The sequence below is a fragment of the Bidens hawaiensis genome, unplaced genomic scaffold, assembly GCF_021521415.1.
Source record: "Bidens hawaiensis isolate Kalapana, Puna unplaced genomic scaffold, B.hawaiensis_p1.1 tig00014475_1, whole genome shotgun sequence".
NCBI classification, from domain to species: Eukaryota; Viridiplantae; Streptophyta; class Magnoliopsida; order Asterales; family Asteraceae; genus Bidens; species Bidens hawaiensis.
Genome location: NW_027492262.1, coordinates 173,554 through 245,642, shown reverse-complemented (window position 1 = coordinate 245,642; position 72,089 = coordinate 173,554). Strand labels below are relative to the sequence as shown.

Genomic DNA, 72,089 nt, shown 5'->3' with positions numbered 1-72,089 from the left:
GATTTAGTCAATCGATCCACTATTACCCAAATGCTATCATGTTTGCTTGCTGTCAAAGGTAACTTGGTAATAAAGTCCATTGCTATACCTTCCCACTTCCACGTAGGAATTTCTGGTTGTTCGAGCAAACCAGATGGGCGTTGGTGTTCAGCTTTAACTTTAGAACAAGTCAGGCACTTAGCTACGAACACAGCAATATCCTTCTTCATACCGGGCCACCAATAAGTTATGCGCAAATCCTTGTACATCTTATCAGCGCCGGGATGAATAGAATACCGAGATTTGTGTGCTTCACAAAGGATATCAGCGCGAAGATTCTCATCACAAGGGATCCAGATGCGATTAAGATAGCAGAGAATTCCACTCAGATTAGGGACAAAGTGCGCTTCCGCGCCACACGCTAACTCGGCGCGAAGGTTACCATTACTGATGGATGCGCGCTGCGCGTCACGAATACGCGATTCAAGGTTGCTTTGAATCGGCGCGAAGTGAAGCTGGGTGCGCGGCAAGATACAGTTAAGTTGGCAGGGTTTTCGGCTGAGCGCATCGGCTACCACATTAGCCTTACCAGGATGATACCGGATCTCACAATCGTAATCGCTGATGAGTTCGTTCCATCGGCGTTGCCTCATGTTAAGTTCCTTTTGATCAAAGATATGCTGAAGGCTTTTATGGTCAGTGTAAAGGATACACTTAGTACCATAAAGGTAGTGTCTCCAGATCTTCAAGGCAAAAACAACTGCACCAAGCTCGAGGTCGTGAGTTGTATAATTCCTTTCATGAACCTTGAGTTGCCTTGATGCGTAAGCGATAACCTTGCCTCGTTGCATAAGAACACAACCGAGACCTTGGTTGGATGCATCGCAATACACGACAAAATCATCATTACCCTCAGGTAGCGCAAGAACAGGAGCTTCACACAACAAACGCTTGAGCGTTAGAAAGGCTTCTTCTTGCTTCGAGCCCCAAATATACGGTTTACCTTTGTGCGTTAGAGCTGTTAAAGGCAAAGCGATCTTCGAAAAGTTCGAAATGAAGCGCCGGTAATAACCAGCTAAGCCCAGAAAGGAACGGATCTCAGAAGGAGAGGATGGCGTAATCCAGTTCTTGATTGCTTCAATCTTGGATGGGTCGACATGAATACCCATCTTGTTTACAACATGACCAAGAAACTGTACTTCATCAGACCAGAATTCACACTTGGAAAGCTTAGCATAGAGCTGCTCGGTTCGAAGCTTCTGCAACACCAACCGAAGATGTTGCTCATGCTCGGCCTTGGTCTTAGAATACACCAGAACATCATCGATAAACACGATCACGAATTTATCCAAGAAAGGCCTACACACCCGATTCATTAGATCCATGAAAACGGCGGGTGCGTTGGTTAGACCGAAGGACATGACCAAGAATTCAAAATGGCCATAACGAGTTCGAAAAGCAGTCTTCGGCACATCTTCATTGCGGATGCGCAACTGGTGATAGCCAGAGCGGAGATCAATCTTCGAGAAACAAGAGGCACCTTGGAGTTGATCAAAGAGGTCGTCAATACGTGGTAAGGGATACCGGTTTTTAATGGTGAGTTTGTTCAACTCGCGGTAATCAATACACATGCGAAACGATCCATCTTTCTTTTTAACGAACAACACCGGAGCACCCCAGGGCGAAGAGCTAGGGCGAATGAATCCTTTAGCAGTCAACTCTTGAAGTTGGCTGGCCAATTCTTGCATCTCAGCGGGTGCAAGACGATAAGGAGATTTAGCTACGGGGGAAGCACCAGGGACAAGATCAATACGGAACTCGACTTCACGAGCGGGAGGGATACCAGGAAGATCATCAGGAAAAACTTCAGGGAAATCACGCACAACAGGGATATCGCGAAGCTTCTTCTCTTCAGCAGGCTTAACCACATGGGCTAGGAATGCAATATACTTCTTCCGCATGAGCCTTTGGGCTTCGGCGCAAGACATAAGTTTAAGACCACTGGAGGGTTTTTCGCCGTAAATGTAAAGATCACCATTTTCTCGAGGAATGCGAATCAACTTCTTGGCGCAAATAACTTCGGCGCGATTATTCGAGAGCCAGTCCATACCAATAATAACATCAAAGCTTCCAAGAGGCATGGGGATGAGGTCGATCAGAAAATCGTTTTCGTTAAGGTTAAGCGTGCAATCCTTAATCACGGAGTTAATTAAAACAGTTTCACCATTAGCCAATTCAACTGAAAAATCTTCTTTTAAATCGCTGCGCGGTCGCGCAAGCTTCTGCTCGAAGGCGCGAGAAATAAAACTTCGATCGGCGCCAGTATCAAAAAGTACAGAAGCATAAAATCCGTTAAGCAAAAATGTACCATTAACTACGTCATTATTCGCTTGCGCTTGGTGCGCGGTTATGTTAAAAGCTCGTCCACGCGTCACTTGGTTCGAAATCTGGTTCACCGGATTCGCTTGTGTGATTTGCACTTGCAGTCTCGGGCACGCGTTCCGGAAATGACTGGGATCACCGCAGTTAAAGCACGATCTGGGTCGTGGGTTTTGGTAGGTTGGTTGTGGATTCTGCGGGTAGACTGGTGGTGTTGGCGCAATTGGATTGGCGAGAAGGACTCTACAGTTCTCAGCAGTGTGACCAGTACGGCCACATCGGTTACAAAGTCGACACGGGGTTTGGGTTGGGTGGTGAAATCTACAGGTTGGGCAAAAGGGATGGTTTCCTGTGTAAGGTTTCTTAGTTGGCGGGGCAGGGAGTGCTGGATTGGTTAAGGCATAGTTATGGACTACAGGAGGTGCTGGGTAGGTTGACAGTGGGTTAGGCGCGTAAACTAGGGGTTGGTAAACGGGTTGCTGGACAATGGGCGGGTTGGTAAGCGCATAGGCCTTGCGCCTGCGCTTGAGGTTGCTACGGTTTGAGGGTTCTGGTTTGGTTTCTGCGGGTTCAGGGACAGTTTTGGTGGTTTTGGTCTTCTCAGTTCCCCGCAGGAACAGAGTTCCTGCTCTGACATGGTTGTCGCTGAGCACAGCGGCCAACTCAATGGCGTCAGAGAGGGTAACTGGGTTTCTGGCCCATACAGAATCTTGAATTTCCATGGGGAGACCCCCAAGGAATTTTTCTATGGCTCGGCGGGTAGGGGTAACAAGGTGAGGGACAAGCAGGCTTAGTTCATGGAAGCGCGTCGCGTACTCGCGCGCTTCGCCACTGTACTGCTTAAGGTTCCAAAATTCCTCCTCCAGGCGCTTAACTTCGTTGGGAGGGCAGAATTCTCGCGTAAAGAGATCCTTAAATTCCTCCCAGAGTATGCTGGAAGCAGCTTCTGCGCCACGCGCATGAGCTACTCCATTCCACCATGTAAGCGCTCTAGATTCCAGGACACTGGAAGCATATAGGGTCCGTCTGTCTGAGGGGCATTGGGTGTGGAGGAAAGTGTTTTCTATTTTCTCAAGCCACTGGAGCATCACGGTGGCTCCTTCGAGACCTGTGAACTTTGGAGGGTTACCCGCATTAAATGTCTTAATGTTATAACTCGAGGTGTTGGTATTGTTTTGGCTCAAAGCTTGGGCTATTGCGGCGGCCATTTCCTGGGAACGTTGCTGTCTACGCATGCGCGAGGCTTCTCTTCTCTGAAATCGGCGAGATAGCGGAGGCATTCTATAAAAGTTTTAATTTTAGTTAATATCTTGGTTTTATCGCAAAGTATAACTTTATAAAGCTTGGTTTCACGGAGTTAGATGCTATCAAAAGTTAAAGTAAAATAAATGACCCAAAATGCAGACTTAATAAAGGTAACAAATTCGAATCAGAAATCGACAATTCATGCATCACCATGACTTTCCGAATTCCCAATTTAAAATATACGAGTAAACGAGTATTGGAGATTGACGATTCATGTATCACCATGACTTTCCAATCTTCAGTATAAAATATACAAGAAAATGAGTATTGGAGGTTGACAATTCATGTATCACCATGACTTTTCAAGTCTCCAACCTCAGAACATAATCGTAAATGGAAATTGAAAATCAACTATTCATGTATCACCATGACTTTTCGGATTTTCAAACCCAACAAACGAATATGTAAGAAAAATCAATAAAAATCGAAATTCAACAAAAATCGAAATATCGCGAAATAAAACATAAAATCATATACTGCGCAAGCGCGAGCATATTCATAAATAACGAGTAATTAACAATAAGCGCGCGAACATGAGATTTCTCTCATGCGCGAGAAGGGACTCTTAGGTATTCTAGGCCGTTACGTCTAACCACCTATCCTAAAGTCAACGAGCTCTGATACCAATCTGTAACACCCCGACCAAAGGCGGATTATACATCGGGGCGCCACATATTGTTTCATTACTCGTGACACTATTGGTGTCAATATTTATTAATACACATTTTATCGCGCACGCGCAGCGGGGAAAATAAAGAACATAAATCAAACATAAATCAATATATTATAAATTATAACATTCAAACATCATTAACTTGTCCTGATACATTTTAATTCTAGGTCCAAAAGTAAAAACGTCCTACGTGTCCACAAGCTCCAAAACAGCTACTGCAAACCTGAACATGTGTTAAAATAAACGTCAAACACTTGCGTGTTGGTGAGAAATCAAGTTTAATACAATACATAGATAACAATAAAATCTGCGCGCAACATGTGTATGTCTGGTTTTCAACAAGGGTGTAATCTGATCGGGACCAACTCTAAGAGACAAGACTGCCAGTGCTCACAATTGAGCTCACAAACAAGACTAACTGTGCATGTGTAAACAAAAGAGAAATCATAAACGAATGTTCTCCCGTGTTCATCTAATGGTACCATGAAAACTGCGGAATAGACCGACAAGACGGTTAATGATCCACACATACAAATAAACAGCCAAGTCTACGTCCTCAACACATGGGATACTGCGCGACTAAAGTTTATAAACAGTTTAAGACTCAAGTTTTGTATGAACACATGAACATCCCAAAGCATTTAAAATAAAAAGGGATTAGATACGAGATGACTCACATGATAAACGATGCGGTGATAGATAAAGCAAGAACCAACTTTTAAACAAGCAAGGTTAACCTATAATTAAAGATTATTGTTTTAATGATTTGTTTTAAGTCTTGATTATAATTTAGCATAATTAATAAGTAAATTATTTATATATAATATATATATATTACCGGAAAAGCAGGGAAGAACAGGGAGGAAGACGGAGGCAGGAGAGGAAGACGGCAGAGAGAGCAAGGAGCAAGAGAACAGGAGAGATTAAGTGTTTGTGTGTGATGTGTTATGAAAATATTGTTATTATATATAGGAAAACCCTAGGAGACACAAACCCTAGAAAAAGGGGAAAAGATCTCAAAAAGTAAAAGAAAAGATATCAACGGTAAAAAGTTCTGAAAAGTAAAGATATCAAAAGATATGGCAGCTGCAGGGGGCAAGATAAAGCTGACAGGGAACAGTAACAGGCATGGGCGGTTCAGATAAAGGTACTGGTCAAGCATGGCAAAAGCAGATCTCAAAAGATAATGTCAGTCACTTTTTCTACCAACCAATGGGGGTTGGTACGCATGCTGCGCCGAAAGTAACTATTCAGACAAAGCAGATTAGGTCAACGGCTCAAAGATAAGACAACACAAAAGCAACGGCTAGATTTAAACAGAAGATACAAAGGTTAAGGGCGGGAAGGCTGAGTGCGCGAGCGCGAAGGCTGGCACAACAATTCTTAGCGCACTGCGGGAAGAATCACAAATCCTTAGCGTGCTGCGTGAAGAACTAGAATTCTAAGCGCATCGCGGGAAGAACATACATTCTTAGCGCATTGCGGGAAGAACATGCATTCTTAGCGCGCTGCGAGAAGAGTTCTCTTCACGCATCGCAGGAACAAGATGTCTTCACGCAGGCTTCCATGTAAGGAGTCTGGCGCGTGGAGCTGCAGACATCCTTAGGCGGGAAGAACCAAAGGACAAGCAAAGAGGAGGGAAACAAGGCGTAAGGGCGGAAAGAAAAGAAGGCGGAAAGAGAGAAGGAAGAGGGAGGGGACGGCGGAAAGAAAGAGAGAGAAAGAGGCGGGAAGGAAAAATATATATTATTATTATTAAAAATAAAACATAAGTATATAAATATATTAAATCATAAAAGAAAGAGATCGGGTCAGAGAAACGGGTACCTGGGTCGGGTCGGATCGGGCAGATGTCACATAGCACCTGCAGGGAATTGAAGCCAAGAATACCTTGGTAACCAAGAAACCGTAAGACAAGTGCGGGTACAGTGTCAAGGCGAAACCCTTCACATACTTAGCACCTGCAGGGAGTTGAAGCCAAGAATACCTTGGAAGTCAAGTAACTATAAGACGAGTGCGGGTACAGTGTCAAGGCGAAACCCTTCACATACTTAGCACTTGCAGGGAATTAAAACCAAGAAGGATCTTCTGGGCCATGCTTGTGGAAAGGGAAATAACATCCCCGCATAGCGGGAACGTTGAGAACTAGATTGTTTGAAGCTCCAAGATGGAATTGGTTGTTTAACATAATTGATTACTATGTCTAAAACTACCAAAACCTCATGGAGAATCTACACAAGTGAGACTCAACGCTCCTGACTTGCGAGGAAGTTACACACCTACCCGCATCATACCCAAAGATCAAGCAGAAAAGTCGGGAATTTCTGCACGTGACATTAGGGAAACCGCGAGAAGAATCCCCACGGAAAACCTTAAAACTAAAAACCCTTTTCAAAACCCCTTGCTTAAGTCCAAAAGTTCATCTCACTTATTAACAATTCATGAGAAGAACATTGGACTAGGGGGACTTGAAGAGGTAGGTCCCAGCAGGGCCCAGTTGGACCCGCAAGACTCACCTTGAAGAGGGACGTCTGCACAAAGACCAACTGGTTCCGCAGGACCCACCATGCTCAGAGAGATGAAGACCTTACGCGCAGTACGCCAGCTGTTCCCGCAGGAAAAGCCTCTCAATGGTGAAGTACCCCGCCTGTTCCCGCAGCTGCGGATACAAGCCATCAGGGAAGGCTACCCGCACTAATAGCAAGGCTACACGCACAAGGCACTAACTCTCAATAATTCAGTAATGTCACCTGAAGAAGGAATGAGCAAGGCGGGAATACTCCCGCCCAAATGAGCCAGTCCGTACGCTTCTGGAGGATCTTTTGTACTATACCTGCCAAGGTATGGACAAAATAGACAAGATCTGACCAAAGCAGCCCATGAACCAATCACAGGGTGACAGCTCACTGACAACAGTACGACGAGGAGCACGCTCTAGTACAAAATGTCACTATCAGCCGCTGCCTACTCACCAACCCTTGTCGTGGCACGTACATAGCCTGCAGTTGGTGGAAAAGGAATAGTACACAGCCGGCCATGTTACTATCAGCCGCTGCCTACCCACCAACCACCAGCATGGCACGTGCGTAGCCCACAGTTGGTAGAAAAGGAATATTATACAGCTGGCTGTACCTGCTTGGAAACCTACCTTCGGCTATAAATACTCCAACACCTTGGAACGGTATGATATACTATCTTATACCATCACATATCTTTTCTGCTCTAGCTATTTCTCTTAATATACACTTGTATTCAGAACAATCTAGTCTGATTCTCACGCCGGAGGGTGGTCACAAGGAGGTACCTCCCCCTTCTCAGTGACGAGCTCAAGTGTCTGTTTTGCAGGTCATCAGAAGAATAACCATCTTTGCCGGACCTAACCCTCGTGGGAAACATCTACTTGACCCTAAGATTATCCGTAATCTGCCGGGGTAACTTAGTGTTTCTTCACGGCCAAACCGTTTTTTCAGCGACCTGAAACTAACGATGTTAGGATTCTGTTAGTCGCGTACTGTTAGGAACAAATACTTTAAAAGTCGGGATAATTAGTAGCCAAATGTTCCGTTTTTTTATGCAATTTTATTTGTTCTGTTTGTTTGGCATTCTCATAACAAAGCTTTAAAAGACCTTAAAATTATTTTTATAGACGGTGTGCTAGGATTTATTGACATAATTAGCTTTTCAAATTTCAACTTTTGAGGCTCTAAATACTTAGGTCTTGGAAAAAGGAAAGTGACGCCGAATTATTATTACCAAGGAAAAAAACAACACTGAGTCGGTTTCGGTAATCGGGTTTTCTTTTTTCTTTTTAATTTTAACCCGGTGATGTATGTAACCATAATCAATTACGGAAAATGACCCGAAACAACCTAACCCTAACTTGATCCCACCTGAGCCCACACAAAGTGAAAGTATGATTATGAGTGTTTGTTTGAATCTAGATAACTGAATAGTAAAAAGAAGGGTTAGTTTTGAATCTGTAAATTTCGACTTCAAATGATCTACAAGTCTAAGTCCCGTAGACATTTTCACAAAAATTGAATATTTGATTAACATATTATTTAGCTTTTAAATAACCACGAAAATTGACAAACACTCAAAAGTCTTGAATGACTTACAAACACTTAGAAAATCATATAATACTATCTTCCAACTTTGTATGACTTTATACAACCGTAGCACCTAATCTTTTCAACTTTTGGATGAAAATATACGTTTTCAACCATGTTTGTGACAGGTGATCAAACGAGCAGCTTGCGTAATGGGTCAAAAGAGATTGATCTTACCCGAAATACGGGGGACACTGTGTTTTTGTTCTTAGATACAGTGTTTTGTTATTGGTATTAAAAATAATTTTAAATATTATTGATCTCCATATTTGTAATATAGATTAAATCCTTTCTGTTAGAAAATTCTTTTGTAATCGGCTTATTTAAAAGCCTTGTAATTAATAAAAACACACTGTAATATATCTTGTTCATTAATGTTGGTTATGATGTTCAAGCTAGTTTGTTTTAGTTCTTGGTGTTTTTGTTGTTGTGTTTTAAATTTGGATTAAAATATGGTGTTTTTTTAAATTTTGATTTAAAACACACAGTTATATATCTTGTGATGTTTTTGTTGTTGTGTTTTAAATTTGGATTAAAATATGGTGTTTTTTTAAATTTTGATTTAAAACACACAGTTATATATCTTGTGATGTTTTTGTTGTTGTGTTTTAAATTTGGATTAAAAATGATAGTTATAAATTGATAATGTTTCCATATATAACATAACACACTAGACGATTATGTCCCTGGAGTGTTATAAACAAGTATTAAAATAAAGCACATCCTCTACAAAACACACTTTCCATCTAGACCATCAGATCACCAAATCTAACGCATCAGATTACTTCTTACACTTTTTAGACACACTCTACTTTATATTATAACTCCACCCTATATCTATATATATATATATATATATATATATTAATTTGCAAATGTTAGTCATCTCAATTCTTCTACTATTCATATCAAATAATATAAATTTATTACATGTTAGTTGTTGTTAGTTACCTATGACTTTAATTTTCGATGTATATAAGCATGGTTTAGACACTCAACTCTCTCTCTCTCTCTCTCTAACACACACACACACATATATATGGGATATTTCAAACGAGAACTACTTTGAGTTTTAAGAACTTGAAAGAACTGAACAATTTTTTTTTGAATTTTTTTACACATACGTAATATATGTAGGTTACATATACGTAAAAAAATTACAGAACTTTTTACGCACCAAGTCGACTTATTACATATGTGTAACGCATGTTTAAATTTGTGTAATCACTGTGCATCTTTATTCTCTCTCATACTTTAATTTTTTAATCACATTTAATCTCTACCACATAATGTAATCTAATTAAATGTGTGATCAAGAATGAAGTTTTTAAGTTCTTAAAACTCAACAAGGTTCTCAAAATATCCCTCCCTATGTATTTGAAATAAAATAATAAAGGAGGATTATTTTTATTTAATTCAAAACTACCATTTATTATAATTATATTTTATTTATGGCTATCATAAATGCAATTATATACATCTTAATAAAATTAGATTTAAACGCCCTGTTTGCGGTGCACGCATATAATGTATATATGTGTGGGCCATTGGGTGGGCAAAAGTGAAATTGCACTAATTTTGACGTTATTTTACTAATTGCGTGAAAATAGCGTTAAAAGTGGCAGAAGGTTAACCAGACATCATGTGGTGGCGTTGATAGCCAAAAGACAAGGGTACATGCACTATTCGGCTGCCTGATGATTGAGTGCTATGTGCCTTATGTCCAAGGCTTGATGCAAAACCACTATCGAGCCGGGGGTCTCACCAGAAGCAGCCTCTCTATTCCTATGGAGTAGAGGTAAGGTTGTCTACATCTTACCCTCCTCAGACCCCACCATAGCTTTGCTATTGGTGGGATACACTGAGTACGATGATGATGATGAATATTTTAATTTCGTATAGTTGTGACGGGTATTCTACACAGGTGAGAATACCATGGCAACACACTAGGTTAATTTTTTTGATCGAACGTTAACACCCACCATGTAGGGCGCGTTAAAAATACTAGTTGGGTATTATTTAGGGTTGAAGTTACAATATGTTTGTAGGTTGAAGTTTATTAACTTCATAAGATATTATGTTTGGTGGATTTTAACTCGTTTAGATAGGACTAATTCATCATTTCTTGGTTATCTTATAAAGAGTGACATGAACAGGTATAGAATTTATACTTTATAGATCCCTTTACTACATAAAACTCATAACTTCAAGACCATAGGTTAGAGGTTGGTAAAAAATTCGGTTTCAGACCCAATCCTGTCCTACGTAACCCACAGGTACAGACCAGGTTTTGGTTTCTAAGAAAAATAGTACCTGGACCCGTTGTAACCGATTCCACCTCTACACGATCAAAACCCAGACCCAACCCGGCCAAAGGCAAAACCAGTAAAAAAAACCCAACCATACCCGAAACTGGTTCATACCCGACCCGATTCTTGACTTTTGTTAACCAAACCCAGAACCGGCTCCGGTTCTTGAAAAAAAACCGGTTTGCACACCTATAAAATTGGTTATGGTCTTGGTTAGTTAATAAGGTCCCAATAACCTAAGTAACAGTTTATCCTGTTTTTATCAAAAGCCAAGATTTGTAAGATGAAGTCCTAGTATGTTATTACAACATTATTTAAGAAAAACAATTGGTTTAGGAACGTATGCTTATTCACGGCTTCTCAACACCCATAACCAACCATAAGTTTGTTATTGTTATTATTACATGGTGTTAGAAATTAACTAGACATCATAGGTTTATTTAGCAAGAACCCGCATACTATATATGGGCTAGGTTTAGTGAACCTTGATATCCTTGTGTTACTTGTTACAAGATATATAGATTAATATTAAGGCTTAGAAGGTGTGATAGTTGAACTAAGTTTGAGGGTGCATATGGTAAAAGATTAAGTCGGGAATCCTGTTGCTAGACAACCTGATAAAAACAAGAAAATGCCGAATAACAAGCCATAGCCCGGGCAGGCGGACCAACCATGCTTAAGGTGTGGACAATGCAGATGAAGCTCTATATTCCGGTAGCCGGAGCTGGACGCATTCTTCTAGAAGCTTAGCCAGATACGCAGAGCCATATCCCAAAGAGAGGATGAAGATCAATATTGCATTTAATGCGCGAAGATCTCCGGTATGACAAGAGGATGTACTGAGATGCCACGTGACAAGTAAAAGATCTCAAGGCCTTAGAATTATACAATAAAGATTAGAAGGTTTAGTCCAACATATGATGTAATTCATTTTGTATACACAGTAGAACATCTATAATTTAATACTTGATAAAATTAATAATTTGTTCGATCCTAACTAGAGATCAGTTTAAAATTGGACCCCAATCGATAAAATAATATTTTTTTGTGAAATCCTAATGTAAATATATTGGTCCCAGCGAAACTATAAATTAATAATTACTAAAATATTTTAACATTTTAAGATTATCTAGTAAAAATGAATCTATAGTCACTAGTTTTTTTGTGAACTGCAAATCTATATTGAGTTATCTTTAAATCTCTCAATTACACTTAAGAAAGAGTTGAGGCACCGTATTCTCGTAAGTCGTATCGCAACAAAAAGTTGTGAAGAGGTGTTACCGCTTGCAATGCTTCCTTCCGAGTGACAAGTTCCAAAGACACTGAATGATCATCAACTGGATTTTGAACGGTATTTACCATAGTTGATGTGATTTTAAAATTTATTATTTTAAAATTTGTCATTAAACATTTTATGGTGATCAATCTAGATCTATGTACATCAAACTTGACAAGTTTATTAATGTGTGAATCTACATGAGAATTTTGAAGGTCCCTGTTTATGTTCTTTTCAAATAGGAGTAAACGAACACGGAAATTTTGAAGGTCGATGCATTAATTTGAGAGTTGACCATGAATGTAAGCCAACTCTTTAAATTAATAATTTATCGATATAATAATACCTCGTTAAATTAATAAAATATCCCGGTCCTAACATTATTAATTTATAGAGGTATTACTGCACTAAATTAATCCAAGTATCACTTGACCCTTTGTGTTTACAGTAGTTTTGCTCCTAAACCCAAAAACCCTGTATTTGTTCGCATTCACATATATCATCATTTGTTTGTCTGGATAAGTGTCTTGCTTGATTCTAGGATCCATACTCGTTGATTTTAGGTCCACGATCCACCATTTGTGCCATTCGTGGGCCCAGGTCCAAAGTACATTTTTAGCGCATATGATATCCATACAAGCAGCTACTCCAGCTGTCAGAACCCAACGACAGACCCCCTCTCATCCCTTGGTTGCAATCAGGAGGGGAAAGTTCGTCCAAAGCACCCGAAGCGGGTAACGGATCCTAGCTCTACTTTCTCATGTTGCTTTCTCAATTCAAATTTGTATTCTTCTATTGTCTTTTCACATTAAGTAAAAAACTTTTTTAAACAGAAACCACACGGTGTTGCATGGTTTGACTTCCAATTCAAAAGCCAACTTTCACTATGACCATGTTTTTAATGCACTAATATAGGAGCCATAAAAACTAACCATCTTTCTCTTGAGCATTTGCCAGGTAAGCAGATGACAGTTCTGAACATTTATCTGATCATCTCCTGTCCTGTACAATAAGATGGATCAACGATTTGTGCCAGATTTATCATTCAAGAAACAGTATCAACATATTACAACAATGGCAATCCAGAAAATAACAGTTACATGACTTAGAGAGGGTGTGCAAGATGGCCAATGGCTGGAGCAGGTTCTAGTGGTAGGGGTACAAACCGATCATTGGCTCCATACCAGCAAACTGAGTATGAAGAAACCTGTAAACGGATTCTGTTGTTGTGGCAGCTATTCTGACAACAACGCCGATTCCCTGTACGTATCGAAAACAGCACAATGTTAAGGGTAGTTTGGTCATTAACACGCACTTAACAAGAAAAAACGTTAATCTTCATCCATTTCAGGGACCAACTATGTTACGTTCATGCAAACAGTTGGTCCAAAGTTGTAAACATGTAATATTTGAAACTTGGGGACTAAATTTGCAAAATGACTAAAAAGAAAAAAATCGGAAATAAAGGTTAGTAATCAATTCTCAGTCCTTGATGAGTTTATTAATACAATTGACCGCACAAACGATGTATATGATAATGAGTATGGAGTTTGGGAAACTGATAAAAAGGAACCCAAAAAAATTTTTGATGCTAAAAAAAGACCACCCCAAGAGGTGTGGAAGAAATGGTCTAAAGGGGAACACTATTATTTGAACATACTCAGTTCGACTGCAGATGATCGAGATAGTGAGTACGAAGGGTTTGTTAGAGAAAAGTCAGAATCTGATGAAGATGATTATGAAACATATGATGAAATGAGAGCCATGTAGAATCCGAGGAAGACGTACTTGAGGTTGAGTCCGAGACAAATGGTATGGCACGCTTTATGGCTAAAGGTTGCTTAAGGAAGACAAAGAAGAAATCTTGACTTGCTTTACTTTTGTCTTTAGATTGAATGCTGATTTCTTTAGTTGTTTGGTCTGTGTTTGTTTTGTTTTCTGTGGTCTCTTCCCCTCCTTGGTAAATGTTCGGAAAGGGGGGGGGGGGGGGGATGCACTAGCATGTAATCCTCTCTTTTGAGTGCTAATATATGTACCAATGCACTGTCCCGTTTACCAAAAAAATAAAAAAGTTGCAAAATGGCCAAACAACAAAGACCATCAGTGCAATTAATTCTATAAAAAAATTGATAAAAAGTTGTTTGCAGGTCAACGAGCCCCGTATTAGAAAACTACTCATTTTGATATGGTTGCAAACGAACCAAATAAACACAAAGGGATAAAATAGTCCAGGCATGAAAAAGTCAAAAGTCAACAAAGAAAAGCACAGTTAACTGAAAAGGTCAAAGTCAACACCTACCTTTGGACCAAACAAGTTACAAGAAGCAACAAGGGATGGTTTTGTATAACCACCACCATTAATCGATTTAGTTCTTCCACATGTAGATGGAGCATGCAGTTGCGCTGACATCATCTTCTTCACGTCTTCTTGGATTTGGTTTTGTATGTCCTTCAACTTAGGCCTAAATCCAAAAGAACAATAAACTTCACTTGTACACTTACATTTATAAAGCTTCATATTATTATTATTAAGATATCGAGGTTAGTGACCATGATCCTACCCTAACAAAACAACCATTGCAGTTACTTGGTAATCTTGCATTCGTTCAGCAATACTTGTAGCGTTTCTGTTTTCGAGTAGTACCTGCATTCACATGAACCATTATTAATAAGATTCTTTGTTGCAGCAGGTATGAAATGATTGAGTTTCATAACTGCTACACAGGGCCGGCCCTAGGGAGGGCTGGGTGGTCGACGGCCCCCGGCCCAACACCCTGCTAGGCCCGAAATTTAAACAAAAAAATTTATGTGTTTTTATGAAAAAGATATGTGTTTTTAATGTTTAAATTCAATTACATAACAACTAGCTTGGTCTAGTGGCAAAGGGTTGTGACTCCCAACCAAAAGGTTGTGGGGGTTCTAGTCTCATTTGAGACATGTTTAAGCCTATTTTTATACGAAAGTTTTTTTACACAAACCAAATCATAACCAAGTAAGCTCATTTAAGCTCATTTAAAAATTAAATTGTTTAAACCCAACAAAATACTCCTTTTACTTAGGGCCCAAAATATTTTTCGCCTTCGGCCCAAAACATTTTTTTAATTCTCGGAGCCGACCCCTGATGCTACAATCAGAAACAAAATCACTTTATCCAAACATTTAAACTGATCATTGTGACTTAAAACCGCAATGATCCGATAATCACTTTAGAGTTAATTACATAGATAGTCCCTGTGGTATGTGCATATTGTTTTGACAGAATTACAAATTTTGTCCTTTAAAAAAAGCCAAATTACGGTTCGTGTCCTTTTCTAAGTTTCCTTGCAGGCGGTGTACTTTAAACTTTTTTTTCCTACAAGTTTTGTCCTTTACGCTAACTGGGTTAGAAAAACTCAGTTAAATGCCCTCACGTGAGGCGCATGTGAGGGCATTTTTGTCTTTTCGTCTGCTGCTACACAGCCCATAGGCCACCCATTTTTGTCTTTTATACAAATTGAATAGATTATATGAATGACCCGATCTCCAACCACAGCCCACAGGCCACCCACCCTGCCGGAAGGCCACCCACCACCTGTCACCCACCCGCCGGTAGACCACAACCAGTCACCCACTTCATCGGAATGCCATCATCTGCTGCAACATCGCTGACGGGAGATCACAAACGTCGGTCGATTTTCGCTTCAAATTGGCTTCGACCATCGGCAAATTATCCACGAGTTGCAGGTTTCCGGTAGTCGATGTCCACGCCGGAAAAACGGGTATGTATAATACGATATGCCATCGCCGCCAACAACCCTCACCGTCTCTTTCGTTTTTCCGGCGATAGATGATGACGAAAACCCAGATCTATGACCTCCATAAACACCGGCGATGTTGCAGGTTTTCCTTTTTCCCCTCTTTTTGATTTTAAGGTTTAAGTTTGGGTTGCTTGGTGTCGAAGAGGATGGACTTCCTGCGGTGGTTTAGGGTTTCTGGGATTTGAAGATGGGGTGAGCTAGTTGCGGTGGTGAGCCAGCTGTAGTGGTGACTTTCAGTTGCAGTGGTGATGGCTCACCGGAGTAGACGGTGGTGGCGGCTCGCCGGAGATGAACGTGTAGTGGCGGTGAAGGAACAAATGGAAGATGGAAGGTAGGGTTTGGATAAAGAATATTTATAAATAATTTAATTTTGATGTTTTCAATAATTGAAAGGTTTAGTTTTTAAACAAATTAGACAGTGAGGGTTGTTGGCGGCGATGGCATATCGTATTATACATACCCGTTTTTCCGGCGTAGACATCGACTACCGGAAACCTGCAACTCGTGGATAATTTGCCGATGGGTCGGGTTCGGGTGATAGGGATACGGGTTTTGGAAAAGGATGGGTCGGGTTCGGGTGATAGGGATCGTTTGCGGTGGCCGGAATTTATGGTGGCCGGAGTTTATGGTGATGGTGGTGGCTTAGAGAGAAAGAAGAGAGAAAGGAGGGGATTATATATATATATATATATTTTTAATTTAAAGATACACTAAAATTACAATTATGCCCATCACATGTCTGGCACATGTCATACTTAACTGAGTTTTTCTAACCCAGTTAGCTTAAAGGACATAACGTGTAGGAAAAAAATGTTTAAAGTACACCGCCTGCAAGGAAACTTAACAAAGGACACGAACCGTAATTTGGCTTTTTTTAATGGACAAAATTTGTAATTCTGTCTATTGTTTTTAATCCCTAACTTTTAGAAATTACATCTGTGGGCTGCAATAGTTTGAAAGTGTAACACCTATGGTCTGTAAAATGGATGGTTGTTAGATCACGAAATGACTAAAATGCCCTTGTTATTAAAAAATAAAATAAAACATTAAAAGAAATATAAATTAACTGACTATTAAAGAATTCAAGTGGGGCCGTTCCTGTTTTTAATAATAATTAATTACTCAAAGTTAGCGACCAAACATGCAATAGGAATACAATGTACTCGATAGCACATGCATTAGAAAACACATTTTCTCAAAAAAAAAGCACGGATGGTCCTTGTGGTAAGGCTATATTGCGGTTTTGGTCTCCAAGTTTCATCAATTACACCGTTGGTCATATAGTTTGTCCAAACGTAACGAAGATAGTCCGCAGAGTCAATGTAAGTTAACTTTTCTGACAATTGTATTTTTAAAAAAATTCCAAAACGGGAAAACCAGTGATTGTCTGTGCTACGTTTGGAAAAACTATTGGACCAAAGGTGTAATTAATAAAACTTAGGGACCAAAACCGCAATATAGCCATACCACAGGGACCACCCATGTAACATTTCCTTATATAAAGACGAAAAATACCGTATCAAGAAACAAAGGCTTGGTTTCCATGTATATATGGTTGGTGCTTTTATATAGCGTGAAATCCCATTTTTCTCCACTTTCATGGCGCCCGCTAGTGATCCAGTCAACAATCAGTAAGCTCGAGCCAAGTGTCATTCTGAACACTTGATTTTGTGCATATTTTGCAGTGGAAAAACATGTCACGGGATCTGGAATGACAACCAAAAGGGCGCCATTCCCTATTCTAGCCTAACATTGAAAATAATGGGCTTGTTAACAATATTCCAAAGAATAAAAAAAGAGAAGTGAAAGCAAATATAATACTTTTTAAACCATATGTCAGAACAATATCAAGATCAAGTCTTTTAATCTTAACAGTTGAGCAATAACAGTATTCTTAGTAATTCAGAATGTACACATGAGGAAAGAAACAGATGAACTCATCAATCTAATAAACTCGCTTTGTCCCATTAAAAACTGAAATGTTTGAGTTGACATGTGATTTCATAGAAGTGCTCGATTACTAGCTAAGCCCAAATTGTGCCAATAAATTAAATAGATTAGATAATAGTAGGGTGTTCACGGTCCAGTTTTCGCGGTTTTTGGATCAAACCGTAAACCAAACCGTTATTAACGGTTTTTGATTCATGTAAACCAAAACCAAACCATAGAGCTCTCAAACCGAACCGAACCGAACCAAACTGTTAGTTACGGTTTGGTTCCGGTTTGGTTCCGGTTTGGTTTCACGGTTTGAACACGTTGGGTTTTTATACAAAATGTTCAATAAATTTATAGTGAAGCGTGAATAATTTGCAAAAGTTAACATATTTAGATACAATTCGTTCAGTTGACAATCACGTTTAGTAATTTAATAGGATGAAGGCCAATTAATATTTTGTTAAAATAATGTAATATTCTTATTATATATACACTAACAGTTTATATTTAAAAAAAATATTGATACATATATATCAAATGAACTATTTAAAAAAATAAATATAATTAAATTATACGGTCCGGTTTATACGGTTGGTTTTTGGTACAAACCTTAAACCAAACCGTTCGCTACGGTTTGAAATTTTTGAAACCCACCGACCGAAACTTGAAAAAAGAAACCAACCGTGAAACCGAACCGATGACCAGTTTGGACGGTTTCATGGTTTCACGGTTTCAAACCGAACCGTGAACACCCCTAGATAATACATTTCATTGAAGGAACAAGTGTGTGTGTGTGTTTGGCTGTCTCTCTGTGTGCATATATGGAATTAATCTGTACTAGTTGTTATTCTCTTACCTCCATGACTTGCTCAGAGCACTTTGAGGCCACCGATTTATACACCTATACAACGCAACAATGTGAAGAAATCGAGGAATATCAATCAACATTATTCAAACAGATTATTCACGGAGTCAATATATCAAAAAAGATATCATCTTTGACTTCTGTGATCAAAGTTTAAAATCAATGATCAGTTGTATATATCTGCAAACAATGTTGTATACACAAATGAACCAAGAAAATAAGTTGAAAACAGAGCAAGTATGCATAGAAAGCATTTTAACAAACAGTCGGCTGGTAGATGAAGCTGGCCTAACCTGACCTTAGTAGACGCCTGAGTGGTCAACACAGCAGTACAAGCATCTTCAACAGTAAGATCAAACGAAATACAATCGCCCTAACCATAAAAATTAATCAAAAACAATCTCCCTAATAATAATAATAATAATAATAATAATGATGATGATGATGATGATGATGATGATGATGCTTACAGAAACAATGCCACCACCATAAGTAAGTGTATAGATCCAAACAGTATCAATTGAAGAAGGCCCAGCCTGCAACATCATCAAATTATTATTATTATTATTTGGGTAGTGAAATTTATGAGTTAGTTACCTTCGTGGGAACGATGAATTTGAGTGGATACTTGGAGAAGCATCGGGTTACGGTCGACTTCCCTCCGACTCTCCCCACTACTAGCCTGCCGCTTTCCATCTCAACCTTCCATTCAAAGGGGTGTTTGGGACGCCTTATAACTTATTAATAATACAAAACTGGTTTTCAGTTATAACTTATAACTCCATATTTACCTCCTTATAACTTGTACAAACAATCTATTTTGCTCACTTTAGTTCAATTTTTATTGAAAAGTATGCTTCAATGTTTGTTAAATATGGTTATACTTTGCGTAAAGTATAGTACATTTGTGTGAATTTTATTTTATTTTTTAAATAATAATAAGAGTGTCAGATAATTTTCTTTTGTGGTAAGGCGTGTGCATAAGATTGAAATAATATCATTAGTTAGATTCGGAATTTTGAAAAAAGTTAGAAACTGAAGCGAAGTTTTAGTACCTAAAATGAATATGTTGCAAGTTTGGTTGCTAGTTTAGAAGAAGCGCCTAAAGCTGCATAATGAATAATAGTCTGAGAAAAATAAATCATCAACAAATAAATAAAAAGTACCAAATATGCATGAAAAAAAATATGAATTATAAATTGATAATGTAAAGGCAAGAACGACGTTAAAGAAAAGATGAAATCATAATTGAAGTCCAATCTTGCAGATTATAGTAGGATAAATGAAGAACAAATACACGGTCACTTAAATTACATATATACACCACATAATCATTTAGACTAATGACCATTCAATAGTAAGAAACGAACTTATCAAAAGGAAACTTTGAATGGTAGTTAATGGTCATAGATCAAGTACACTGGATGCCATTCACTAAAACAGTGTGGATGTATGCCAAATACATGTATATAAAGCCCCACCAACGTTATGTACATTCTCCGGCGTTTTGGCCTCAAAAAGCGTGAATATCTTGCCCGATACAGATGGTCTTATTGGAAACCCATTTTTGGTCAAACAGACAAAACCGGTTAATCCAAATAGCCGGTTTTGATTCCTAACCGATTTTGGAAGGATATATCAGCTACTAGTGAAACCAATTAGATTAATAATGGAATCGGTTAACCTATATAGGGTTAAAACACCAACTTTTAAAGAAAATAAACTAGTAAAATGTAAAATATCACTTTATTAAAATAAAAAGGGAATCAAACAATCACGAATCCTATCAACAGTGAAGGATGCATCGATGATGTTAAGAAAAATGTATTAATATCCTAATTAAGCAGTACGAATAATACATGTAAAACTGACATTTAACCCTAATCAACCAATTATCAAAGGAATCGAAGTCAATGCTTGAAATTAATAACACCAAATCAATTAACTGAAACATATAGGTATCGTCATTGTACCTAAATTAAACTGTATAGTGAAGAATCGATGCCAAAAGTAAGCAATTAAAAACACCAAACCAAGGGGTCACTCTGTACTTACCATCAACAAGATACGACGCAACACTACCCCCCCCCCCCCCCCAAGATTCTTTTCTCTTTATTAATTTACTATCCACAGTTAAGTGTTGTTTAAATTTTTCGTTTCCGGTATTGTAAAAGTAACTTTTTAGATTTCACATATGCACCACACGGAGTGCATATGTCCTGATGTCACACCCGAGATAGTTGCAATCATTGGGGATATTAATCGAGCCATCAGGCTAGTCGAAAGATGCGGTAGAAGAGTTCCTCATCATTTCAAGTGTGGAAGTAACTGTTAAAAGGCTATTTGTGTTTACTTTTTAAGAATAAATATATTCATATTGCAATAATGTACATTGAAATAGAAGGCAAACGGACAATAGGCCACGCTGTTAGCTTGTTGTGAATTTGTATTTATGCATTTTGTTTATTATTATTTATTATTTTTTTTTGCAGGTGTCACTACTCCGTGAAAAGTTGACCGTTGACCATATGTACTTCGCTGGCTTTTGTAATGCATTGGAAATAAAGGAGTCAGTATGGCTACAGTTTAAGTCGAAGTAAATACTTATGTTTTCGCAAAAGCTTCTACTAAATAAACCATGTGCTGTAATATTCTTTTTAATGGCGAATGCACATACTCGTCATTATTCCTATAATCTACCTACCGCTAGACTTTATAGGATTTGAACCCTCCATCTCAACAATAGAGATGAGACAGGTTTTAAATTGCAACTACGAAAAGCGATGAAGCAGACCACTTATTCAAACATCTCAAATGCGTGAAAATATATATTCAACAGGTTTTAATAAGCAGTTAAAGGAAAAAAAACATTTGGAAATTTATCAAATGTTTCAATAGATGGTAGGAACACGCTAAATAAAATACCATCACTGATTACACGTCATTTAAGGTTCAGAACATGAAAATTAATACCCGAATTTAACAAATTCGGCATGCTTTAAGAGAAATATACCTAAATAAAACTTTCAAATTGCTTGATTACCAGAAAAGACATTGTTCATAATCTTTAAAATACTATACATCGATTGATAATAAACACTTCATGAGAATCATGTAGAAGTAGAACTGAACTAAACCAAACAGAACAAGACCTTGTTTGTATTTGCGGATTTACACAAACAAGCATAAGTTCGCGCTTGGAAGACGATTAGCCAGCCTCTACGTCTCCGGTGATTACACATATGCACTTGGCCAATTGTCAAGTGTCCTTTAGACCCAAACATAGGTGTTCCATACAAATTTCTACTCTTATCTTGTTTAAACAAATTTATACTCTAATTTCATTCTTTTAGACTTCTGTTATCTTATTTTAACGCTTAATTCTTAGCTTTCTAATCTATCTTTGAAAATGTACATTGACACATGTAGAAGACAAAAATTAGTTTGTGAATGACACCGATTAGCATGTCACCATTGACAATAATAACATTGAACATGAACTACAAAATGCTAATGCCCAATCGAACACAAAATTTGATCACCTTTTCCAACCACCTCATGTGCGCTATTGAAACCACCTTAAGCCAACTGCTAGCGAGAAAACAATTCTTAGGAGGCACTGGTTAGAACTAGTAAAAACCTAAAGTAGAACCAAGTCTATGGTTTCCACTACAAATGCACTCAAGAAATCATGAAGCTAATGCTTGACTAAACATAATACATATAATCAAAAACTCATTCCAAAGATATAAACCACTTAATGATAAATATGTCAAACCAGGACAAAGCTAGCTTAACATATGGTAGTCTACTACAAAAAAAATTAATTTAGGCGTTCAAAGCATAACAATGTCAACGCTAGCTTCTATAAAAAACAAAACAACACCCAATATCGTCTCAAGTTCATGAAATTAAATAAAGTAAAAAAAGATAGAAATTATGAACCCTCATTTAAGCACCGATAACTTCAGTTGGTTCAGCAGGCACCTCATCAGCAGGCCTTTCAATCTTCACACCAGCATCCTCAGAGTAATCTCCATGAACCTACACATTCAAAACATATACAAAACAATTAATACGTCAATTCAACTAAACCAAGTAACGATAATCAAAGGTACATAACGAAATGCTGTGAATAAAAATGAGTGTTTTACCTCCATCAGCTTCCCAATATCAAACTTGGGTGCCTTCAAAATCTTGACTTTGCGGATGAAAACGTTTTGCAACGGGTAGATGCTAGATGTCGCCTTCTCAATATCTCTACCAATTGACTCGGGAATGAACTTAAGAACCAACTCCTTAAGGTCACAGGTTTGAGCTTCGGTAACCATGATCTCCCTCATCTTCCTTCTAATCTACAACAATATCAAACATAATAACCAAATTAGACACAAAAAGCTTTCATCATTTCATCATTGTTGTTAAATATTAAGTATAAACATGGCAAACTTCATACCTGTTTGATTTGGCTAGACTGTGCATAGCATGTCCTCTTCACCTGATTAGCACGCTTCTTAGTGAAGCCAATGCAAAACATCCTCAAGGTGTAGTTATCGGTTGTCTTAACATCAACATGTGCTTCAATCAATGACTGCCATTTCTTCACAAGTGACCTGAGCTTGTCAGTGGTGAAATCCATACCCTAGAAACAACATAAAAATGCAAAATTTATCAGAATAACATGGTTCATTATATATAATGAAAGAAAAAATAATGTAAACGTTGCTTGAGTGTTTCGTACCCAGAAATTGGTCAAAACATTCTTTCCTTGAACATCTTCAGCTCTCAAGCGGATCTTTCTGTAGGAGTGATCCTCATCGTTCTGAAGATCAGCCAATGATACCTCAAACACACGATGCTTCAATCCCTCTGAAGCAATCTGACAAGAAAAAAGAAAAATCATTTAACAACCAAATTATAAACATATATGTTATGAAAAATATAACATATTGACATCCCGAATGAGACTTCCGTATAAATACAGCAACATAAAGGTGTAAACAAGCCAAAACTTTCCCCCGCTTGTCTAGGCTCAAGCTCAACTTGTGAGTAGTTTTACAAGGCCAAGCTCAAGCTCAGCTCGTTTCAAGCTCTATTTCTAAGACTCAAGCTCGACTCGTAGGTAGTTTTCTAAGCTCAAACTCGGCTTGTTTCAAACTCTATTTCTAAAACTCAAGCTCAACTTGTGGGTAGTCTTTCAAGCCCGATTACTATACCTCAGGCTCAGCACATGAGTAGTTTTTCAAGCTCGACTAGTGAGTAGTCTTTCAAGCTCAATTTCTATACCTCGAGCTGAGCTAATGAGTAGTTTTTCAAGCTCAAACTCGGCTCAAGTAAACTTGTTTATCAAATATTTACTGAAAATCACACGTATATTTTGTATAATATTCATTTATTTGGTCATAACTTTATACAAAACAATTACAATTTAGGAATCAATTCATATCTAAAAACAAAAACTAGATTAATAATAGGCTCTTTTAAGCTCACAAGCCAACTCGGGCGGGCTCGGCACTTGAAGCTAAAGCACAAGCTAGTTTACACCCCTACATCTAACAATATATCAACTCTAGCTAACAACACAATCAAATAAAAATAAAAAATCATACCTTGGTACCCTGAGTACGAGTAACAAGCGTTTTACCAACATTTCTGGTCTTAAACAGTGACGGAGCCTTAATATCATACCAATCCTTCTTCGCAAACGGATCAGCTCTGTTATTATTATTATTATATTATCAAATCCAATCAAATAATAATAATAATAATAATCACAAACTCGCAATAATAATAATAATAATAATAAACTTACGCTTTCTTCTTTCCTCCTTTCTTTCCCTTGGATATCCGCTTGTTCTTCCTGTTTAATAATAATAATAATAATAATAATAAAAAGTTAATAGATTTGCAAATTGAAACTTCATATGTATGTGTATATACAGGCAGTGGATAGATGTGGTACCCGACGGCCATGGTTGCGGTTACGAGCTAAGTGCAGGTGATCTGAGGCTGCCGGCTGAGCTCAAACCCTAGCTTTTGATTGATCTGATCTGTAAAGAGAGAATACCCTAGTGAGGATATAAGATGTTATATATATGTATGTTATGTTTTAAGTGGTGTGTATATCTTACAAAGGCCCATGTTGTTAACACTTCAGTCCAACTTCAAAGGCCCATCTTCTTATTGTATGTAGGCTGTAGCTTCAACTGATTTTTATTTTAACAAACCAAGTGCAAGCGAGACGAGACGAGCCTCGCACGAGCTACTCGAGATCGGCTCATTAAGAAACTTAATTGATTCGAGTTTAAACGAGCCCGAGTTTCACTTATCGAGCTTGAGCTAGCTCGCGAGGCTAAACGAAAAATATAATATGAAAATAGTTTGAATATATACATAATTTTATGAAAAAATAACTTGATAATATATATTCTGTTATATATAAAATTATGAATGAAAAAATATACTATGAAAATACTTTAACTATATAATAATTAATTTGTGAGTCGAACCAGAGCCCGAGCTCGGGCTCGGCTTTTACACCCCTAAATGTAACTTCCTTCAAGTTTTAATTCATAGCAAGAGTGGAGGGTAAATATCCTAGATTCTGATTTTCCCAACTCTTCAAAGTTCAAACTGTACTGTATAAATCAAAAACTCCACAAATTACATTGTATGAACAACAAACTCCTTGAACTAGTCGAATGAAGTAGATAATTTCTTTGTTAAATTAGTAAAAATCCCTCCCCAAGCCGTGCTTGCATTTTTCATTGCACGCGACTTTCCCTCTGTATACATCTAAAACTCAATTCTTTCATTAGACAAGAAAAGAATAAGTTTCGATTAATTTAAAAACATAAATTAATTGCACAAATGGAATTTGTGCTATACTCTTATTACAAATTATATTATATATTATATATATATATTGTATTTTGTAACTTCTTATCAACTCACAATTTTAGTGTTTCTTGGAAATTATGCTTAAAGAGATGTATATAGGGCAGTATATGGCCTTCTTTTGCTTACACCTGGTTTCATATGTTACACGTGCTCTGCCACAGCATTCTTACTTTACACATGTACTTTGCTTTATTTTTTCATTTGGAGAAGCCTTCTCTCTCCATTCTGATTCTGATATACGCCAATACTTATTTATTTTGTGATTTAATTACACGTTCATTCCATTTCTTTTATATTATAAATCTACCATTGCGTAAATATGGTTCTAAAACTTGATACTTATAGGGGTGTATGCTTTATATAGTTGTTTACTTATTTATTTTGTTATGTTAATCAACTTTTTTTTAAAGTTTTTGGATAACTTTCCAAATGCATTATTGACTGAAAGTGGGTGTGCTGTGTTAGAAGTTGAGAAAACATGTTCTATTGTGTAACTTGCGTCAAATGTTTTTTTGCTTCCATCATAAATAATTGATTATGCTATATTCTTTTATTGTCAGTTTTGTTGCTCAAACTATTAGGACTTCGTTTACGGGTACGTGTTTATGTGTACTTTTACTTTTTGTTAATCGTATTAGGTAAATGTTCTCATGAAAAAAAAAACATCATGTTTATGTTTTCGGTTGTGTTATTAAGTTTGATTTAGTTGATGTCTTTTTATAACTGTTACATTTGATTTTTACCATCAACTTTCGTGTATTACTCTACTGTCCCTCTGACATGTCTCGTAGTAAGAGATCTTTATACTGATATTGTATATACCTTGCTTACACTAACAGCTATAATAACTCCGCAACAGTCAACAGAATGGGACCGACCTCGATACACATCCGTGACATCAAAGCGCGTCTAAAACCACAACCGCTACTGGTAAGAGTTATAAAAAAGTGGATACCAAAATTCCAGAAGGAACTTTGCTACCTTTTTGTAGACAGCAATGTGAGTATTCGGTCCTAATTGTATTGCATCCTTTTGAAATTGACCAAACTACGGATCCTTTTCTTTTAATGTTCAATGCAGGGTGACGGTATCGAAGTTATGGCCAACTTAAATCAACAAGAACACTTTGATGAAATAGTCAAAGTTAACGCATGTTATACGGTAACGGAGTATGTTTGTGTTGATGCAAGAAAGACCAATAAGGTAGTGGACCATGAAGCTTCGTTACGAATTGGGAGCAGGGCAACATTCACACCTAAAACTGATGCCAACATACCCCTTGTTACGTATCAGAACGTGTAAACGAGCTAAAGATGGAGAAGAAGAAGAATCATAGAAGAAGAAGAGATAAAACTCTTAAATCATTAGCTACTATTTTCATTCATAACTCCTGCTTATGTATATGAATATATTACAACTATAACCCTAAACTATTCAACATTTACACTATAGTCCTTCTACTATATAATACCTAACACCCGCCTACTACTTTAGACTAGCCACACATGAATCGCTGAGGGTGCATAGAGAGTACCCGAGACCTCTTGCAGGTAAACACTAACACTCAAAACATGTGACTACAACTGTATTATCCACAACTTTGAGTTTTATACTAAGATAGATTAGCTTTTCACTCTCTTAACTTACCGTGCCCTAAAGATCCAACTCATATAAATTATAGAGGCTATTAGATTGTCAAATACCTTTTCCTTCTAACTTTTAAATATGAAGTTTTTAGTAAAAACATCAGAGAAGCCATCTTTCCATGCCTGCTGTCACATACACCTCCTAAAACTAATGTCTAATTTCTTAACTTGCAGACTACGTTGGACGGTTAGAAAAGAAGTTTTCTCAGCACACAAACAAGGTGGATAAACTAAAGAAGACGAATGGTAAGAACAAATGCACCTAACTCAAAACAATATTCATTATCAATGTAATTTCAATTAGAAACTCAATTCTCACATAACTAACGAGGTTGAAATCACTTTTTGGAAAGACATGGAACACCTTGCGAGTGATAACATAGTTAAAGGTGACATAATCCTAATAACCTCCACTTCAGCCACCTTCTACAAAGGTAAACAAATCACTCTTACATATTGCCATATATATTTAATTAACTGATGTGAAAGAAAAAACAGCCGCACAGCTGGAAACAACAAGAGCAACAACCATCCATGTTAACCCACCATATCCTGAACTGATACAGACTATTAACAGGTAAAAAAACTTACTAAATAGCTATTGAAATAACAACCGTCACTAACTTAACTGAATCTCTATCTAGGCTCAAAGCCCTTCCACCGCTCGAAAGCAACGCCACAATCCACCAAATACTGACAGGAAACAAGGTAATGACATACATTTCCTTCATACACATAAAAGTTCAAATTACAGCAATTTAACTAATATATATGTAAACATAACAGTCCAATTACAAGTGCACTGCTTGCATAAAGGATATCGAAGCCCACCGAACATGGTACACTGCCCAATGCTCCAAATGCTCAAGCAAGCTACACCCACAAGGAGACTTTGTTGAATTCGTCTGCTTACACCATAATGATATTGAAGCAAAGTTTGGGTAAGAATACAAAACAAAACACATATATATTTTATATACTTCATGTCAATAATATAGGATATAGGTATTGGGTGAATGCGACCCTCATAGACGACACCGCAACAACTCAAGCTGTTTTCTTCAATGATGCGATGACAAACATGCTAAACATTAGCTGCAAAAGTTGGTCATTGAAGGTGGAAACACTGATCCACAGGTTTTACCACAAGAAATGGCTGCACACATTAGTCAACTAAAGCTTTTCGAAATAGTCGTACAGTCTAACAAAACAGTTGTCACCAATGCCACAAACATGGGCAGCAGTCAACCTATTGCATTACCAACTGAGGTCAAAGAACTCACATCAATCCCTCCCGTGACCCCTGATCCTAAGAAACTGACACTAAAAAGGCAACACCCAACCACAACAGGTAACAGCCTTAACTACCCTTCAAATATCAAATTCAATTCCTATAATTCAACTTAATAACATATCAATTTCAAACAGGGACTAGAGACGATGACAAGGGAGGCAAACGACCAAAGACTTCCCACTAAAAATGAAATGGTCTCTCTAACTGACAAGATGGTCTCCATTAGTGGCTTTTTGACCGGGACTTTAACTTAGTGTAGCCAAATGATGCTATCAACCACCAACCAAACACAAACTTTTTGTAAATGGCAACAGATGGTGGATCTTAGGACTAAAACATTATGTAACTAATCTATCCTTTTGTAGAAACCAAATGACCTTTAAAAAACTACTAGAAAGTAGTTCATCATCTAAATGTTCAAATTAAGTTTCCATCTGATCACACATAACACTACTGTATGCAGGCGAAACACAATGTTAAACCAAACAGCGGGTCTAAATACTAGTATATATTAAATTACAACTTTGTTAACCAAAACTGTGCTGTTGAGGTTGTACATCATGCTTTTGAGGCTATAACTATTGCTTTAAAAATTGTATGTGCTGCACTATGTTTTGTACTTATTCAGATGTCTTACACGTATCTTTCAACTTTACACGTATGTCTCTACTATAAAAGTTGTATGTACTTCTCTGCCACCATCTCTTCTCACTTTCCATCTTGGTCTTCACCGGCGGCAAAACCATCTGCCACCATCGTCAAGCCGCCGACGTCACCGCCATCGTGTTCACCACCGTCATCACGACCATCTGAAACCCTACGTGGTGTGCAGAAGGTGGGGTCCGGTGGCGGTGTTAGGAAACGACCGGAAAAGGGTGGGCGAGGTGGTTGCCCTACTGTTGCCGGGTTTCTAGGTGGCGGTGGTTGGTAGCTCCGGTGGCCGTGAAAACCCCAAATTACCATCATTGTGTTGTTCCATCTGATTCTAAGTGTTTTCATGAACTTACATTATGTTAGCAACGAATTATTGTAGGTGTAGCATATTGAATATTTTTCAAACAACTTGCGGTGCCTTGCGTCTGTGATCTTTTGGGTTTTTGGGCGATGATGATGACTGACTCTTGGTGCGACGACTGTGGTTCTTGGAAAGAAGTAACTACAGTTGCAGCCATGAATATGATATGAGGCTAAAGTTAGATTGTTGACTTTTGTTCATCAATGTCGGTGTTGTGGTTAAACCTTGGCAGCTCTATAACCTGGATTTGCTCGGCCTTTCCATTTGTTCGCATTATGATGGTAATTTTTTTTTTGGTTGTGTTATGGCCTGGATTTGATCAATGATTTCAGTGATTTGGGGTTTTGTGTTTATGAAATAAGTCATTACTATGGACTGTGTTTGTAAATCAAGTTTCTAACCTGCATTTGATTGGTCATTTCATGTGATCGCATTATGATAGTGAAAATGGGTTTTTAGTTTATCTAATTGTGGTGTTCAAGATCATAGTGATTACCTGTTTCGGTTTGTGGCAGAAAATTGATGTTTCTTGAAAACCTTGGATGATATTATTAGTTATTGACCCATTAAAATCACTTTAATTTCGTTTACATAAAATAACGATACGAGCCCATTCTTCGTGACCGGAGGTTGTATTTTCTTTTTCCAACTTCACGCCCCGCTGGTCTAAATACTAGTTTGATATATATATATTTCAAAATTAGATGTTTAGTTCATTAGTTTTAAAGCAGGTAACACCAATAGTCCAATATATAAATTCCAATAGGTTATTTTTAGGTTTCTCATCTCAATGGAATGAGTGCAAATGACTAAATGGGTTTCAGTTAGTCTAAGCTTGAACACGGCTCGGCTCATTTAACTTACAAGATCACGGGTTTGAGTTTGGCTCGTTTCAAGTTCTCTTTCTAAAGTTTGAGTTCGGTTCATTTTTAATTTATTAATTAGTTTATATGGATTTACCACAGGTCAGTTTTTAGATCGGGCTAAAGGGTTTCAAAAACTCGTCAATCTAACCACATTTACAAATAATTTAAAACTTTTCAATGCCACCATTTATAAAGTTGCATAAAGAGCAATACATGCAAACAATAATTGAATTCGATAGTGATTTCTAAAACATCACAAAATATAATAAAACCAAATCAAACTTCGAATTAAAATCGTATATCCATCATTCACCTATGCTTTTGTATGAATGCCATCAATTTTAAGAAAAATCGACGTGCTCCTTTCTGAGTTCTTGCATTAAATCTTTTCATTATCACATTTGCCTTCTTTGATGCTGATTCACTGTTCGTCTTCTTCTTCTTTTTCACCTTTCTCTTAGCATGTGACATAGCAAAACACTTGAATATGCTGTTCATATCAACGGGGCTCGATTGCTTCTTTAGCTTTTGTTTGTTTTGAGCGTCGTGTACCTAACCGGTTACATAGTATTATACTATTATTAACACCCTTTTCGCCGAAAATTGTTATTCAAGTATTAAGTTTATGTGATATGTGATGCTAAACTTAACGAAATAACTTTTTATAAAACACTAATATGAAGGCGATTTTAAGCAACAAAAAAAATGATCAAGTTAGTAAGAGGTCACGCTAATAGAACCTAAATATATAAACGATATCATACCTCGATTTTATTCATATCAATTTCACAAAAACTTGCTAGGTAATTGTAAAATAACAGAAAAATGCCTCTAATTATAAAACTTTTACCACATTTAGAGTAGTAAAATGACAAACATCATAGATGTATTAAAATACCTTTGGAAGTGTATTTTGGAGTTGTAGTGTGGCTGATTTGAGTAAGTTAAGTGAGAATTTTATTATTTTATGATGTGTGGTAAAAGCATAATAACTAATTAGTGTTTTAGTCTAATATACTTGTAATAAATACAAAAATATTATGGGATGTGAATTTAAGCAAGAATTAATTATCTAACCAGTTTTTCCTTCATATGAAAAATATATTGCAATTTTTCAAAAAGTAAGACTAAATCATCAATACAATTGTTTGTTATTTTGAAATAAGTTTTTTGTATATAAATCATATTCCATCAAATATGCTTTCATGCTCTTCAAATAGGAATATGAAATTCAGTTCATATGCAGCAAAAGTACCAATTTGGTTATGTTTATGTTAATTAAAAATAAGAACTTGCAAGAAGATTGATAAAAAAATAGTCCTAAATTTAGAGTAAGGGGGGGTGTTTGGGATTGCTTATTTTATCTCCTTATTACTTATAAGTTATAAGGTGTTTGGGAAGTTAAAGATTGTGATTGTATAAGTTATAAGTTACAACTTTATAACTTATGACTTATATAAATTATTATAAGGAGGTTAAGGAATCCCAAACACCCCCTTAGTAAAATTAACAATTAGCAAATATGACCCAGGAATTGTTAAAAGTATTTTAAATTGATTAACTTGGGTAAAAACACTAGTTGAGTTAGATGTGTTCTTGTTATTTTATGATTTTCAAACAAATTGACAAACGACTAATGAAAAACATATTTGAGACATGAATTACCTGAGTTAGGGTTTCTTGGTCATTGGTGGTTGAAGGTACCAAAGGCTTAGGACGGCGGGGAGGTGTGGACGCTTTTGATTTTGAAGACCCTCGAAGACGTTGCGAGTAGCTAAGTAGTTCGGCTCTTCTGTTTCCTTTGTTGTTCTTTGACGGGTGGACGTGGAGATGGTGGTGATGATGATGGTGGTGGTGTTTAATATTTCCGTTGTTTCTTGTTGTTAGGCTTCTTTTTCTTGGTTTCTCCTCATAAACAGCCACCAAAACAACTTTTTCCTTGCAGCATGTCATCTACGATGTCAATCGAATAATCAACCACCCTTTGTAATCAAAATTGAACCGAAAATCCATATAGAAACATATTATATAGAAAGAGAGCGACCTACCATTTGAGGAGAAGCAATCAAGATAGTTGAACATGGAAAAATTTGATATGAACTATTCTCACTTAACTTATATGACATAAGCATATATAGAAAGAATTGAGAGACCATTTCTTAACATAACCATGTAAATTATGCTTAAAAATATATTATCGGTATTAGGTAGCTCTTGTCATAGGTATCAACCTTTTCCATTCTTGTTAATCCTATTATAATTTAAATATTAAGTTAGTTTAAAATTAAAATCGATATAAACTTTTATTTAGAGTAAATACTAAGTTTTATTTTTAATATAAATGCTATAAAAAATAAAAAGATGTTCATTACAATGATGCTGGCCAAGGGGTCAATGTGGCATAAATTCTTTGGGTAGATCGTTAACCGAAAGTACATGTAATTCCAAATGCTAACATATGATTTTCTTTTACTACATATATATTATGTTCCAATTAAGTTACCATATAATATTCATTTTGATTTGACACCAAACATATAAAAATAAAATTTGGCTACATGTAGCGGGTTTAAATTCTTACAAGTGCGAGGTAAAATAAAATTTTGTGTTAAAAAGAAGAGGATCGGTGGATGATCATGGATGTTGTTGTGGCTATTGATGACGATGTAGTGATGTAAGGCCCCGTTACCGGTAGTCCTACTTTCGTGTTGGATTTACTCATAAACGCAGTTCTAAATATCAGAGTTAATTAAAACATTCGCGGAATATAAAAGCTTTCATAAAACATTTCATAACAAAACACGTCTTGTCTTAAAACATCATTTTGTCTTTCAAAATAAACGAAACATTAAACTTAAACGTCTTGAGTCTTCCGATGCCAGCCTCTTATTCAGTGCCACGTGTCTCCTCAAGCGAGCTGCCTCATCCTACTCACTTGCGTGCATACTAAAAGTCAGCTACGCTGAGTGAGTTCTAGTTAATCATACACTATACAATACACATAAACTTATATTCTTTCATTCATACTTTCATACTTTCATACTTTCTTTTTTTTATTAACTTACTTTCATATCTTACGTTATAAAGAGCATTACGCCCTACATTCCTCGAGTATTATTAGGGCTCGGTACCCTCCATCCTCGAGTATTATTAGGGCTCGGTACCCTCCTTCCTCGAGTATTATTAGGGCTCGGTACCCTCTTTCCTCGAATATTAGTAGGGTTCGGTTCCCTAGTTCTCGAATATTAGTAGGGTTCGATTCCCTCTTCGTTACCATACAACCACACATCATACCTCGAGTATTATTAGGGCTCGGTACCCTTTTCGTAACCATACAACCATACAACCATCATTTCCTTCTTTTATTAACTTTATCACTTTCATACACATAAGCATACATATCATACTTATCTTATACATAGCGTTACAACCTGACAGTACGTGCAATATCCGAAGATCGTTCACGTACCATCAAGCAATCATTCATACATTTCACATTATCCACATAAGGCATACACTTATCTCTTAGGATAAGCGTATTAACAAACATATTGAGTATGCACACAGCCCCGAAAACATAACACATAAATGGGGCTAGAAACTCACCTGAATCCTGTTACGCTCTCCGTTAATAGTTATCCCTTTCTTCAGTTGTGCACGGCTGACTGTATAACAAGTATACGTATCAATTAACTACTACTACTCATGTTGTATTTCTATCTTTATATGACCCACAACGAACGGGGGTCCGGGGGCAGCGCCCCTGGCAGCGGGGTCTAGGGGCGGCAGCCCCTAGCAGGGTCCAAGGGGCAGAGCTTAACTTTAGGCGAAGTTAAACCTTAAGCGAACTTAGCTTTAGGCGAAGTTATCAGTTAGGCGAACTTGGCCTTAGGCGAAGTTATCAGTTAGGCGAAATTGTGGTTTTGCAGGCGAAGTTGCCCAGTTCAGCTACGGGTTTAGTTTTTATCAAGCATTTTGGCGATTTTAATACCCTTGTTATGGTTCGACATCACCCACTACGTTCCCTAACCGTTTTCGGTCGTATATATATCCCGTATATACTATAAAGCTTGGACCTTTAAGTAAAAACGTTCAATACTACGTAAACTTTAAAGGTCAAGAACATACCTTTAGCGCTCGTTCGATCTTGGTTAGCTTGTTTATGCACTCTAGATCTCGTGTAATAAGATCTAATACCAACTAACGTTTACTCTCTCTCGGGTCTTGCTCGTTTATGGTGTGTGTGTGTTTGGAATGTGTAGAGATTATGATGGAAATGAAATGAGGGTTTAGGGTTTTAGCTTGGTTTAGGGGATATTTATATCCCTTAAAGCCCATGGACCTAAGGCCCATTCTCATTTAACCCATCTTAATTAATCTAAGTCCATGATCCGTTCTTTACTCGACATTAATTAATTAATAACGCGAAATCACTAAACGTAACTTTCTTTATTCAACATTATAAATTTTAGGATGTTACAAGTGAACGGATGAGTGAAGATCGTGGGTGGCTGTCAGATTAGTCCAAGAATAAGGAGGAATAATGGTGGGTGACTGTTAGATTATTCAATAAGAAAACGAGGCAAGCCGATACCTGGGAGTGGTTGTGGTCTATTTCAAGATGAAAAGGAACCACGGGTTGGGTTGTACATTATGCTTTAACATCTTGCATCTATATAAAAAGACCAAATTGTCCTTCCATTTAACGGAATAACTCAACGGAGGTGATGAGGTGGATATTATTGTAACAAAAATAAATCTGTCCACTTTAAAAAAAAGATTTTTAAACTTTTGAAGTGAATAACAAATTTGAACAAACCACATAAAAAAAAAATAAACCGTAGTTTGACGTGGGCCGGTTTGCATGTCCGAAACAACATGCTTTTTGGAACAAAAAATAAACCATAGTTAAGTTTTAACCCTAATTGAACATTATATGATATTGTAGCATGCATTTACTTTGTAATAGCATGCATTATATGAAATATGAAGATACTTTGACCACATGCCTATTCATACCACACCATTTGTCGCCGGTAGATTTAACCCTTCACAGAGGTTATTTAAAAACTATTAACCGGCTACCAAATTTGAAAAGAAAAACAATTACAAAACTTACAAATCATGCAAGTTTGTCGTGTGCACATCATATCAATACAATAATTAAAATCATTGTGCAAACATGCAAGGCGGTCTATAATAATCGTTATAATTTTTTGGGTCAAAAATGAAAAATATTTTGGGGCTTAACTAAAAGTGTGTTTTTTTCTGTTGGGTTTAACAACTAAATTTTAAATTATAATTTGGGTTGTGTAAAAAAATTTTATTTTATAAAAATATGCTTAAATGAGTTGAGTAATTGGATTTAAATATTAAAAATACATTTTTTTTCATAAAAAGATATAAAAAAAATTTAGGCCTAAAGGGGTGGTCAGGGGTGATCGGGGCCGGGGGCCGCTGACCACCCTGCCCTCCTATTCAAGTCGGACATATCAAGGAGGCGAGTCACTCATTCTAGTATTTTTTTTCTCTTGTGGTCATCATTTGTTCATTTAAGCTTCCATTTGTTCGTTTGAAAAGTGTTGCTTCTATTTTCATTGAACTGGGCTGGCAGCGATTAGTGGGTTTTTGTTTTCACTTAACGGTCCTATCTGGGACTCGTGGAATGATTAAGGAGTCGAGTCCCTCTTTCTGGTCTTGTTTTACTCGTCTGGGTGTCCATTTGCTCGTTTGAAATATGTCGTTTTTGTTTTCCCTGAAAGAGGCTAGCAACTAATGAGGGCTTTTGTATTCACTAAACGGGGCTATCAGAGACTCATGGGATGATTAAAGAGGTGAGCCCATCATTCTAGTCTTATTTTACTCGTTGTGATTTTCATTTGTTCGTTTGGGCTTCCATTTGTTCATTTGAAAATTGTATCTTCTTTTTTCACTAAATGGGGGCTAGCAGCGACTGAAGTACTTTTATTTTAACTGAACTGGAATATCAAGGAGTCATGGTATGATCAAGGAGGGGAATCCCTCATTCTAGTCTTCTTTTGTTCATTGTGGTTTCCAATTGTTCATTTGGACTTCCATTTGTTTGTTAGAAAAGTGTCACTTCTGTTTTAATTGAACTAGGTTAGTCGTGATCGTGGGTTTTGTTTTCACTGAACGGGCTACCAGGGATTCGTGGGATGATTAACAAGGTGAGCCACTCATTCTAGTATTCTTTTGCTCAATGTGATATTCGTTTATTCGTTTGGGCTTCCATTTGTTTCTTTGAAAATGGTCACTGTTGTTTTCACTTAACGGGGTTAACAGCGACTCGTGAGCTGTTGTTTTCACTGAATTGTGCTATCAAGGACTCGTGAAGGAGATGATTCCTTCATTCTAGTCTTCTTCTACTTGTTGTGATTTCCATTTGTTTGTTTGGGCTTCCATTTGTTCGTTTAATAAGTGTCGCTTCTATTTTCACTAAATGGGGCTCTCAAAGACTAGTGGGTTTTTTATTTCCACTAAAAGGGGTTTTATGAGAGTCGTGGGATGATTAAGGAGGTGAGTCCCTCGTTCTATTCTTATTTTACTCGTTGTGAGGTCCATTTGTTCGTTTGATAAGTGTCGCTTTTTATTTTCACTAAACTTGGTTACCTACGACTGATGGCCTTTTGTTTTTAGTGAACGGGACTATCAGGGACTCGTGAGATGATTAAGAAGGCGAGTCCCTCATTCAATTCTTCTTTTACTCATTTTAGTTTTCATTTGTTCGTTTGGGCTTTCATTTGTTTGTTTGAAAAATATCGCTTGTTTTCACTGAACTGGGCTATCAGCTACTGATGGACTTTTGTTTTCACTGAACGGGGCTATCAAGGACTCATGGGATGATTAAGGAGGCGAGTCCTGCATTCTAGTCTTCTGTTACTCGCCGTGGTTTCCATTTGTTCGTTTGGGCTTCCATTTGTTCGTTTGAAAAATGTAGTTTCATTTTTCACTGAACGGGGATAGCAGCGACTAGTGGACTTTTGTTTTCAATGAATGATGCTATTAGGGACTCGTGGAACGATTAACATTATCACTGAGCTAGTTAAAATTGAACTTATATCGAGTTCTAGCACAAAAAGAACTTGAGAGTTGAGACCATATAACATGGTATAGTTTTTACTATCGTTTACTTTATGGTATTATTTTCTTCAAACGTGTTTTTAGCCTTTTCCCGTGTCTTTCTTTTGCGACGTTGACGGTTATTTAATGAAGTTAATAAGTAGAACCACCACACCATAGCTGGTGATTTTGCTGCCTCATAAATTATCAAGACCGTTTAACTAGTACATGCCAACATCCAAAATTTATTGCAACACATCATATGTTTCTTTCTTATAATCTTATGCAATAAAAGGCTCTAATTCTTCCTCCAAAGTACAACCCCATGGTGTGTCCATCCCCAAATCTGCACACCAAATATATCATACAGCCCGTATGACTTTTACAAACCACATACCGTTACGTACGCCAGTTTCTATAAAAGTTATACGACTTGTATAACCTTATATGGCACGTATGATGTGTAAGTTACCATCTTGGTCTGTATAAAGTGCCACTATAATACTTACACGACCCTATATAACACCTCATATGGCCTGTATGATGTGTCGGTGATGTAGGTATAGTTGGTATGTGTATAGACTTCACCTTTCTTGAAAGTAGTTTTATAACCGGTTAAAACGTAGATTAACCAATACAACCCATGAAACAATTTCAACCATTAAATTGCTATGATCTTGTAATGATCAAAATTCAAAATATATAACATGACACAAAACAACACTGAATCATCCAACCACAACCTACAACAAAGATGACCACCTACAACAAACATAAAAGACTCAAACTTTATAGCTCATCTGATTGCCTCCACACGTTATTCTTTTTTCTTGTCTTGCCAAGTTGCTTGCCACTGCTTGTCATAAAACGTCGTCTCATCAATCAATTTCTTTAACGTTTCAATATCCTCATTCTTACGGATCAAAAGAACACCTGCTACTGCTACAAACACAAGTGTCTTGCAGAAGAAATTTCCCATTTGGTCAACTAGACCGACCCCAGTCAAACTATCCACAAAGTAAGCCATGAAGAATCCCACCATTGCAGCCCGACCTGCAAAATAGCAGTTTAACACCAATTCATCTATGAAACAGTATGCAAATCACATCATTAACGGTTCTAATTTCAACTTTCCCCAAAATTTCAAGATTTTTGTAGCTCTTATTTATATAAATTTGATTAAAATAGGGGTGTTCAAAAAGTACGCGACTCGCTCGTAAAAAGCTCGTATATAAACGAGCCTAGCCCGGGCCAGGGTTGGCTCGGCTCATGGCTTGCTTGAAAACCGGCTTGTAGGCTTGTTCATTGGCTCGTTTAAATGAAACCCCAAATTTTAATATACGTATCAATTATAATAATATAATAATAACATACAAAAAATATGATATGTAAACACAAATAATACATATAAAATGCCTCTCGATCTTTAAAAAAAGAAGACAAAGTTAATACATATAATTTATAAAATTTCTTGTTAATAAATTTTGTATTTTATATATCAATATTTGGTAAAGAAGAAAAAACAACGAGCCCGGCTCGAGCTCGAATTTTCAGCTCATTTAAATAAGCAAGCCGAGCCTGAGCCAGCTCGTGTAATACCAAATGATGAGCTAACCGTTGAGTCGTTCGGCTTCAGGAAGATGAAACCGCTTTATCCAAGCCCACCAGGGAACAATGGAGGTGTCAAAAACTACAGGGAAGTCATTGTTGGAAGATTCTGGATTGTCTTCAAGCCATTTCCTCCTTTTAACCTCTGGAAAGTAGTACCAAAAATGTTAATACAATCTTTAAACACAAGTTAATGGATTATCATCTTCATTTACATAAAGCAGTAAAAAGAATGTCAAAAAGGAACAAGATTTGGCAGTTTACATGCTTCGAGTCATTAAACCTTACGTCAAAGGCTTTGAATTTAGACATGAGATCGGTACTATACCGTAGAGGTGCACAAATCGGTTTTTTTAAAAAAACCGGTTCGGTTATTAACCGGACCGGTTTTTTTTGGCCCGGAAAAAAACCGGTTCGGTTAATAACCGGACCGGTTAATAACCGGTTTTTGTGTGTCAAAACCCTAACCGGTCTAACCGGTTAGGACCGGTTTAGAAACCGGTTAGAACCGGTTAATAAACCGGTTTTTTTATTAACCGGTTTTTTAATAACCGGTTTTTAGGTTAACCGGTTTTTTTTTTTTTTTTTTTTTTTTTGGGTTTAGGGTTTAGTTTGGAAGACCGAAGCCATTCTTTGCTTTCGTTGTTAGGGTTCTTTGCTTGGAAGATTAAAAACACATAACTTTCATTTATAGTTTTTATATTAAAAATACAAACATTAAATCGTTATTGCATATTCGTAACTCAAAAATACAAACATTAAAGAATGCTTAGACACGATTACATGAACAACTTGCTGTTTCTTACTCATTATTTGCCTCCATGTTTGCTGTTTCTTTAACTAATTTTCTTCGCTACCCGATCCCGAGCTATTCCTTAGGTAATCGTCGTACGCGGCTTCTTCATCGGTCATTGGTTGAGTGTGTCCTTGATTGACCTCGTCTTCATACAAGCCCGCCTCATACTCCATTTCCCCCTCGAGTGAGCGTTGATGTTGTGCCCTATCTAAAGAGTCCAAGTAATCCTTGTAGCAAATCGACATCTCTACAGCTGGTGGAGTGAGTCGAGTCCTCCTAATCGATATAACCCTGCCAGAAACAGAAAAAGCAGACTCCGAAGCTACCGTGGAAGCTTGGACCGTTAGTAAATCTTTGGCCATGGTGGCGAGGATCGGAAACTCATCCTCCTTACCTCTCCACCAAGCCAGCAAATCAAGACTTCTAAATTCATCCGGAGTCATGTGTTTCACAAAGTTGGTACCACCATACCTTCCAAGTTCACTGCTTGGGGTGTTTACCTTTTGACGTTTACCGGCGTCTTCCCAAATCATGTAGTACATCCCCATTTCAAGGTCGGTTTGGGATTGGGATTGGGCAACAGCTCTTAACGAGTCATGAATTTGGGAAGACGACCCGTATTTTGTAAGGTAAACATCATACATGTTTGACAAGGTGGTGTTGAAAGCATTCTTTAAAGTTTGGCTATAATAGGGGTTTTGATCGTCGTTTAACTCTAGCTCATCACAAATTTTTTCTATTAAAGCTTCAACACCACCAACATTGATGCAAGGGTTTAACGCAGCAGCACATGTCAAAACAGCGGGTAGTTCTTGAAAATATTTTCTAAATTTTTCTTTCATTTTTACACCCATATCAAAATAAGGTGCACCCCTACAATGAAGTTCACTCAACTTTGTGCACATGACAGCAATTTTTGGTAAAGCAATGGGGCTTGTTGGATAGTAAACCCCGGATAAACTACTTGTGCAAGATTTAAAAATTTGAAGGACCTCCGTAACGATCTCAATCAATAACCAGTTTCTAGGATCGTACGGTGCACATTTACCCCTACTTGACAAAATTTGATGAAACGCAATTAATGATTCTTTTTGTTGGATGGCTTTCTCAAACATATCACAAGTCGAGTTCCATCTTGTTGGACAATCCCAATTTGGCCCCAACCATTGACAATTAGCTTCTACACAAAATTTTTTGTATCTTGAAAATGTTTTATTGTTGCTGAAAACATCTCGTAACATTCTTTTAAAATTGTTTCTTTGCGTTTCGATCACGTTTAACCCATCTTGCACGGCCAAGTTGATAATATGTGCAATGCATCGGCTATGAAAAAACGCTCCATCACAAATAGGTTTATACTTTAATTTTAAATGGCCAACCGCGGCCGTATTGTTGGACGCGTTATCAAACGAAATTGAAAAGATTTTATGTTCAATCTTGTATTGTCGAATGACTTTATCCAAGAGTTTAAAAATATTTCTACCCGTGTGCGGGTAATCAAACAATTGAAACGCAACGGTTCGTTTCATCATTTGCCACGACTCGGGGTCAACCCAATGAGCCGTCACACAAATGTATGAGTCGGGCGAACCATTAGGTACCGACCACACATCCGTTGTTAAGTTTACACCAGTTTGTAAGTTTGAAAAGTATGAAATTAGTTCGGATTTAGCGTTTTTCCATGCTTTAAGACAATCTCTTCTAAGGGTCGAACGACTTACGTGTTGGTAGCGTGGTTGAACATACTTTTGCATCATCTCCGTGAATTGAGGGTTGTCGAAGTGGTTGAAAGGAAGTGTTTGTTGAATCACAAAGTTTGAAAACTTTTGACGTACCGCTTCAAGGTCGTACGTAAACACCGTTCCTTGATTCGTCATCTCCGGCTGCGAACTACTTCCCGATTCGTCCTTCAAGGCCTTGCAAAAGGGCCTTTGTACATGCGCTTTTAAAGTGGAGTTTGCATCTTTGCCATAAAACTTCAAACAATGTTTGCATCGAGCCTTTTGGCTACCGTTAGACATTTCGCATAGGTCGAAATGTTGCCAAACATCTTGGTTTCGTTTCGTGGGGATGACCCGAACGACCGTTTCTCCCGTGTTCGAGGCACCTATGTTGACGGATGAAGCAGCACTTTGGGAGGCCATGATAATCGACTACGAAATAAGAGCGTATGGAGTGGTAATGTGGTATAATTGAGCGTGAGATAACAAAATAATCGCGTATGAAATAAACGTTTAGAGCGTTTGGAGTTGTATAATCGAGTGTGATCTAACCAATACCCAACCTAAACTATATATAGATGTTTGTGGGGGTAAAACGGTCAAAAAAAAAAAAACGGCTATATAGCCGTTATACAACGGAAAAAAACCGGTTTTTAACCGGTTAACCGGTTATGGAAAAACCGGTTAACCGGTTTTTTTATAACGGTCAAAAACCGGTTTATAAAAAAACCGGTTAACCGGTTTTTCCATAACCGGTTATTAAAAAAAACCGGTTTTTTTAATAACCGGTTCGTTAACCGGTTTTGGCTCTAAAATGTGTAACCGAAATACGAACCGGCGGTTTGTAAACCGGTCAAACCGGTTTATAAAAAACCGGTTTTCGTAAAAACCGGTTTCCGGTTTAAACCGGCAAACCGGTTCCCGGACCGGTTTTTTTGACCATCTCTAACTATACCGGTACTGCCAAAATACACCGGTACCAAATGTGTTGGTTAAGTACAACTTTGGTCATTTTTTTCCTAATCTCCATTAATCATATATCATCATATCGAATTCATTTGTAACCAACGATAATCAAAAAACCAAAAACCATATCAAATTCATTTGTAATCAATCGACCTTAATACCAAAACATACAGAATGTCCCAAAAACCGGATCAATCTTTATTGAAAAACAAGAAAGGTAGGTATGGATACCGGTACCTAATACGGGGTACTGGTACCAAATACCGAAATACCGAAAATCACATCACTGGCACTGACACCAAAATTACCAAATACCAAAATTGAGAACAGTGGGTACTGAATACAGTACCATATGTATCGGTACGGTACCGGTACCTAATAGCAATTCAAGGTTTTCTTTTCATAAATTTAAGTAATTTTTATGTGTTTCAATTTCATGAAAATGCATTTAACTAAACTTTTCAATCTAACCCTAATTATACTCAAATCATGTCTAAATCCCAAATTCCAAACACTTAACATACCATCATATATTAAAAAAATTTTAAAAATGATGGATTTTCATTTGGGCATTTTATCAAACACCTGGTGTGCACAATCTTACCAGCATCAATTACACCATCCCAATCAGTAGCTCCATCTTTCTGAAACCGGTTCAAGTCCCAAGTACCCGAAACCCATTTCGGATCTTCAAATTTCACACCCAATTCCGCCACGTCAGCCGCCACCGGAGCTCCGTTTCCACCCTCATCCGAATCTTTCTTCTCCTCCACAGCAATGGTGGCTCCGGATCCGTTTTCAGTGGCTTTAACCGACGCAAGATTGAGTCTTTGAGGCTTAAGAATGATGAATGGGTTAATTGGGAAGTGGGTTTTGGAGGATGAAGAGAAAGATGGAAGATTTGTGGGTGTTGATGAGATGAAAGCCATTGATGACGTCATTGGTTACAGTTTGTTTAGAGCATAGAGATAAGTTGAGGCTGAGAATCAGTTGGAACGTTAATAAAGATATTGGGGGAGTTTATTTAAAACTTGCTTATTTGCTTGTTTGTTTATTAAAAAGCAAAATATGTTTGGCAAAACTCCTTCAAAAGTTTCAAATTGAAGCTTTTCAAAAGTTGCGTTTGCTTTTTAAAAAACAAATAAGCAAAAAAGCAATTTTAAAAGCTTAGCCAAACATTGAACGTTTGGTGAAAGTAAATTAATGGTAACAAGAAGTCAAGAACAAGTGGTGGGGTTAAAAGAAAGAGTTCAGATAGTTTACTTCAAGAGTATATTATATTGATGGCGGAACACGTTTGTGTGGATCTTATTGAAGTGTTTTTTCTTGTCAGGTTCGGTGATAACGGGTATTTTTTGCTGGAGTAAGCCGTGTTGAAGATAGAAATTAGGGAAATTGTAAGTATGAGAAAGCATGTGATGTGAATCGACATGTTTTCGTTCCCTTTGCTTTTGATATATACGGGTGCCTTGCCACGAAACTGATGTGTTCTTGAAAAGAGTTTAGCAGGTCGTGCATAATAACCAATCGACAACGAAGAACCACAACTTTGTGTTCAGTAGGATCGGTTTTGCCAAAAAAAGAAAATTGCGGTGTACCGGTTGTTGCTCATTTACCTTCTCTTATTATAATTTGATTCTTTATTATTATATATAACGTGGATTGTTAAATTATTAAAATCCTAACAGTATCATAACTACGGAATATGAATTTTGAATAATTGTGTTTAATATTTTTGATAAATAATATCATCTATGATATTTATGATGGTCACACAACCCAACTTCGTATTTGAAACATTTTTTAATATGTTACGTCAGGATAGTTCTATCGTGTTATTTTGACTCTAATGCGTCAAGAACCCAACCGGTTGTGTCAAATTGAAAACCGTTGCACCAAGGGACACTTGTCGCACCGTAGTTGATTGGTAATTTTAAAAAATCAAAGGCTATTAACTTTTTTTGTTCAACATGAATATTTTCGTTATTTTACCTACTTTTTTTGTATCATGCGAAATCATCTTAGTGTGAGTGAGAGGGAAATATAAAACGTTGATAGATGAACCTTTGTTCTTAATCTAGTGGGCATTGGACCACAAGAGGGGTTAAAGTAGACTGGGCCTAAGGGAAGCCCAACCCAGTGGGTAGTGAGCCCCACTCAACTTCTTAACACCCTCTAATTTCTCTTTAAAAGGCTGACAAAACAACCCTTGCAAAATTTTCAGAGGCCCCAAATGTTTTCTCTGAAACCCAATTGTAAAAATGGGCCTTAATTTTTCCACTTCTATGTTCATTTATGCATATATAACAAGCTAATTGTTAGAGCTTTTAATGAAAGTATGACTTTTGTGTGGTGTAATTAGCATTTCATAATGTTCTGTGTAACACTTCATAAGTTATTGGCGATTCACAAGTGCTGAGGAAAACTTTTTTAAGCGAGGAAGTATCATATCCCGGACCTAGTTTTGTTTATTTAGATAGTCTTTCTTGGGATCCTGCTGATAACAATTTCATGATCCACTACCGGCGGTGCATAATATCATCAGGGGCGAAGGTTATGAGGTTTCCAAGATTAAATCATCATTTTCTTTTGGTAACTGCAATTTTGATAAATTTTTACAATATTCTTTTGGTAACTAAATATTTTATATTTCTTTGGCAAGTTTTGAAAGGATTTTCTTAATTCCGTAAGATTTTTAATAAAATCTTAAGCATAATTTAATATGCTAAGAAAGCTTTGTACTTGTTTTTTATCTATTAATTTATTAGGAAATGATGTAATTATCTTTTCAAGAATATGGCTTTGAAGTTCTATTCCTTTACCATCTCTGGGGTGTCCCCGGTCACCCGGTTTTTCCCTTATAAGTGTAAATTTTCACGATTTTGTCCGAATTTTTTTATAGGTATTGAGCCGGACACCCCTAAAATATTTTTCCGCGACTTTGGCCACCCCTTTGATTTAGCCCAAGCTTCGCCTCTGAATATCATGTCATGGTTGTGATAGGTGGGGACGTACGCTATAGGAATCAGTTTCATCCCAACAACTTGTGCTGTATTGAGAGTTATCATTTGGTGAAAGAGGGTCACAATTAAGGACAATAAGAAACACACGAAACATGTTTAGCTACACACACTACAGGTTACAGAACCACATGTCATTAGTATAATACATGTATTAGTTAAGTGAACATGTTTTCGAATACTTGGGGAAAGTTTGAAATTATTTATTTAAATTTTATTAAGCAGAATACTGGTTTGGCCATTGAAGCAGCATGCTGATACTTGACGTGAGTGATCAAGACCTCCAAATTAACCAACAAAATGCTTAAACTTTAGTCTTCATTCATGGTTAACCTTCTCCCACCATTCTACAAACACAAGGATGCATGGTTAAACCATGTTATAATACAAAATGGAACATATGCAACCATTAATAAAATTCTAGTTGAACGATAAATTTGAACAGGATAATCTTCTACAAATGGATTGAGTTAGGTTAGGTTGACATCTAGAGTTAACTATTGTTGCAACCTCTGGCTTCATATTTGATGGCGGTAGAATGTTGCAATGATTTGAGACGTTTTTGACTGGTCAGTGTTGACAAAATGGCCACCCTAAAACACTTCGCCGTGATTACTTTTTAATCATTGCTTGATGGGACTTTTAACCAACCGGATTCTGCCACTTATCCAAAATCTCAACGGAAGCCAAAAAGATCTCGTTGAAAGCCGAAACAAATCTCGTCGGACAACTAAATAATCATGTTGGCTCTGAGGATCAAATTGAAAGAAAAAGAAACTAGTGACGCGACGGTTTTACACTGGGTAGCAGAATCTGGTCGGTTAAAAATCCCATCGAGTAATGGTTAAAACATGATAGTGTCGAAGAGTTTTAGGGTGGCCATTTTGGAAATTGGTTGGTTAACCAAACATTTTGTCGACATTGAGCAATCAAATGGAAATTTTGATCATTATCCCTAAAATTAAAGTTCAAACAGCAAGAATTACCAGGTGGAAGTTGGACAAGGAGGAGTAGCAATCTCTGTAATCCCTTCTAACATCAACAACACACACTTCATAGACGGACGATGAGCAGGTTCATCCTGGATGCACCAAATTGCAACTTTGACCATCCTCTCCAATGCCTCCTTATCCACATCTTCATGATCAACAAGCAGCTCCAACTGCCCACTTTCAAAGCACTTGTAAGCCCAATTAGAAAGAACAATCTCATCCGGATTCGTTACTTGCACATCTAGGTTCCTTCTACAACATATGGTTTCAAGCAATACGATTCCGTAGCTATAAATATCAACCTTCAATGATATTGGAGAGTTTTTCTGCCACTCCGGTGCCAAGTACCTATAACACAAACCAAACATGCAGCGTATCAAACATGCATGAAAACAAACAAACGAACAAACGGACCCAATAAAATTTCACTCATATTGGTAGGGTCTAATGTGGGCAAACTTATCCTCTATCCCGGAAGATGAGAGGTTACTTGGTTTATACCCCTTTTCTTGCTGGGGACAAAACATACATGTATCAACCATTCATGAAAGTCGTACATTAACACGGGCGTGAACAAGCCAAGCTGTCACTCTGTCAGTAAGCTACTTGAGATTGACTTGCAAAAAGTTAGAGCCGAGGCAAGCTTGAATGAGCTCGAGCCAAAAAATTAAGTCTGACTGATAAACGAGCCCGAGCTTCACTTATTTAGCTCGAGCCGGCTCAGAGCCTAAATGGGCATCTTATTTATATACATTTATTTATCATACTTAATATGTTTAATATAACAATTGTTGTAATATATAAAATTATAATAAAATAAGTAAATAACAAGTATAATGTTATATATAAAAGTTATAGCTCAAACATATAAAAAAGTAATTATAGATATGCATAAACTCATTAATAAATTTAACTAAACGAGCCCAGCCTAAGCAGTGTCTGTGCTTTAGAAATAGAGCTCGAAACAAGCCAAACTAGAGCTCTAGTAATTTAAACGAGTCAAGCTCAAGCTGGCTTCAGCTCGGGTCATTTATGCTTCAAGGCTAATATTAACATGAATCTTATATTTAGTAGAGTACGGTTACCCTCTAGTCCCACGGACAATGGTGAACGTTTTGGTTTGGTCTGGCATTAGTAGTTTCGCCAACCCGAAATCAGAGATCTTAGCAGTCCAGAAATCATCCATTAGAATGTTTTGAGGCTTTATGTCGCAATGAATGATCGGTGTTTCACATTCTTCATGAAGGTAAAGGATTCCTCGTGCAACATCTAGAGCAATTTGCACTCTTTCAGACCAGCCCAAAAGCCTTTCTGATTTAAATAGCCAGTCTGCAAGGGTTCCATTGCTCATGTACTCATAAACCAGAAGCCTTTGCGTCTTACCTTCCGCACAATAACCAAGCAGCCGGACTAGATTTTTGTGATGGGTTTTCCCGATCACTTGCATTTCAGCTCTGAACTCTCTCTCGCCTTCATCCACCACCTTCTCGAGCCTCTTCACTGCTATCAGTTTCTTCCCTTTGTAAATGGAACCTTTGTAGACCTTCCCAAATGAGCCTCTTCCAAGTTCTTGTTTGAACCCGTTTGTTGCCCTTTTAAGCTCGCTGTATGTATATGATCTTAGAATGAGATCCTCAGCCTGCCCCAGAGTTCTGCTTTCCAACAACCTCTTATACTTTAGAAGACGGAACTTGAATAAGAAATAACCGGACAAACCTAAGGAAATGCATGAATAGATGGAGAATCCTATGGTTATTACCAGAATTAGAACCCATGTCTTTTTGCTTGTAGTTGTGGTCACAAACGTGTCCACCGCCTGCGGCAACCCCCCTACAGAACTATTATTAAAGGGTTGGACATAAAAGCATACATTGCTGGCCGTCTTGAAGAAACTCACAGCTGGATTAGTCAGCTGGTAATCAGAAGCTATATACTGCAATGGGTACTTGTATTTTGAACAGTAACCTTTTCGAAAAAGAGCAGCGTAACAATCACAATCCTCCAAACAAAGGTTGCTGCAGTCCTCTTTGTTGCCCGCAGTAGCTTGATAGTAAAAAACTTCTGCCCACCCTAAATTCTCTTTTGTAACCATGTTGTAGTATGTCACGTTTATCGTCCCGCTTCTACACCTTTCATCTGTGAAATTCTTTTGGCAACCACTAAATTTCTGATCACGAACTACAGAATGAGAACCCGGCAGGCAAACACACTGGGGCTGCTGTTTATTATTCAGAGTGCAATAGCTATTAACACCACAGTAGTTTTTCACATCACAAGGATTATGTGGCTGGTACCATACTATAAAAGGAGTGGAGTTGGTATGATTGTAAGCATATAGCCGAAAGATTCCATCATCACCGAGCGTCGCACGGTATATGACAGGATAAGGAAGTTTTGTATAACAAATTATGGAGAAATATAAATTACCATGATCGAGAAGCCGTAAACAGGTATCATTTAGGTTAAGGTACTTGCTTGTATTTGTGGATGGACCAGAATTGGTATAGGTAGCATAATAAGCATATTCACCTACGTCCGACGTGTTTACTGGATACATAACAAGATTACCATCCAGCTGCATCTTGATCCGAAAGCGTCCACTCGAGTAATTGGTTTTAGAGACACTGGAAACCAATTCCATCCCACCAACCAGATTCTGGCCTTGCAAAATGGTATCGGTAGGATAGTCAAAACTCTGCCACAGTACATGCATATCATTGTTGTACAACACAAAATTTCCATTGTTTTCCATCACAGCAAACGAAATATCAGCACTTAGTGTCTTTCTAACATCGCTGTTCTCTGATATTAAAATCAGCTCCCCTTCATGGGTAAGGTTGAGCGTGGTATTTGGGGACATCGGAGGTTTATCTCGGTCAAGAGTCCACACAACAGTGTTTCGGGGGGTTTCTTGACCTCCAACCGTTAACCAAATTGCAACGACATAACCAGTTCCTTGTGGGTAAAACCCAAATGCAAACAGCTTAGACTGGGAGTACCATGTGCTAGGAGGTTGTGCACCGGCAATAAGTGAAGATCCCAAGCTTATGGAGTGATTTAACTCTCCATCAACCCTGGTCTGGCCTAATAGGAATAAGAGAAATGCAAGCAGTAGTGAAGCCATATGCAACAACGAAATGGTTAGTACGTAGCTTGTGTCTTCCAGAGGCTATGGAGATGAGATACTAAAATTATGAGGCAAAGATTTAACCGTCAATCAACTTGGGAAAATAACAGCTAACACCATTCATTGGTTTGCCACTTGTTTTCAGAAATCAATAAAATTTAAAATGCCAGACTAATATTGAAAGTTCTTGGTTTGCCACTTGGAAAAATAACAGCTAACACCATTCATTGGTTTGCCACTTGTTTTCAGAAATCAATAAAATTTAAAATGCCAGACTAATATTTAAAATGCCAGACTAAAATGCCAGACTAATATTTAAAATGCCAGACTAATATTGTTCACAGTAAATATTGAAAATTTAAAATGCCAGACTAATATTTAAAATGCCAGACTAAAATGCCAGACTAATATTGAGTGAACAATAATAAGTCATCCTACAAGTCTTTCTTTGTATTATGCTGAAAGTTCTTCCTTTGACTGAGTGGCATGTATTTCCAAAATCACATCAATTGCTAAGATTTGAGCTCAGATATTTGGTGATCAGTCAAAACACCCATTCAATCCCGGGTCAAAGAGATTGTTTGACAGGTCCATGGAAGTACAGAATACGCGTGAAAATAGCAATAATTCTCGACTTGAATTTAAAGATTTTTTTTGCAAGTTTTTGCTAATTATGCTATTGACTAATGGTCATATTTACTGGGCATTAGGTTCATGGTTTTTTTTTTTAAGAATTGAATTTTATCAAAGGAATCAGAATTTAAGGGAATTGGCTGGATTTGGAATTTACATTCTTTCTTGTAAGTTGATGTTAAATCATTAGAATCTCTCTTATTTGGTGTTTCGTTATGCGTTCATTGTTGCACAAGAATTGAGTGTCATTAAAGTTTTTAACTCGAAGAGCGTTAGAGACGATTAGTTTAAAGTCATTAAGTGACATATGATAAAATTGATCTGTTTCTTTTACAACTCAAAAGGAAATACACATATATTACATAAAAGGGTTTAATAATTTCACCATTGGTGAGCATGCAATATTTACATTTTAGAAGACAGCTATAGGAATTGATGATGGGGGTATTGGTATATCAGTTGTTCCTTCTAGCATCAGGATAACATCTCTTATCGAAGGCCTTGCTTCTGGATCGTCTTGAATGCACAGAAGTCCCACTCTCACCATTTTTTCAAGCATGTGCATATCTACGCCTTCTTCATCATCATCATTCACATCTCCAATCAGCCTATCTAACTCATTAGCTGCAAAACAATTGTAAACCCATGTAGTAAGGGCCGTTTTGTCTTCAGACGAAACGTCTATCTTCATCTCACTTGTGCAACACAAAATTTCCAGCAGTACAACCCCAAAGCTATAAGTATCCACCTTGGTAGAAACTAAGGTGTTTCTGAACCACTCAGGCGCAAGGTACCCTCTTGTCCCCCTAACACTGGTCAGGGTTCCACTCTGATTTGGACTCAATGGCTTTGATAACCCAAAATCAGAGATCTTGGCGGTCCAAGACTCGTCAAAAAGAATATTATGTGGTTTTATGTTGCAGTGTATGATACGAGTCTCACACTCTTGATGAAGATACAAGATCCCTCTCGCCACATCCAGTGCCACTCTAACTCGTTCTTTCCACCTAGGTCGTGTTACGAGAAGATTTGCTAGTGATCCATTGCTCATAAACTCATACACAAGTAGCTTTGTAGCCCCATGTATGCAGAAACCAAGTAAACGAACCAAGTTACGATGATGAGTTTGCGCTATAGGAGTAATTTCTGCCCGAAACTCTCCTCCTTCAATCACCTTTTCCAGCTTCTTCACAGCAACAGCCTTCTTTCCATCAGAAATAAATCCTTTGTAGACTTTCCCATTAGTATTTCCTCCTATCACTTCCTTAAATCCATCTGTGGCTTTCTGAAGCTCATCAAATGAGAACGATCGTAAAATTAGGTGATCACTAATAAACCCAAAACCGATATTTTCTGACACGGGTTCATACTTATGAGCATGCACTCTGTAGAAGAAGAAACTAGAGAATGCCATTAAAGTACACACAAGAGCAAGGATACCAAATGCTATGGCTAAAACAGAAACAAGTTTTTTCCTTTCAACCACCACACTTATGTTCTTCAACTCCTTTGAGGCTGCTTGTGGAACTCTAATTTTGATGAAGACTGTGGCTAATATGCTTTTATCAAGCAGTGCATTACCAATCGGATCGCTGAGCTTTTTGCAACCATCATCTGCATACAGACTCGCCCAACAACTGCAATCATCCAGGCATGATTTGCTACAGTCACTCTTGCTAAGATTCACCACGGAGTAAGGATGGAGTGTTTGAAACTCTATATTTTCCAGTGCAGAAATATTGTAGGAAAATTCTAGCCGGCTTTGATGGCAAGCTTCTTCATCGGTGAAACCCCTGTAACATCCAAGGATCTTCCCCTCTATTGTATCGTTGAGAAATGAAAAACCAGGAAAGCAATGGCACTCCGTGTCGTCAGCATTACTGGTTGAATTACAGTAGCTATTAACACCACAGCTGCCTTTTGCCTTGCACGGGTTCGATAAAGCAGCCCATTCGACATTCATCGTAGTTGAGTTACTAGGGGGAGTTTTGAATATGTGCGAATACAAAACAAAGTTACCTTGTGGATTCAGAGTGGCACGGTAGATTACTGTCTTGTTGTTTTTCATGTGTGAGCTCATATGTGGATTAAGAACTTTTTCTGGAGCATCAAACCCCACCATGTACAGAGAACCACTACGAGTGAGATTCAGTGACTCGTAATAGGTGGAATACGTTGCAGTGGACCAATACGAGTCATCACTTGACCTGGAACTGTTTCGAGTATAAGCAACAAGGTTTCCATCATATTGCATATACAGTACAAAGCGTCCACGTGAGTGACGTGAAGCCGATACACTAGAGTATAGTGAATCCCCTGCAACAAGTGATTGTCCTCCTAATATCGTATCTCTAGGGTAATCAAAGGTTTGCCATATGACCTCGGAATGGTAATAAAGTACAAATTACCAGAATCATGCATAGAAGCTGAGGTTGCATAAGGAGATCCGATATACCTTCGATCACCATAAGTAGTAAGCAGACGCAACCAACCTTCTGTGGTGAGCTTGATAGTACTATTTGATGAGAGAGGTGGGTCATCAAGAAATGCAGTCCAGACGACTGTGATTTCCGGTTTGGTTGTCAGCCATATTCCAACTGCAAACCATCTATCTTGCGGATAGAAACCAAATGCAAAAAGGCCCGAAGGTGAGAACCATGCAGGGTTTTTGTGTGGAGTTAATGTGGAATTCAAGGTAATATTATAGGCGATTGAGTCGTTAACCAGAGATCCGTGTGTAACTAAAAGGAAGAATGTCCTTAACAAGATTATCAAAACCAAGGCCATTTTGCTGAGCTTCATTGGTGATGAAAAGTGTGTGTGTTTTATTAATGGTTGAATGATCAACCAAATAAACAAAAATGGAGGTAACTATTCCAATTTTGGCCACATATTTAAATCCATTAGGAAGACCCTACCATGTATACTATTCTAATTTCTAAGGACTAAAATAAGAGATTTACAGGTCAATATTCTAACCAAAAAAAAAAGAAAAGACGGATTTTGGCAAGTTGAAAAAAAAATGGAGCCCATTTGACTACTACAGAAGGATAGCTAACATGCATCAAGCCAGACTTAAATTTGGTCCCCGCTTCAGCTGCTAAATTAAAATTACTAGACACACAAATCAAACTTAGCTATTGGAGCCAATTAATATTCACATAAGGCTGTTCAGAGCCTAACAGAACCGAGCGAGGACTTGCTCGTGCTTATCTAGTTTACAAGGTGAACCGAGCAAAAACCGAGCGAGCATTGAAATGGCAGTAGATTTTTTTATTAAAACTTGAATTGGTTCTAAAATTTTGGAGTTTCTAAATAGTTATTTGGATTAAAAATTAGTTTGTTTAAAAAATAATACACTTTACCCATAACTAGTTTATATTATAGTTTGAGTAAAGTGTCTAAATCGTCTTTGACGTTTGTTCAATAATGCGACTTTCCTCCAAAAGTTAATTTTTTGAGTATGGACCATCGAAGTTTCTTAATTCTTGCCAATTACGTCCAAAATGTTAACTCCGTCAAATTCCATTTTTAACTCAATGATAAGTTTTTTTTTTTATTTATTTTAAGTTATATGTTGCTGGGCCCACCCTACTTTGTTCTCCATTAACATCGTCACTATTAAAACTTGAATTTGTTCTAAAATTTTGGAGTGTCTATGTGTATTGAAATGGCATGTTTGTTTTAGTTGTGAAAACGTTATTATGATTTATCTATCTAATAATAAACTAAGTTGATAGAAAAAAATGTGCAAAAAGAATTTGAATTTACAGCTATGCATATTTGTTTTGTTGGCACTTGTTTGAGTAGTATGTAAGAAATAAACTTGTTTTGAGTAATTATTTATGATCTATTCTTACAATGGTTCAGATATTCAAATAAATATTACCGAAGAATGATTAAAAGACAGTTCAAGGAAATATATTCGGGTAAACCCAACTATAACATCGTCAAAACTTCGATCCAAATTTGACAAGTTAATAATGATGAATGACCAAAAATATTTTCAAGATAAGTAATGGGGAAAATGAGATAGGAAAATAAAAGCATCTCATGCTAAGGAGATAAGAAAGTTCATCCCATATGGAAATAAAGAAGAAAGTGAAAGCATTTCACATGGTTATAAATAGGCGATGGGACCGAGAAGAAACCGAGGAAGGGCTGAGTCGCGCTACGCGACGGCCCTAAATCATAGGTCATCGTGATACAGGTTAAGTAACTGTGATAACTGACGCGTGTCCCACCACGTGGCGATACGTGGTAGCCTCTGAATATTATGACTCATCACGATACGCAATGGCCCTTTTAAACGGCCGTCGCGTTACGCGATCGACTCCAAAATTTACTATAAATAGGTGGGTTCACAGCACTTTCATCCACACACCAAACATACATTTCACACACATATTTAGCCTCGTTTTGTGTGTCGTATCTCGTAGTACGTGCCAAGCTCCGAAGTTCTGATGATTTAAGCCTAATACATGACATAGAATAGAAGTGCTGCTTATTCAAGCTTAGGCATTTAACTCCAAATACCCATGTGAGGTAGGGGTTCCGCTTAAGTATTATTTATTATTATTATAATGGCTTAGACCATAGTCAGGGGTATAGCCCGAACCTTGATCACATTTAAGCATAATATAACTTTTCATAATCAGAGGTTATAGTCAAATATTGTTTCTTCATGATTAAGAAACATAAGTTTATATATACAAAGGACATGTCAAAATAATATTTCTTTATAATTAAGAAATATGATATTCATTTACAAAGGTTATAGTTACATTAATGTTTCTTCTTGAAGAAGAAACCTATATAGATGTTTCTTCTTGAAAAAGAAACGTAACATTTTAATTGGTGAATAAACAAAATGACTAAAGGTCCAAATGTTTTATATAAACAAATGATTTGTCAGAGTTAAAGCTATACCAAACAGACTACAGGTCTGAAGCTAGATCGTTGATATAGATATTTATACAAAGGTTATTCTCGTACTATAGGTCCGAGGTAACAATAAGAAGCAGAAATCAGTAACAGAAATCAATATCAGAAATCAGAATCAGAAACTGATCATAAACAGAAAAGATGAATACGCCCTAAACTTTTACAAACTCTTTAAGAGTAAGAATGTTTGCATAGGATTTATGAATCCTTAAAACCTTGTGTTTTGCAATAATAAGAAACATACACTTTTTATTAAAAGAATACATGTGTCTGAATCCATTCATACATGGTGACTTAGCATATTCCCGAGGCCATGCAAATCATCAACATGTCTCCGGAAGCTTCACGAGAAATGATTTGTGTATATGTTTAATTATACATGTACTTAAGGTAATTTTATCCCAATTAAGTTGGGTGCCTAATGAGTAATCACAAAGGTATTATTGTTGATTTCACAATGGTATTGAAAAGATTTTACAACAGAGTCAGCTTCATTCACCGGCTATGTACTGACGTATTTTCCCCTTATATTTCAAGGAAGCAATAAAGGTTATATTAGACAATCAAGAAATATTATAATATTGGAGATATAGTCATTAGACGTTATCTGATGGCTCATATATATTATTTCAGAATATTATAAACAATCATATTTTCAAAAGACATGCATTTGAATTATCAAACGGGTATTTAAATCCCGATTTTCAAAATAATAATATTTTATTCAAAGACTTCCGCTAAAAGAACGTAACTATGATATATTTACAAAACATACACCAACTAACGGGTGTCACGCCTAGGCCCTAAGTCGGAGTGTGACACCAACCCACCTAAATTTAATGGAACACCGGTTCGTATTCAACCATATAACGAATTGATATATATATATTTTTGGAACGACCAACTAAGTAACACCGGGTACTCCGTACGCGGCCCCCATTGGCTAAAGGTAGCCCGAGCCAGCCACGAGTCTGGACGGACGGAGCCCCTAACGGTCCACCTATTGAGGGATTCCCCAGATAAAACCTGACCCCCACGCCCGCCAAACGACATGACAGCGAGGAGCCGGTAAAACCGGGTGAGATTAGGATTCGAACCCTGGCAAGCCAGGGTCATCCCTCATATCTCCCATATAAATTGGTGATAGTAAGGTTTGAACCACCTACCTCTCACTAGTAAAGTGAGTGCTCTACCATTGAACCACATCCAATTTATAGCGAATTGATATATTCAACCAATAAGCGAAAATAACTACAACAACAATATCGTGAAAAAAGCTTGTATTAGATAATCATACCATATTACAAAGAGTGCCCACGACTCACAAGAACAATTACAAAATAACATGCTAAGTCAACCATGTTAAAAATATATAGTGTCAATTCAAATATCAAACACATATTTGTTATTCTTATAATTGTTATTTCTATTTTTTTGTCACATGTTATTGGGCTTTGAGCTAATGGTTGGGATTGCACATGGAATTGTATTTGGACTGCTTATGGATAGATGGGTTAAAGGCTGATGGGTTGGATAGAAATCTTATTGAGGTCAAGGCCCAAGGCCTGTGTCTGTTTTAAATAACATAAAAGTTGTATTAAGCGTAAGGGATTAATTCATTTTTCGATATACTCTCTTGATTTTAGATCTCGTTTCTTCTTTGTTTATGATCTAGGGTTTGATCGTTTCTTTTGAATTCTTTAGCGATTGTATTCAATCTGATTGTTGATTGTATTTTTTGTTTGCGTTGAGTTAAAGATTCGTATCGCGGTTTTCGTTGCTTGTTCGGTTCAATAAGAAGATTATAGTTTTCTGACAAACCACAACCTAAACATTTAAGCCAGTGTATACTTTTGCATCAAGCTTAACAAAATAAAAAGTCCCAAGTTGGTGTATGGTGACCGGATATTGATGGGTTGCAGTTTATGACTTGAGTGCAGTTTGTAAATCAACTCAACAGTTGTGCAATTGCCACTAATCCTTACACTTGTTGGTGGCGCATCATTCTCAAGCCATAATGAGAAAACAACTAACATGTTCTTGGTAACCAACATGCTGCTTTGTGGTATATCTACAGTTGAATAAAAGGATTTCACGTATTAAAGATAACCTGTCATACCAACGACAATAAACAAAATGATGAGTTAAAATATAGATATTAGCAAACAAAAGGAAAAAAATGATTGAAGAAAATAGATCAGGACTTAAAAAAGGTTATATGAAAATTTAAATCTTCATACCAATGTTGCTAATTGTGAGCTTTAAATAGCCTACACCATATTGGCTTTTAATAGCCTACACCGTAAAGAGATTAACAAATTTACATTGAATTGAAACTGGAATGAAAATAAGTAACCGATTAGCCAGTAGACAGACCCAAACAAAAACACAAAACTGATCATATTGACTAGGAGTGCAAACTAGTCGAGCTTTATCGAGCTTTTTCCGATTTCTGTGTATAAACACAGCCGAGCTTGAATCAATCGTTGTTTCGATTAAGGCACTGCACGAGTTCAAGCTGAGCTTAGGCTCGTTTAAGGTTTTTCTCAAAATACATAAAAATAAAATAAAAACATATATAATTCATTAATAAATAATAAACGAGCTGAGGCCGAACAACTCACGATCATATTGCTAATTGTGGGCTTTAAATAGCCTACACCATAGTCCCTTTAAAAACCTAATCTATACCCGAAAATAAGGTACTGAAATACCCGGGTAGAGGGTACTCGGTTCCATACCATACTCGGAACCGGTGACACTGGGTATGGTTTTTCAAGTGAATACCTGGACCCGAACCCAGCTTGGGTATGGTTAATACTCGATTTTTCAACACCTGATCATACCCGAACCTGAAACTGGGTATTAGAAAACCCAATTAGAACCCTGACCAACTATTAACATTAGGATCAGTTCTCAAATCTCGCATTTACTATTAACCGGTAAGACCCGTTTGATCACTCCTTAGTAGAATTTGGAATCAAGATAAAACCCATAATTGAGCCGAAAGGAATATCTGGGCAAGTGTGGTTGTATTCGGGTCGGGTCAAAATCCTTCTTCCACCAAACACCCTCATCTTCTTCATCACCTCTTCTCCCAAACCAACACACAAACAACAAGAATGGAAGTCACCACCACAATCGCATCCTCCTCTTTCTTGCCCATCACACGAGCCAACCGATTCATTACCACCTCCTTATCCTTATCCACCAGTTTCATCTCTCCGTCCGTCCGTCCGTACAAGCGTATCCACCGACTTCTCCGGTCAAAAGATCCGACCCGCTTCCCTCAATCCTAATTCCAACAAATTAGGGCTTTTCCTTCGTTATTTTGTTTAATGTTTTATTGGAATTAGTTATATATATTAGGCTGAACTTATAGCTTAAATTAGGGCTTCACCGTAACCATAACCATTACCGAGCTTTGGTTATTGAAGATTACAAGGTCTAAACCAGCCCAGGAGCTCGCCTCCTTTAACTTAGATAGAGCTTGAGCTTTAGTTCGGCTCATGATTAGTTTTTCAAGCACGAGCTCGGCTTGTTTATTGTTTATTACTTTTATATTTATATAATTTTTTAATCATAACTTTATAAATACCACACACACACACACATATATATATATTATTTAATAAATATATTAAATAAAAGTTATGTAACTAATAGGACTTGTTTGGGCTTGCGAGCCAGCTCGAGCTCGATAAATGAAGCTTGGGATCATTTATTAAACAAGCTTATTTTTAGGCTCGATCTCGTTTAAGCTTGACTATATTTGAGCTTTTTTGCTAGTCAATATCCAGTAGCTCACGAGTGGATTGGCTCGTTTATATCCGTATTTGTTTAACCATAACCGGATGGTTGGTTAACCGTTGGTTTCAGTTAATTTTCCTTTGTTCCAGTTGAAAAATGGTTCAGTTATGACGTTCCAAGCTCAATTATGAATTTTCAAAGCTGAACTGTGCCGGTTCCAAGCTTGGTTATAATGTTCCAAGCTCAGCTATAGATAGTAGTTGCAGCATGAATTTAAATGTTCTAATCTATAAGTGGAGGTATAAAAGATGAAAATAGAGGTATAAGTTTTGGAAAAACACAAACATACAAGGTTCCGTTTCGGTTAAAGTCGCGTAACGAGGACACATTAACCGTAACCAATTGGTTTTGTTGGTTGTTAATTTTTTCAGTTTATGCCTTAAAATGCAGTTTGTTAAACCTAATTATCATAATTATGACAGGTCATTCCTTTCTCAAGGGGAAGTGCATGGGAACAACCACCTCCAGATCTAGCATCTTATTTATACAAGAACAGAATTGTGTATTTGGGCATGTCTTTGGTTCCATCTGTCACAGAACTTATATTAGCTGAATTTCTTTACTTACAATACGAGGATGACAAAAAACCAATTTACCTTTATGTAAACTCTACGGGTACAACAAAGGTACTATCTTTCTTATTCCATGCTTCTTCATAATAGATAATAATCATATAGGATGAATATGTTGAGATTCAGGTGTTTTATTTTTTATACATTTTCCAGGGTGGTGAAAAGTTGGGCTACGAAACCGAGGCTTTTGCAATTTATGACGTTATGAGGTAGCAAGTTTTATTACTTTTCACATTACACTTACTAATATCATTACAGCAGTTGGTTGTTAATTACATTTGCAGTTATTATAATTCATAACTTTTTTATGTGTTAATTAGGTATGTGAAGCCGCCTATTTTTACACTATGTGTTGGCAATGCATGGGGAGAGGCTGCATTGTTATTGGCTGCTGGTGCAAAGGGAAACCGCTCGGCTCTACCTTCTTCAACCATCATGATAAAACAGGTGCAACATTTAAAGTCCAAAAATAAATCAGGTCTTTAATCTAATGTTTCTTGATTATTTTTGCAGCCAATTGCAAGATTTCAAGGTCAAGCAACTGATGTTGGAGATTATGAGAAAAGAAATAAAGAATGTGAAAACCGAATTGGTAATTGGTTATTTAAACGTAACTTTTTTATTTTACTAATTGGTCATTTGAATGTAACTATTGTTTTATCATTATTATGTTTGCAGGTGAAACTTTATGCAAAGCATATAGGCAAGACAGAAGAGCAGATTGAAGAAGATATAAGGCGTCCAAAATACTTTAGTCCTAGTGAGGCTGTTGAATATGGAATCATTGATAAGGTAGAGTAACACTTTGGACCCTTATAACTATATTTTTTATAATCTGATCATGTGATTGTGATAATCTGATATGTAGGTTATTTACAATGAGTGGGGGAGCCAAGATAGAGGCGTACTTTCGGACCTGAGGAGAGCGCAACTAATCTGACAGTGTTCAGTTGGTAATTGCATTTGCTTTACTTGTATTGGGCTGATATGAAAACCATAAAAATTTTAATGTGGCCAACATGGATATGGCTGTATTGTAAAAGGGATGGCCTTTTAAATCCAAAATATTTTGTTTATGAAGTAAGAGTGTAAGACATTAGGATAAAAGTATTGTTTGTTAATTATTGGTGTATCGGTACTATCTTGGACTGCAATTGCTTTTTTTTTCCTACCGTTGTTTTGTTAGCGAATGTGTTTGTATGGAAGCAATTTCATAAGATATCGCTCGTTCTAGAGAAACACTTGTAGCCCGGTGCCTCTACATGATTTTGTTATAGGAAGAGAACTGCTCGTCTTTAAAGTTTGTCTGATGACAAGGTATCTAGTTTTTGATACGAGAGTGTCTGATACAGATTTAAAAAGAAATGTTGACCAAAAAAAGTCAACAGTCGAATGAGTTTTGATGCAGAGTGATGAATGAAAGCACAAGATATAAAAGAAAATCTTGAAAGCTACAATATTTGATAAAACAAAATGAAACAATCAGTAAGGTTTTACTAGATTACTAGGGAATGGATTGGAAATAACGAGATGAAATATTGACAATATTTGATAAAACAAAATGAAACAATCAGTAAGGTTATATAGACACTATTACAATGTACATAAAAAGGAACAAATGAACCGTGGTTAACAATATATTGATAAACTAGGATATATCCTGTGTGATACACGGGTGGTTAAAAAAATAAAACAAAAAAGTTAAATTTAATAATATACATAATAGCATATCTTATAGATTCATAAGATATAAATAATTTCATAAAACACATAGATTAGTAAAAATAATTTGTATTTGTATTTTATAAGAAATCAAAATGGAAGATTGTGAATCTATACCAATTAAGAAAAAGAGAATACTAATATCAATTCATTGTAGTTGAGTTGGTAAGCCATAAACATTTTAAAATCAATGTATTGAGTTCAATTCCCACCAACAACATGTTTTTTATTTTATCATTTATGAAGGGTAAATTGTAAAAATGAAAACTTGTACAATTGACAACCTATGTGGAGGGTTTAATTTAATGCCATGTGAACAAAATGTTTTTGCTTTAATATATTAGTTAGATTAGATTAAATGTGGGGTGCTTAAAGAGTAATTTAATGGCCTTGTAATTTAAAACATCTGTACTATCACTTGAATATGCTATTGATGATTAATTTGTAAGAGCATTCACAATCCAGTCAATCAAGTTTAGTGAACGGGGTTTTTATAATATAGGGAGTGGTTTAGGATGTTGTGAGTAGATGAGAGAGAAAATACAGTGATTTTTCTTTATATTTGAAAAACTATTGTCTACCCCTCTATAATTTTTAATATTTTTTAAAAATGGTTGTGAGTGAATGTAAGAATAAATAATGATAAAGATATAAATAAGTATCATTTAATTGAAATGAAGAGAGAAAATGTAGTGTGTTTTGGTGTAATTTTGAATTTAAGGATATGGGAAGGGATGTGAATGCTCTAAGATACTAATTGAGTTCGACTAAGGCTAGAGGTTAAGATCATGACAAGTAATATAGTCTGAGTGAGTTCAACAGACTAAAGAGCTTCAATTCTAAAATAAAAAGGTTAAGCATATCATCTACCTACTATTAAAGCATATACATGCCATTCACCTAGAGTAGCAAACTAATATGCCAACTAATATTATTACCCTTTATAGAATTTCATATTAAATGAGGTTTTAGATATTTATGAATTATAAAATTTTATTTAGCATTAGTTATATTTTATGAATCCATAAGGTACGTTATTACGCATATTATTATTTAACTTTTCTCTTGTATTTTTTTTAATCACACGGGTATTACACAGGCTATATCCTAGTGTGATATATTGCTTTACCCATCTACTTCAACTAGTTGTGTTCGATGCAGAACAAGCACGAGTGTTTGAAAGGTTTTTGTTATGAGTTTGATTCTTTCAACACTTACCATATATTCAAATCAAAGAGTTTTGGGAACTATTTTAACAAGGTAACATCCGAAGTACGTTGTGTATGGGTAGTTTTAGCCTTGCTTCTTCTGGTCGGCTCGTATTAGCCTGTGCTTTATTACAGGTAGTCATTCCCCCGTTCCTTTAGTCTTTTCAACGGTACTTGAATCTTAAGTCGCGGTCATGTCTCGCCCCCCAGTATAGTGACCGGTTCCTTGTTTTACCCGAATTTCATCAGTTCCAGGCTCAAGTGCCTGTTCATCCATCTTCATTCCAAAGGCGAGCATATCCATTGAGTGACTGTAACTGCTATCGTTTACAGTCAATAGTTCCTAAGCTTTGCCGTATTGCATTAGAAAGTGGGGAATTCCTTCGTCTTTGGTATGCGAATTTCAAGCTGCTACTGCTCCGATAGCTGCTTTAGAACCTAACCTTTTTTTGACTTCTAGGGTTTGCTGGTTCTAAAACCTGTCTCCCCCTTTTTTTGAGGAAGTAAGGAAGTGGATAAACCTTATAACCCTGTAGGAGTAGGAGCCAGCTAATCCCTCTATCAGTCTAACCCCGCGAGCAAGGAAACTAGCAAAGCAAGTCATTCCGGGTCAGGAAAGGCAGAAGAAGAATTGAATAAAGTAAGGAAGTCCCGGGGCTGGTGCTATAGTAAACTGCCGCAGGTACTAGGAGTAAGCCTGCAAGTAGTATTTATTAAGCAGTAAGCCCTAGAGCTCGAGATTGTAAGTTTCAGGTACTAGTTTACAAATCGTATAAGCTGACTGTCTTTTGGTAAACTTATGTGCCCTCATCTCTCCTTTCTACTTGACGGCTGGCCCCTCCTAGTCTCCTACAAGCGCCTAATTGAGACGAATTCTCGGTAGGGCTGTCTCTGATCTGGTTTTTCGCAGCTGTCCAGTCCAAGCCTTCCATTTCCATTATGTCTGCTTGCGATTCGCCCTAGTCCGTAAAGAAAGTAGGAAATGATGGAAAAAAGTCTTCCAATCTCTTAGTCTAGTGTTGCAATCCCGCTAAGGCCTAAGACTGATGAGTTGAGTGGAATCCTATCAGCCTTGGAAGCAGGGCCTAATCCCCTACTTCCAAGGCTGATAGGATTCCACTCAACTCATCAGTCTTAGGCCTTAGCGGGATTGCAACACTAGACTAAGAGATTGGAAGACTTTTTTTCCATCATTTCCTACTTTCTATCGTGCTATTCTATACATAGGTAGGCGACAAAGACAAGGGATCTCTCTCGCTATATAGATGGTTGCTGCTTGCGAGAAGCGTCTCTTCCCTTTCAAAAAATTGAAAAAAAAAAAGAATTTCTCCACTCGCTCGCTCTCTACTCCCCGAAAGCTCACTCACAATCTATGGCTCACTTAGGGCTAGAAAGATAGGCTTCTTCATACAAAGCCAACCGGGAACCTTATTTCGACAGATCAAACTAGCTAGGATTGAGGATTCACACCTTCCCTTCCGCTTACACCATTTCTTTGTGAAAGAAGTTAGAGATCAAACTCCAATGCTAGGAAACTTCCGAGACTAAAGCCCCCTTACCAAGAGCACAGTGATGAGCAGGTACAGGATCCAGCAAGACGGGAGGAAGGAAGATTCGAATGATGGAACGGCCGACAGCTACTTGGGTTAGGCGGCTCAGTGAGACAGGGAAGGGCGAACGAAATGGTGGCTCAGGGAGCCAAATACATGAATAAAGGTATACTGTAGAGCTATCACTACTTGACTGCTATAGTGAAGCTCTTACTGCCTCTCGTGAGAGAGATCCTTGAGTGGAACCGAGGCCGCTGGAAGTTGTTAGCTAATAAACTTGCTTGCAAAGCGGCGTGAACTCTTTCAGACCCTTGCATTGCACATCTTTTTTAGCCGGCCTTCTCTTTCATAGAAATTTCAGAGGGTGATCGAGGGGACCAGACTTTAGATCTCTTCTCTATGGCGGGAGGTCTCTTTCGTATCAAGAGTGTTTTGGGGAGGCCAGGGGAGACGGATTGGATCGAGAGGCGATGCTTATACCTCTTCAAGAAGCGAAATGCCCTTCTTTTCTTTATTCCAACTACATCTTTTGTTTCAAAGGGGAGGATTTTGTGATCCAGAAAAAAAATACAATAAATATAGGGCTTTCTCCAGTCTTCATAATAGAATGCTCTAAGGCACATTCTGCTGGACATGGGTAGAATTTACATTGGAGGCAAGTTTTCTGAAATTTGTTGGCTTCCTCCAATACTGCAGCTGAGAGTTCTGCTCTGATGGAGGTACATATTCATATTATCCACTCGGGAGGAGAGATCATACTTATCGGCTAGCTCAATCGCAAATCGGGCATCCCCATGATATATTCAGCCAGCTTGTTAGCTCAGCCTCTTGCAGACCCTCGGGACTCGACATAAATTCTTATAGGATTCCATTTCGTCTCCACAAAAAATCCTTGTGATAATTTTCTAAGGGTTTTGATATACAAAAGATACTAAGGTTAGCCTGGATCTATTAAAAAAATACTGTACTCTAATAAATATAATGGTGGTAACAAATAATCATCTTTCATTCACATTGAGTATCGTTTATTAAAGTTATCATTAATTTTACCAGTCATAACAACACTCGATTCGCTTAGTAAATGAAAAACATGAAACTTGACATAAATTAAAACAGGAGTTTGCAAGTTACAAACCTTAAAAACAGAGAATATGAACATAGTCACTTACCAATGCAGTAAAGAAACCATGGGCATCTTACCTACAACACCAGACTACACAAAAAACATAATGCCCAAGTAAAAAAACAAAAAAACATAACATAAACACTTCTCAATTCAGTTAAAAATTTTAATACTAAACTTACTTAATACAGTCTTCCAGTGCACTCTGAAGACCCACAATAACAGTTTTTGACCTTAATGTTTCCCTCAGCATCATGAACCGTATCGATTGCGTAGTTATAATGATAAGTCAACTCCTGTAATGGCGGAATATTCTCAGCGGCAAACAACATTATATGCGGCATCCTTTTATCATCATGGTCATAAATCACATTCTGAGCATAAAGATTTGGCACACAGCTATGATTAATAAACCGGCCGATGTTTCCGTAATACGCAGCATCGATAGTAAACCCACCACTCGACTTCACGATCTCCTCAGGTTTTGCATCGGGGTTACCCAAACAATCATTGTAGTTTTGCCCGATATCAAACAAATACTCGTCATTACCCACTCGTTTCTCAGCATCTGTATCTTCTAGAAGCTCACCAACATACTCGCATATAAAGGTTCCGGAAGAAATTGAACTCAATGACCGAACCCCCCATCCCCGTGACTCGGTTTTAAAAATCTCGAGACGGATCTTCATACCGTGTTGGGTGACACGGTTATAGCAAGTGGGTGGGCACCCACAAGAGGGACCGCATTCATATACTAACTGTTTTGCTTCGACTATTGCACCATTGCGGTTATATGGAATCTCGCCACCGTTTTTGAAAGCACACGAGCATCTTTTGTCGGTACACCGCCCGACACAGTCACACCCTTTAATAGAGATGGGTTTATACCAGTGGGGATACATGATTTTTGTAATGTAAGTAAACTCGGGCGGTTTTTCATCATCAATCGTGTTGACTGCACATATTTGAAACGGTTCTTTGCCATCAGCTATATCTTTAACACAAATGCCTTCTCGTTTTTTAAACTTTTTCGACATGACCTCTCGTATCGTCAGCTGTGGTTGACCCGGAACTCGTTTCAACTCGAATCTGTAAACCATGTTACCCTTTGGTCCGGTCACCTTATGGCAAACCTCCACTGTGTACAACCCGTCATATATGTAAGTTGTTGCTATCTTGGATTTTGAATCCGCTGACTCAGCGGATTTGACTTTATATCCACGGACGACACGCACGGGATACTTAAAGTCTATGTTATTACTCAAAGCCAAATTTCCCCTCTCGAGTTTTTGATCTTCATAGCTTTTATCTTTTCCAATCCCACCCGAACCCGAGTACATCAAGCAATCGGGTTTATCAACTTCGTTATCGTAGCCACCCGATGCAACCACACTAACTGCAAAGAACTTTTTGCCCTTTTTAACATAATCAATGCCGCCCTGATACGGGCGATGAATACCCACCAAAGCAAGCTCCACACGGTACAGAAACTCGTCTCCAACCTCAACTCCGGGTACCGGTCCGTATGTTTTCTCACCTAAAGCAGGGGTTTTGCCTAGTTTATCCATGTGAGCTTTTGCTGCAAGATCGACGCGCCTTATTGACATTTTTAGGTCACCACTTTTCGATTCTTCACCCTGCAAGATTTTTCTACATAGATATTGAAAAAGACGTAAAGTTTTCCGGACCTTATTTCGGGCATCATCTGAACTTTTGGGACCATAAGGAAATAATGTCACATCCATATCATGTAGTCCTTGTGAATTAAGAAATCCATCTTCTTGTTCTTCAATGTCTGAAACAAAATCTTCATCCCTGACAACCATTTCGAGTGTACCAGTATAAGAAACAGTTTTTGGTTTCTTCTTTAAAGGCTTTTTTGGTGTCACTGAAGCACCTCCCTTCGTCTTTTTGGTCAAATCTTTTTCAACCTTTTCATGTGTAACAGTAGAAACAATCTTCCCAGTAGAGCTCGACTCCCCAACAACCTTTTCTTTACTTTTCTTCGAACTTTTTGGTGTTGTTGATGCTAGACCTTTTGGCTTGTTGGTTGGATCTTTTCGTTTAACTCCCGGTGCAGAAGATGATGGAGCTCTTAGACCCATGACCACCTTAATCATGTCTCCCACGTATACCCGTTTCTTAGTATCATCCACCGGTCTCTTTTGAACATGTTTCTTGGATCCCACTTCCCGGTTTTTTATATTCAAGTCCTTTTGAACTTGGGAAAGTGGTTTGTTGTCATGAATATCATCTTCAGAATCTTCATCGTTTTCAGAATCCGATACATGAGCATCATCAACCGGAGATGCTTTCTTCACAACACTGTCACGCGTGTACACCACAAGCTCCTTACAGGCTTGACCTATGTTTTGCACCTTCTTACTTGATTCCGACTTAATCATTTTCCCAACTTCGACATCTGTCTTTGAATGCACTATCATTTGCATCTTTTCATTTGCTATAGAAGGGCCACTTGATTCATTTGTTTGAGTTTTCTGGACAAAGGCGCTTTTGACACTCCCATTTGACTCGGTCCCATCAGTCCTCCTTCCGTTAATTCTTATGCTTTCTTCTTCTGTTGGTTCTTTTGCATTCGGTCCACAGAAAGGAGGAAACTCCCGGACTGCAGAAACTCTTCTTATAGTAAATTTCATCTTTGGTCTACCTTCCTTGATAACATCACTACCACCATTATCCACTTTATAAACATCTCCATTTTGCACCTCATTATTCACCAAACTTCCCACAACCGACACCACCGGTTCATCCACCCCAGCATCATCACCAGCTACATGATTATCAGTAACCAGTGATGGCACTGGAACCGGAACTGGAACTGCTTCAGCTTCTTGAGGAACCACACCATTGACTGGCTGAAGCATTGGTCCAGATCCTGGTGGAAAATCCCTAACAGCCGACTTTTTGCGAGGCTTCCATTTGAGCGGACGAACAGAAGTCCCATTCACAGAACAGCTACCGTTTTCATTTCGACTTCTAATCACACTTTCATCAGATACTTTAATTGACATAGCCACCATCATCAACAGAGAGATCCACTAATTCCTGAGAAATTGACTAATAATCAAACAAAATATTTAAAAAAAACAGCATAACATCTAGGATTTCAAAAAAAATTAGGGCTACAAAATTTCCAATTGTTTAACTAATCAAGGAACAAAACCTATAAGCATCAATAACAATAATTAGGGCGGCAATTCCTGACACAACATGAAAAAATATAGGTTTTGGGTCAGCTGACACGACCCTGTTTCTTAAACAGGTCAACCCAAAAACGACCCATTTAAAAGGCAGATCAACCCGAACGCGGCCTGTTAAAAAGTGGGTTGACCTGTTAACCTGCTTAAGAATTTTAGAGAAGTGAATATTTTGATTTTGAAGATAAGAAGTGTTAAACTTTTATAGTTAAATACTTCAATTTTTAATTTTTCATATATCTATTAGCTTCTAAAAGTAAAACTAATTTATTTTTAAACTACCTTTATCTACTCTTCACTTCCAACATTTTTATTTTCTTAGTTCTAACTGTTGATTCTCTAGTAATCTTGAGCTGAATATGTGAACCTAAGTTTGTTAATTGGGAATGAGAGATAAATACACAAAAACAATTAGATCTATCACAAATTACTAGAATGCTTTTTTAAATAAGAGCAATTAATTGGTTAAATCGTTACTAAGTCACCAGATATTGCTCATATTCATAAATGAACGTAAAATGGGTTAAGCCGAACACAACATGTACTTAAATGGGTCGACACGACACGAATAAATATATTGGTTTGCCCGCCAACCTGAAACGATTGGTAACTATAATGAACACAAATTACCTTGAAATGACGATGAATTTAATGGAAACGAAGGAGCATTGAGCAGCAATGAATGTATCGAATCATTTCAGAGGCTATAACCTAACTAGTAACCAATGAATACACTAAACAAATCGAGATGCTGAACAAAACCAACTAATAATCAAACAAATTAATGGAAACAGCAAAATGCCTAGGGTTTCACAGAAATTAGGGCTAGAAAATCCCCAATTGTTTAATCACACATGTAATAACAACAATTAACCTATAACCTAGCTAGTAACCGATCAATAACCTATATAAACGAAAAACAGCAAAACACCTAGGGTTTCACAAAAATCAGGACTAGAAAGTTCCGATTGTTCAATTGCACATGTGATAGCAATTAACCTATAATCTAACTAATAACCGATCAATAACCTAAACAAATCGAGATGACGAACAAAACTGACTAATAAATAATAATCAAACAGATTAACGAAAAACAGCATAATAATACCTAGAGTTTCACAAAATTAGGACTACAAAGTTCCAACTGTTCCATCTCACATGTAATAACAACTATTAACCTATAACCTAACTAGTAACCGATCAATAACCTAAACAAACCGAGATGACGGACAAAAATGACTAATAATCAAACAAATTAACGAAAAACAGCACAATACCTTGAGTTTCACAAAAAATTAGGGCTAGAAACTTTCCAATTGTATAATCGCAAATGTATAATAACAATTAACTTATAGCATAACTAGTAATCGATCAAATATAACCTAAACAAATGGAAATGACAGACGAAACTGACCAATATAACAGAATACCAAAAAAACTGCATTAACCTATAACCTATAACCAATAATCAAACAGACGAAACTGACCAATAACAAAAATTAGTGCTAGAAATAACAACAATTAACCTATAACCTAACTAGTAACCAATCAATAACCTAAACAAACCGAGATGCCGAACGAAATCGACTGATAATCAAGCAAATTAACAAAAAACAGCATAATACCTAGAGTTTCACAAAAAATTAGGGCTAGAAAATTTCCAATCACACATGTACAATAACAATTAACCTATAACCTAACTAGTAACCGATCAATAACCTGTATAATCAAACAGAATAACGAAAAACAGCATAAGTTTCACAAAATATTAGGGCTAAAATAACCTGTACGAATCATCATTTCAGAGGCTATAGCCTAACTAGTAGCCGGTCAATAACATCAACCTAAACAAAAAACGAAACTATCAACAAATCAACAAACAAAACCTAAAAGCATCAATAACTGAAACCAAAAGCAAATGACCTTGAATCGATGATGAATATAACGAAACGAAGAAGCATTGAGCAGAGATGAATGTACGGAATCATTTCAGAGGCTATAACCTAAATAGTAACCAATCAATAACCTAAACAAATCGAGACACTGGACAAAACTGACCAATAATCAAACAAATGAACGAAAAACAGCATAATACCTAGAGTTTCAAAAAATTAGTGCTTATTAACTTCCAATTGTTCAATCACACATGTATAATAACAACAATTAACGTATAACCTAACTAGTAACCAATCAATAACCTGTATAATCAAACAGAATAACGAAAACCAGAAAAACACCTAGGGTTTCACAAAAATTAGCACTAGAAAATTCCAATTGTTCAATCGCACATGTATAATAACAACAATTAAACTATAACCTAACTGGTAACCAATCAATAACCTATATAATCAAACAGAATAACGAAAAACAGCATCATACCTAGGGTTTCACAAAATTAGGGCTTATCAACTTCCAATTGTTCAATCGCACATGTAATTACAACAATTAACATGCAATCTAACTATTATCCGATCAATTACATTCACCTGAACGAAATTAGGGCATCGAATTAGAAACAAGTCAAGGAAAATGATAATAACAGAAATGAAAAGCTAATTACCTTTAATCGATGATGAATTTAACGGAAATGAAGATGCATTGAGCATCGATGAACGTACGGGATCATTATAATAATGTTTACAAAGTGTTTGGTGGTGGTAGTGAGTGTGGCGACGAATATGTAGCAGAAACTGGTAATTATAATAACGAAGTGTTTGGGATTCTTTATTTTGCAATTTTTTTCCCGGGGTTACGTGTGATATGGTTTGGTGAGGTTTGGGTTTTGGTTCGGTTTTAATTTTTTTTGTTTTGGGTTTTGGTTCGGTTTTTTTGATTTTGGCCATTTGAGCTTCAAAATTTTAGGTCGAAAATAAAGTTTAGCTGAAAATAATGAATTTAAGTATAAATAATTTTTTTAATTGTTAACTAATAGACTATTATATATTTGCCAAAAAGTATTTGAGTTATATGTTAATGAAATTCATATAAACTATTTAAAATCAAAATAAAAATCTAGAAATTTGATTTGGTTCGATTTTTGTTACATGCAAAACCAAAACCGAACCGTTAGTTCGGTTTTTACAAAAACATAAAACAACCCGTCAATTTTTGTTTTTGTATTTTTTTTTTTGGATTTTTGGGTTTTTTGCACATCTCTATCCCCCCAACCACAAAATAAGCAAATGCCAAACACAAGTTTTGTAAAAATCATGACTAGACGCATATTAATCATCGATTAATCGCTAGTCCTCACCCAACCGATTAATTTTGAGCTAAGCAACCAATTAATGGGTCAATTGCCAAATTCATCCAAAATCATTATTAATTGGACTTAGTTGGCTTTTTCTGACAATATTCTGGCCAAAATTAGCGGTTTCTAATTTGATTTCGGTCTTTGATTTCGGTCAAAAGTAGTTTTCAATGATATTCCTGCCAAAATGTGTATTTCTTGTGCTTAGCTGGCTTTTTCTAACAAGGTTATGATCAAAATCCTTTTTTTCTAGCGATATTCCGTCATATCAGCGGTTTCCAACGATATTCATGCCAAAATGTGTTTGTGTATATATAAAATTGAAAATTGTACATTAAAGTTTGATCTTGGATTTTGTCGGTTTTTTCTGATAAGGTTCTGATCAAAATCGACGGTTTTAG

General features: G+C 37.1%; 4 protein-coding genes and 3 pseudogenes across 7 annotated transcripts; 1 reads left to right on the top strand and 6 right to left on the bottom strand.

The window, feature by feature from the left end:
* Positions 1 to 13,176: 13,176 nt before the first annotated feature.
* Positions 13,177 to 19,323, bottom strand: LOC143546893 (urease accessory protein D-like). 2 transcript variants are annotated; one of them, XM_077038449.1, is made up of 8 exons: positions 19,225 to 19,323; positions 19,098 to 19,163; positions 18,926 to 19,000; positions 18,619 to 18,663; positions 17,343 to 17,573; positions 14,592 to 14,674; positions 14,330 to 14,492; positions 13,177 to 13,290 (listed from the first exon to the last, which is right to left on the bottom strand). In XM_077038449.1, the coding sequence occupies exons 1-8, from the start codon at positions 19,321 to 19,323 to the stop codon at positions 13,177 to 13,179; spliced, it is 876 nt and encodes a 291-aa protein (XP_076894564.1). The 2 variants fall into 2 exon arrangements, with proteins under 2 accessions (XP_076894564.1, XP_076894563.1); XM_077038448.1 differs by lacking the exon at positions 13,177 to 13,290 and having other exon boundaries at positions 14,426 to 14,492; positions 14,618 to 14,674.
* Positions 19,324 to 22,526: 3,203 nt separating this feature from the next.
* On the bottom strand, positions 22,527 to 24,644 carry LOC143546892 (small ribosomal subunit protein eS1-like). The gene is made up of 7 exons (XM_077038447.1): positions 24,590 to 24,644; positions 24,440 to 24,487; positions 24,237 to 24,342; positions 23,369 to 23,506; positions 23,084 to 23,269; positions 22,782 to 22,982; positions 22,527 to 22,671 (listed from the first exon to the last, which is right to left on the bottom strand). The coding sequence occupies exons 1-7, from the start codon at positions 24,598 to 24,600 to the stop codon at positions 22,579 to 22,581; spliced, it is 783 nt and encodes a 260-aa protein (XP_076894562.1). The 5' UTR covers positions 24,601 to 24,644; the 3' UTR covers positions 22,527 to 22,578.
* Positions 24,645 to 38,238: 13,594 nt separating this feature from the next.
* Positions 38,239 to 43,469, bottom strand: LOC143546891 (light-harvesting complex-like protein 3 isotype 1, chloroplastic). The gene is made up of 3 exons (XM_077038446.1): positions 43,124 to 43,469; positions 39,044 to 39,181; positions 38,239 to 38,481 (listed from the first exon to the last, which is right to left on the bottom strand). The coding sequence occupies exons 1-3, from the start codon at positions 43,458 to 43,460 to the stop codon at positions 38,246 to 38,248; spliced, it is 711 nt and encodes a 236-aa protein (XP_076894561.1). The 5' UTR covers positions 43,461 to 43,469; the 3' UTR covers positions 38,239 to 38,245.
* Positions 43,470 to 45,801: 2,332 nt separating this feature from the next.
* LOC143546888 (G-type lectin S-receptor-like serine/threonine-protein kinase LECRK1) lies at positions 45,802 to 49,673 on the bottom strand. 2 transcript variants are annotated; one of them, XM_077038444.1, is made up of 3 exons: positions 47,617 to 49,655; positions 46,526 to 46,879; positions 45,802 to 45,886 (listed from the first exon to the last, which is right to left on the bottom strand). In XM_077038444.1, coding segments are annotated over exons 1-3 (2,394 nt in total). In that variant the 3' UTR covers positions 45,802 to 45,885. The 2 variants fall into 2 exon arrangements, with proteins under 2 accessions (XP_076894559.1, XP_076894560.1); XM_077038445.1 differs by lacking the exon at positions 45,802 to 45,886 and having other exon boundaries at positions 46,489 to 46,879; positions 47,617 to 49,673.
* A 1,030-nt stretch (positions 49,674 to 50,703) lies between these two features.
* LOC143546871 (G-type lectin S-receptor-like serine/threonine-protein kinase LECRK4) lies at positions 50,704 to 53,091 on the bottom strand (annotated as a pseudogene).
* A 61-nt stretch (positions 53,092 to 53,152) lies between these two features.
* LOC143546870 (ATP-dependent Clp protease proteolytic subunit-related protein 4, chloroplastic-like) lies at positions 53,153 to 60,677 on the top strand (annotated as a pseudogene). The gene is made up of 7 exons (XR_013137670.1): positions 53,153 to 53,158; positions 59,468 to 59,671; positions 59,771 to 59,826; positions 59,938 to 60,064; positions 60,131 to 60,209; positions 60,296 to 60,409; positions 60,486 to 60,677. The product of XR_013137670.1 is annotated as an ATP-dependent Clp protease proteolytic subunit-related protein 4, chloroplastic-like (transcript).
* Positions 60,678 to 65,367: 4,690 nt separating this feature from the next.
* LOC143546913 (histone-lysine N-methyltransferase, H3 lysine-9 specific SUVH6 pseudogene) lies at positions 65,368 to 68,045 on the bottom strand (annotated as a pseudogene).
* Positions 68,046 to 72,089: the final 4,044 nt, after the last annotated feature.

Coding starts and splice junctions, on each gene's coding strand:
- LOC143546891 (XM_077038446.1), bottom strand. CDS start 43,460: ATGACGTCATCAATGGCTTTCATCTCATCAACACCCACAAATCTTCCA. Junction 39,182..43,123: donor GGATGGTGTAATTGATGCTG/GTAAGATTGTGC, acceptor ACTACTTTCCAG/AGGTTAAAAGGAGGAAATGG. Junction 38,482..39,043: donor TGAAGCCGAACGACTCAACG/GTTAGCTCATCA, acceptor GCTATTTTGCAG/GTCGGGCTGCAATGGTGGGA.
- LOC143546892 (XM_077038447.1), bottom strand. Junction 22,983..23,083: donor AGTCTAGCCAAATCAAACAG/GTATGAAGTTTG, acceptor ATATTGTTGTAG/ATTAGAAGGAAGATGAGGGA. Junction 22,672..22,781: donor ATATTGGGAAGCTGATGGAG/GTAAAACACTCA, acceptor TTGAATGTGTAG/GTTCATGGAGATTACTCTGA.
- LOC143546888 (XM_077038445.1), bottom strand. CDS start 49,655: ATGGCTTCACTACTGCTTGCATTTCTCTTATTCCTATTAGGCCAGACC. Junction 46,880..47,616: donor ATTGTCCGTGGGACTAGAGG/GTAACCGTACTC, acceptor TTTGTGTTATAG/GTACTTGGCACCGGAGTGGC.
- LOC143546893 (XM_077038449.1), bottom strand. CDS start 19,323: ATGGAAAGCGGCAGGCTAGTAGTGGGGAGAGTCGGAGGGAAGTCGACC. Junction 18,664..18,925: donor CCACTCAGGCGTCTACTAAG/GTCAGGTTAGGC, acceptor TGCGTTGTATAG/GTGTATAAATCGGTGGCCTC. Junction 17,574..18,618: donor GCTCTGAGCAAGTCATGGAG/GTAAGAGAATAA, acceptor TTTCAATGTTAG/GCTAGAATAGGGAATGGCGC.